General features: G+C 54.3%; 4 protein-coding genes and 2 long non-coding RNA genes across 22 annotated transcripts; 3 read left to right on the top strand and 3 right to left on the bottom strand.

The window, feature by feature from the left end:
* The first annotated feature begins 6,569 nt into the window (after positions 1–6,569).
* Positions 6,570–16,616, top strand: JPH4 (junctophilin 4). Of its 2 annotated transcripts, XM_038544241.1 has the most exons (6): positions 6,570–7,235; positions 7,779–8,328; positions 9,036–9,807; positions 13,064–13,182; positions 13,496–14,028; positions 14,932–16,616. In XM_038544241.1, the coding sequence occupies exons 2-6, from the start codon at positions 7,950–7,952 to the stop codon at positions 15,013–15,015; spliced, it is 1,887 nt and encodes a 628-aa protein (XP_038400169.1). In that variant the 5' UTR covers positions 6,570–7,235; positions 7,779–7,949; the 3' UTR covers positions 15,016–16,616. The 2 variants fall into 2 exon arrangements, 1 of the variants encoding a protein (XP_038400169.1); XR_005363055.1 differs by lacking the exon at positions 14,932–16,616 and having other exon boundaries at positions 9,036–9,851; positions 13,496–13,633.
* Positions 16,617–16,944: 328 nt separating this feature from the next.
* AP1G2 (adaptor related protein complex 1 subunit gamma 2) lies at positions 16,945–24,944 on the top strand. 7 transcript variants are annotated; one of them, XR_005363054.1, is made up of 22 exons: positions 16,945–17,082; positions 17,370–17,574; positions 18,000–18,124; positions 18,263–18,404; positions 18,726–18,822; positions 19,009–19,085; positions 19,205–19,300; positions 19,716–19,796; positions 20,072–20,170; positions 20,326–20,381; positions 20,554–20,667; positions 20,820–20,960; positions 21,045–21,099; positions 21,183–21,305; positions 22,034–22,123; positions 22,212–22,339; positions 22,578–22,682; positions 23,024–23,141; positions 23,224–23,513; positions 24,087–24,250; positions 24,446–24,544; positions 24,646–24,942. XR_005363054.1 is itself a non-coding variant. In XM_038544234.1 (22 exons), exons 1-22 carry the CDS (start codon positions 17,072–17,074, stop codon positions 24,745–24,747), a joined length of 2,376 nt encoding a protein of 791 aa, XP_038400162.1. In that variant the 5' UTR covers positions 16,945–17,071; the 3' UTR covers positions 24,748–24,944. The 7 variants fall into 7 exon arrangements, 6 of the variants coding, with proteins under 6 accessions (XP_038400162.1, XP_038400164.1, XP_038400165.1 ...); XM_038544234.1 differs by having other exon boundaries at positions 23,224–23,371; positions 24,646–24,944; XM_038544236.1 differs by having other exon boundaries at positions 22,578–22,667; positions 23,224–23,371.
* THTPA (thiamine triphosphatase) lies at positions 23,104–28,100 on the bottom strand. 5 transcript variants are annotated; one of them, XM_038544246.1, is made up of 3 exons: positions 27,964–28,100; positions 26,764–27,315; positions 23,104–25,778 (listed from the first exon to the last, which is right to left on the bottom strand). In XM_038544246.1, exons 2-3 carry the CDS (start codon positions 27,308–27,310, stop codon positions 25,633–25,635), a joined length of 693 nt encoding a protein of 230 aa, XP_038400174.1. In that variant the 5' UTR covers positions 27,311–27,315; positions 27,964–28,100; the 3' UTR covers positions 23,104–25,632. The 5 variants fall into 5 exon arrangements, with proteins under 5 accessions (XP_038400174.1, XP_038400171.1, XP_038400176.1 ...); XM_038544243.1 differs by having other exon boundaries at positions 27,623–28,071; XM_038544248.1 differs by having other exon boundaries at positions 26,845–27,315; positions 27,715–28,071.
* Positions 27,157–59,580, top strand: ZFHX2 (zinc finger homeobox 2). 6 transcript variants are annotated; one of them, XM_038544233.1, is made up of 11 exons: positions 28,111–28,922; positions 45,953–48,042; positions 48,216–48,528; positions 48,670–48,733; positions 49,252–49,492; positions 50,806–50,880; positions 51,287–51,345; positions 52,946–53,146; positions 53,544–53,670; positions 53,839–57,315; positions 57,573–59,580. In XM_038544233.1, the coding sequence occupies exons 2-11, from the start codon at positions 46,002–46,004 to the stop codon at positions 58,550–58,552; spliced, it is 7,578 nt and encodes a 2,525-aa protein (XP_038400161.1). In that variant the 5' UTR covers positions 28,111–28,922; positions 45,953–46,001; the 3' UTR covers positions 58,553–59,580. The 6 variants fall into 6 exon arrangements, with proteins under 6 accessions (XP_038400158.1, XP_038400161.1, XP_038400156.1 ...); XM_038544230.1 differs by lacking the exon at positions 28,111–28,922 and adding an exon at positions 27,157–27,532 and having other exon boundaries at positions 48,216–48,733; XM_038544228.1 differs by having other exon boundaries at positions 48,216–48,733.
* Positions 28,502–30,229, bottom strand: LOC111096966. The gene is made up of 3 exons (XR_005363057.1): positions 30,093–30,229; positions 29,176–29,298; positions 28,502–29,038 (listed from the first exon to the last, which is right to left on the bottom strand). It is a non-coding gene; the product is annotated as an uncharacterized LOC111096966 (long non-coding RNA).
* On the bottom strand, positions 40,308–43,598 carry LOC102154139. Its single transcript, XR_005363056.1, has 3 exons — positions 42,704–43,598; positions 41,045–42,097; positions 40,308–40,944 (listed from the first exon to the last, which is right to left on the bottom strand). It is a non-coding gene; the product is annotated as an uncharacterized LOC102154139 (long non-coding RNA).
* Positions 59,581–61,928: the final 2,348 nt, after the last annotated feature.

Below are 61,928 nucleotides of genomic sequence, written 5' to 3'. Positions count from 1 at the left end.
CTCTCTCTTTTTTCTTTCTTTCTTTGTATTTTTTTCAAGATTTTTAAAAATTTATTTATTCATGACAGACACAGAGAGAGGCAGAGACATAGGCAGAGGGAGAAGCAGGCTCCTCGCAGATCGATCACCAGATCCAGATCACGCCCTGAGCCCAAGACAGACACTCAACTACTGAGCCACCCAGGCATCCCTCTCTCTTCTTTCTGCAGCAGATTCCCACACCGGTGGAGCCTAGCATAAGGAACAGTCCCCATTCGACACAGTTTTGCTGCGCCCCCACACCTCTCTCCCCTCTCCCTGGTTGCCTCCTCCTCACCAGGGCACCAATTTGGCTGGAATAACTTGAGCTTTGAGTTTCAGAACGAGTCCAGAAAACCCAGTAGCCCAGTATAATCTTTGGTTTCTTATTGTTCCTCAGGCTTTGCTTAGCACCAAATTGGGATCCCTGCCCTCTAGGCCAAGGGGTCGGGGAATGGGGGAGCAGCAGAACCACAAATAACACAATGTAAGAAACCCCAGAGCTGCCCTAGGCATAGAGTCCCATGTTCTGCTTGGAGAGTGGCCCGCACCACTGCACGGGGCTGCTCAGTCCTCGCTAAAGGGTGAAGTCAACTTCACCTTCTCCATGTCTCACATGATGACCAGGCTGCAGCTTGCTGCCTATTCCAGGCTCACTGGAAAGCTATGAAGCAAAGAACAGACCGGACAGGTAAGTGTGCTTGTATAAGCAGAGATTCTTTAGGGTGGGGTGGAGGTGACCTCATGGTGTGAAAGCCCTTGTTTTTCCGCCTAACACTTGTGCCAGAGCACATTCTGATCTCTATGGTCACCCAAGAGCAGCCTTGCCCAGGAGGCCCTGGAGCCTAACCAGCAGAACTGGGTCTGTGGCTGCCAGGCCCGGGAAGGACTAGCACAAGGGCAAGGGAGGAAAGGGTGGGGCCCCTGCAGGCTCCATGGGCCAGATGGAGGAAGCACTTTACCTGCAAAGGAATTTCACAGGTGTGGAAATCCGCCCATGCTGCTTCTCAGCACACAGCATTTTGAACAGTCGTTCCCAGTTTTCTTCAAAGATGTCACTTCTAAAATATTTTTTTGATTTTTCTATTTTCACCAGAGAGAGTCAACTAGGTGCAAATGTGCCTTTACCAGGTGCTCACCTCCCATTTAATAAGGAAGTTCTTTGCGAAGAAGCAGTTGAAGCTTCAGGGGGTGAAAATCTGATCCAAAAAACAAGACGAGTTAACTAACGAGTCCAGAGCGAACACCAGGAACCAGGAAGCCTGAAGCAGAACGTCCCATGCAGACCTAAGTGGGAACATTATGGTTCAACCCTGCTGCCTTCTTCCCTTCGCCTGGCTGCCAAACCCCTATCTTCATGTACAAATGGAGAAACCATTATCATGAGATAAAGGGAATACTAATGTGGGATTTAGGAATGCTCTTGATATTTCCTTCCTATCTGATGACTGTGGCCTTGACTCTTCGCCTCTCCAAGCCCCCAGCTTCAAAATCCCAAAATCCTCACCTCTCAGATGCACATGCACAGGGGCTATGGCTTAGTGCAAGTGGTGGTGAGGGAAGACTCAGAGCGGCACACTGGCAGAAAACAATTGGTTTCCTCTAGCTCTTGTGTGTCCTCCCCCTGCCACTACCCATGGCTCAGAGGTATGGGTTTCAAGCCTGCTGGTCTGGGACCAGCCTGCCTTCCCCTGATTCTCTGCTCCCATGCCAGTCATTTAAAGCACACAAACATGCAGACCTCAGTGTGAGGCAGGGTATCTCGGTGTGCACCCAAATCTAGTGCAGCCCTGCTGACTGCTCAGGTGGTTAGAGGGCTGCCCAGCCTCCCTCCCTGATCCCAGACCACTCTAGGGAAAACTCAAGCTCTTTCTCCCAGCTCCAGGGGATGATACAGAGGGTCCAGCTCCTTAGCACAACCCCCAGGACCATCTATGTTTACCACACTAAGCTGCTCCCCCACAATACCCACAGAAACCAAATGAAATGGGCTGAGGAGGGATGAGAGGGTACTACAAAATGCTGGACTTGGAGGCATGTGAATCCCCCTTTCAGAATCTCACACACAAAAAAAAAATACTGTCCTCTCCCCAAGGGAGGGGTAGGGAACAGATACCCATGCCCCACTTGCCCATTTTTGGGGGGGTCCCTTGGTTCATGGACCCCAGGTTAAAAATCCCTGCTCCATAGTGGCCTCGGTCCCACAGAGAGTGTAGAGAAAGAAGCAGAACTGTGTTCTCAAACATCTCTTTCCCTTTTCAGCAAGCCAAACCTGGGAGTTGCAAGAAGCGGGAGGGGACAACCATCCAGAACATTCTGGAATCACAATCTGAGGAGCAGAGGGGAGCTGTGTGTGAAGCCAGCAGTGGCCAGCAGAGGAAATGCAGGGTCTGGCTGCAGGCCATTCGTACCCTAGCTCCCACCATCAGGATCTCTGGCCCCATCCTGACCCCTGGTGGCTGCCCATGGATGAGGCGGGCACTCTTCCCCAGCTCCACCCTGCCTGGTCGCAGAATAACAGGAAAAATGAATCCCGCACCCCACAGTTTGTGGCTAGGGTCCCCAGGAAGCACCAGCATGTTTCCTGGGGGTCCCTCAGGAGGGTTTAGCCCACTGCAGTCCCCAGGTGCCTCCTTTGTATAAGTCCAGCAACCGATCAAACAAATGTATATAAAGAAAGCACCTGTCATGTTGGCAAAAGGTGTGTTAACAGAAGGTGTGTGTTGTGTGTGTGTGTGTGTGTGTGTGTGTAACTAAAGGTCAGTGCAGGTCAGGGTGCAATAAGACCAGCACTCTCGTGCACAATTGATGAGAGTACAAATTTGTACAACCCTTATGCAAGTGATTCAAGCAAAAGAAATCCAAAATCTTACAAAGTATTTCTACTCTCTGGCTCAGTGAGTCTACTGTTAGGAATCTGACTTCCAAAAATCAATACTCAAATAACATGATACTCAGAATTTGAAATATATGGGAAAGGAAAAAACAAGATGAGCCAAGCATGATAATTGCTGAGGCTAAATGATGAGTACATCAGAGTCCTTTATTTTGGTTTTTGGGGTGTTTGGTCTACTTTGGTATACATTTGAAATTTCCCATGATAAACATTTTTAAAATCAGGGGAATACCTGGGTGGCTCAGTGGTTGAGCGTCCACCTTTGGCTCAGGTCGTGATCCCAGGTTCCTGGGATGGAGTCCCACATCAGGCTCCCTGCAAGGAGCCTGCTTCTCTCTCTGCCTATGTCTCTGCCTCTCTCTGTGTGTCTCTCATGAATAAATAAAATCTTAAAAAAAAAAAAAAGCATCAGAGATACAAAGATTTGTATCAAAGATATTAATTTTTTTAAAGATATTAATTTTTTATCACAAACCTGCACAAATGGCATAAAAAGTGCTATCCTGGGATGGTTAAACAGAACACACTGCATCCAAACAGTGGAATATTATGCAGCCATTAAAAATTCCAGGATGCTTTAATCCATGGAAAAATGCTTAGGCTGTAATGCAAAGCAAATAAGTAGGAAACAAAATTGCATGTGCAGTATTTAATTATGTTAAATAAACAGGGCATACAAGGAAGACAATATAAAAATACACTAACATGTTTCTTATACAGTGAGACTAGGGGTGATTTCTATTCTTGATATTGTCCTTTATTTTCTTAGTTTTACAATAAGCACGTTTTACTTTTATAAACAGGCACCCAAATTGCCTTTGTTGGAATATATACCAACTTGGGAGTTTGAGCTATACTCAACTCCAAGGACTCCCATATGTTAGCTATGCAACATTGAGTAAATTAACATCTGGGTCCCAGACTCCTCACCTATAAAACCTATAGGCACCTATAATGCCAACCTATTTTTCAAGCCACCACTTACTGGGTATTTACTATGCATTAGGCACTATGCCCTGTGGGTCTTCCTTTATATATAATCCCAACGCTATTCATACATGATTATTTCAGTCCTCACAACAAGCTCTAGAGCTGATTAGCGTGTTTCCCTCTTAGAGCTCTGCATACTGCAGCTCAGGAAAGTTAGGGGTTCCTCTAGCTAATAAGCAGTATGGTCGGGATTCAGACATAGGTCTGTCCATTTCTGAAAGCCCAGTTCTCAGCCTCCAGCCTGGGCTGCTTAGTTTCATTGGAGCACTGAGGCAGTAACACAGGCGCAGTGCCACACACAGCTTCTGGTTCTAAGCACAGAGATGCTCTACTCCTTCTGGATTCCCTTTTCTATGACCCCAGCATAATGGTAAATTGTGGCAAAACCAGTGCACTCTCAAAAAAAAAAAAAAAGTGTCTCTGCCTTAAAAGAAGGGATGAGGGATCCCTGGGTGGCGCAGCGGTTTGGCGCCTGCCTTTGGCCCAGGGCGCGATCCTGGAGACCCGGGATCGAATCCCACGTCGGGCTCCCGGTGCATGGAGCCTGCTTCTCCCTCTGCCTGTGTCTCTGCCTCTCTCTCTCTCTCTGTGAGACTATCATAAATAAATAAAAATTTAAAAAAAAAAAAAAAAAAAGAAGGGATGACAGGACCTATAGGGACAGACCAGATTGGGACTGGAAGGAAGACTGCCTCATCCAGTGGGGTGGCAGGGACCGTGCGCCCAAGTTCCAGGGGAGTTCTGTTAGTGATTTCTTCAGCTCTACGCATGGGTTTGCAGCCCAGAATTCAGTACAGAGTCATCCCTACCTTCCACCTACCCCTCCCATCCTTTCTCCCTAAAGATAGGGCACAGGTCTCACCTAGCCTATAGATTGCTTTTCTTTTATTGTCCACCCCCCACCCCCCACCCCATTCCCCCACTCCCCCACCCACCACTCCCCCCACCCCCCCACAGAAAACACAGGCCTGAATATCTCAGCAGGAGCAATGTGATAGAGCTCGGCCTGCTCCAGAATCCCTTCTGGATTCATCTCAAATGTCTCTTTCCCTAGGGAGCCAGCCTAAGTTAGTTTTCATCCCTACTCCCTATTTCTACCCTCAGACTAACTACGCTAGAGTTGCCTGATAGTCATGTCTGTTTCACTAGGAAGCTCCATGAGGGTGAGACTGTATCTCCAGCGCCTGCAGTGTGCCTGGTACACAGTAAAGTATGTAAATGTTTGCTAAAGGAAGGGAGGGACGAAAGGAGGGAGGACTTCCCCACCCTCAGTCTTAGCCCAAGTAGACCCACAGCTGCCTTGTTCTGTGCAAAGCACTTTGAAGATGTGGTCCCTGCCCCAGAGACTTAACATACATTTCTCTAATTTTGATCCACCTTTAGGAAAATAAATTTCAAGGGACGTTGCTGTTTATTCCAAACCTCACTCTCTTTATTTTGCTAATATACTCAAAATAGAGTTCCGGAGTCTGAGGGAGGTTCCCAAGTGTATGGAATCCTGGGAGGAGTTACAGGACTCAGAGGTCTAACATCTAGTGTTCTAATCCTAGCTTTGCCATCTCTGCTGTGTGACTCTAGTGAGTGGCTTTCCTCTCTGGGCCTCAGTTCTCTTTGTACAATGATGGAGGGGATCAGACTTTGTAGGAAAATGAAAGCAATTGAGTACATCTGACTACTGATCGCGGCATGTGTACTTGGACGGTGTCTTCCCTCCTGAATGCCGAGGAGCGGGATGGATGCAGCATCTCACCCATAAGCTGAGAGGCAGGGAAGACAGTATGTGCCTGCTTCTGTCTGTAAACAATGAGGCCCAGGGTGTGCTGCCCCTCTTGGGAATGGCTGGAAGGGTGGTGGGCTGGAGGGGCCTTGGTACAATAGAGGCCCCCTAATATGTCTCTGTGTCTTAGCTTCTAGGTTTGCAAATGCTCCGAAGCCCCAAAGTCTTCATGTCGCTACCAAGCATGACCCCCCCCCTTCCCCCTTGAAAAACAATACACCCCTCTTGCCACCCCTTTCCCTTCGAGGGACAACCCAGGGAGAAATAGTTGCTGGGCGGTGGAAGGTAGTGAGGTCTAGGCTTCCTGCAGATCCCCATTTCAAGCTTCCTCAGAAAGTGCAAGTAAGGGAACCTCCTGGTCCCTCTGCAGCAGTTACCCAGGGAGGACAGTGGACTTGGTGGACACAGGCATCCATGCCCAAAGGTTTCCTGGCTTTAATCCAAGCAGCTGGCAGGTCCATCCTTCTCCCTGGAACCCTGCAAACACCACTTCCGGCCCTCCTGCCTCTGCTTTGGCTCTTCCTGCTTGGATTTCTATGCCCATGCCAGCCCTTCTCTGTGCAGAGCTTAGCTTTCTCTCTCCCTTACAACCCTTATTCATTCTCACTCTCCCTATTTCTTTCCCCCTCTTCCTCCTCCTCCCCAGCTTCTCTCCAGCTAGCCAACCCTCAGCAGCCCCAGAATGGGTCTTTCCCCCTCCCTCCTCCAGCAGCATCTCCCCCTCCTTAACTCTCACCCCTGCACCTCTTTCTTTGTATTCCTCTCGCCCTCTCCCGGTCTCGCCTGCATCTCTCCTCCCCCGCCTGGCTTCGGCCTCCCCCAGCCTCCCCATCTTCAGCTCAGTCTCCTCCCTCTGGCTCTGCTCCCCTCCCCTCTCCCCCCCCCACCCTCGGTCTCACCCCACTCCCTGCTGGCATCCCAGAGTTTCTTTCCACCCTGGGGGTCTCTGCGCCTCTCATTCTCCTCTCTACCTGCCTCCTCCCTCTCCTTAGGTTTAGCGGGCACCCATCTTTTCCAGCCTGGGCACCCCCCCCCCAACTGCTAACATCGCCACTGTGTCTTTTTCCTCTCCTCCTCTCCCCACCCTCTCCTCTTCTCTCTTCTCCCTGCCCCTTTAAATCTGCCTGGCCCAGCCTCCCCCGTGATGCTGGGATGGAGCAAACATTGATTTGTGCTGGGATGGAATCGGAATTTTGATTTTTTTTTTCTCTCCCAACCATAAGAAGGAAAAAAATAATAAAAAACACCCCCTTTTGATAGCCCCCTCTCCCCATCCAGTTCCCAGCTCCTCTTCCCTATCTCCATCCAAGACAGATTTTTCCCCCTCCACTATTCTCATTCCCTCCCCACTACCTCGCCCCTCACCCCCACTGCCTGCTCCTCCAGCTGGGGAGAGAGGGGACTCTCTCTTGCGGCTCCCCCACCTTCGCTCTCTGGGTAGGAGCAGTCTCTCCGGAAGGGGAGGGGGCTTTGGCTTGTCGGGACGAGGTGGGAGTGGAGGTATCCTGCCATGGATGCTGTGCCTGGGAGGCAGCCTGAGCCCCAGCCCACATGGTGAGTAACCTGCCCCCTCCCTTCCGCCTGTCTGCCCATCCCCACCCTCGCCTTTTCCCTGCGGAGCCTCCTCCATCGCCATCCTTTCCCCCACCAAACCCACTGCCCACCTTGCTCCGAACCTCCCCTACATTTTCAACCCCCGTCCCTTGCCTGGGAAGCCACGGAACAGGGGCAGAAGGCTTCTGACAGCAGCCAGAGGAGCGGGTGGCCTACGACTCTGCCCAGCCCCCTCTTAGGGACCACCACCACCACCACCCCACCTCGCCAGCTACTGCCATCTGCGCTCGACTTTTTGGGGTTCTAGGCTGGAGAAGGGGGGACTACCGCTGGGGGTTGGGGCCCCAGGTCCTGGGAGGGGCCCTCTACAGGGAGGGACGGGTGGGGGAGCCCCCATGCCTCCAAAGCTTAGGAGCTGCTGGAAGACGCTGTCAAAGGGTGGGGGGTTGGGGGGCGGTGCTGATGCCCCAGAGCCACTGGGCCAGGGAGCGGCGGGCAAAGAGGAGGGGCCTCGCTCGCCACTTCCCCCCTCTTTCTCCGCAGCCACTCAGGATGAGGGTCCGGCCCTGCCTGCCCGCGCTGGGGCCCCCCCGCCCGGCCCCGGTCTAACTGCCCCCGCCCCCAGGCCTCGCCCGGCTTGCAGGCCCCCAGCCGGCTCTCCAGCCCCAGGATGCGCTGAGCCGCCGGGGGGCTGAGGCCGCGCCAACTACATGCATGTCCCCCGGGGGCAAGTTCGACTTTGACGACGGGGGCTGCTACGTGGGGGGCTGGGAGGCGGGGCGGGCACATGGCTACGGCGTGTGCACCGGGCCCGGCGCCCAGGGCGAGTACAGCGGCTGCTGGGCGCACGGCTTCGAGTCACTGGGCGTCTTCACGGGGCCCGGCGGACACAGCTACCAGGGCCACTGGCAGCAGGGCAAGCGCGAAGGGCTGGGCGTGGAGCGCAAGAGCCGCTGGACGTACCGCGGCGAGTGGCTGGGCGGGCTGAAGGGGCGCAGCGGCGTGTGGGAGAGCGTGTCGGGCCTGCGCTACGCCGGGCTCTGGAAGGACGGCTTCCAGGACGGCTACGGCACCGAGACCTACTCCGACGGAGGTGCGGGGCCCGGCCCACTACTGTCTGTCTGCTCGTCCGCGTGCGCCTCCCCGTCCGCCTGTCCCGCGCACGCCTTCCCCACCATCTGCCTCCTGCCCCGGCGTTCTCCCGCCCGCCCTCCCAGCCATATGCGCCCCCCACCCCCGCGCGCATCGTGACGCCCTCTCCTCGCTCCGCACACGCCTTCCTCAGCTGTCTGGCCCTTGCCTGCTTCTCCCTCTCCCGGGGCTGCAGTCTGCTTGCCCTCACCCCCTCCCTGTCTGCCTGACCCTCGCCCACCCCCACCTGCCGGTCCCGCACCTGCCCTCTCCCTCCACCCGCCTGTCCCTAACACCTCCGGTCTGCCTGTCCTCTCACAGTCCTGTCTGCTTGTCACATGACTATCTTAAACACCCCGTCGAGCCTGTCCCGCACACCCTCTGGACTATCTGCCCTCCACACACCCCCAGCCTGCCTGTCCCTCCCCCTTGCCCTTATCTACCTGCACGCCCCAAATCCAAAGATCTCCTGCTGTCCGTCTTCACTCTGCTCTTGCACACCTTCTGACCCAGCCTGGCCCGTCCCAGCTCCTCGTGCTTGTCCTCGATCTCCACGCGGACTGTCCCCACCTCTCCCTCCCGACACGTAGGCCTCCAGGGGCGCTGGGGGCCTGGGGTGCAGGAAGCAGCGGCTCCTGACCCTTTCTCCCCGTCCTACCCCGCCCGCAGGCACCTACCAGGGCCAGTGGCAGGCCGGGAAGCGCCACGGCTACGGGGTGCGCCAGAGTGTGCCCTACCATCAGGCGGCGCTGCTGCGCTCGCCCCGCCGCACCTCCCTGGACTCAGGCCACAGCGACCCCCCGACACCGCCCCCGCCCCTGCCCCTGCCGGGCGACGAGGGAGGCAGCCCGGCCTCGGGCTCCCGGGGCGGCTTCGTGCTGGCCGGGCCGGGGGACGCCGACGGCGCGTCCTCCCGAAAGCGCACCCCCGCGGCCGGCGGGTTTTTCCGCCGCTCGCTGCTGCTCAGCGGGCTCCGGGCGGGCGGGCGCCGCAGCTCCTTGGGCAGCAAGCGGGGCTCCCTGCGCAGCGAGGTGAGCAGCGAGGTGGGCAGCACAGGACCCCCGGGCTCCGAGGCCAGCGGGCCCCCGGCCCCGGCTCCGCCCGCCCTCATCGAGGGCTCTGCCACCGAGGTGTATGCGGGCGAATGGCGCGCCGACCGGCGCAGCGGCTTCGGCGTGAGCCAGCGCTCCAACGGGCTGCGCTATGAGGGCGAGTGGCTGGGCAACCGGCGGCACGGCTACGGACGCACCACCCGCCCGGACGGCTCCCGCGAGGAGGGCAAGTACAAGCGCAACCGGCTGGTGCACGGGGGCCGCGTGCGCAGCCTCCTGCCTCTGGCCCTTCGCCGGGGCAAAGTCAAGGAGAAGGTGGACAGGGCTGTCGAAGGCGCCCGTCGAGCCGTGAGCGCTGCCCGCCAGCGCCAGGAGATCGCCGCTGCCAGGTGGGCATCCGCTGCAGAGGCCAGAGCTGGGCTAAGTGGAGAAGGTACCCTGGGGACAGTTGGGGGCGGGGGCGGGGGCGGGGAGGTAATGCCCTTTGAAAGGAGGGCCAGGACCCAAGGCCTAGGGCCAGGTGGGGGAAGAGCAGGCCTAGGGCCAAGCAGTTGTAGCCCTGGGTATTTGGAGTGTTTATATCTGAGGCCACAGGTGGATGTGGGTGTAACTGTGGGTGGCTGGGTATTTGAGGGAAGCCGTGTTAGACTATAAGTGTGTCTTAGTGTCTTTTGTGGGGATGTGTGTCATTGTTGTGTGTGGGAGTAGCAAGGAGTGCTGGCTTGTGCATGCTCAGAAACCTCTTGGAACTCAGACATGTCCTCAGTGTTCCTCCTGCAGCTGGAAGCAGCAGCCCTGGGCAGAGGGACAGGGAATGTGCATTCCTAGCCACATCCCGGCCTGCCCACAGACTGATGTTATTTCAGCCTTGGGCTTTGGGGAGATCTAGTTTGTACAGCTGACCTAGCCACATGAAAGATAGTTCCTCTCAGCTTTGCCTCCTCTGCCTCCCTTTACCCAACTGATAAAGATTTGAGGGGAAGAGGCTTGCCTATAAATGAAATTTTCTCTCCCTAAATCAGATTACATGATTATCTTATGATCCATGCGTTATCTTATTATCTAAAGCAGCACTGTGCAGTAGGAATATAATGTAAGCCAAATATTTGATTTTTAAATCTTCTAGTAGCCCTGTGAAAAAAATAAAAAGTAACAGATAAATGATATTATTACATTTTTTAAAAGTAAGTTCTAGGCCTAACATGGGGCTTGAACTCAAGCAACCCCAAGATCAAGAGTCATATGCTCCACTGAGTGAGCTAGCCAGGTGCCCCATAAATAGTATATTTTTATTTAAACCGATATATCCAAAATGTGATCATTTCAACCTATAATCAACATAAAATTACTAATGAGGGACTTTACATTCCCTTTTTTTTTTTTTTACTAAGTGTCTTGAAATCTAGTATATATTTATGTTTATAGCGCATCATTTCAAATCAGACTAGTCACATTCTAAGTACTGGATTAGATAGCACAGACCTAAAGGAAGCCATTTGTAATGAGGTTCACAGACCTCTGATTTATACAACTCAGAAGTGTGAATTTTTATGTATTGGATATTCTTTAAAGGGGAGGGTATGGTTGAAGGATTTGTTTAAATTTGAGCCTGTTTCAAAGGATCAGAGGCCAAGATATGTCCAAATATGCTCCAGTGAGTGTGTATAAGGGGTGCCCAAGATGTGTATGTAGAAACAGGTCATACCCAAAGTAGATGCCTGACCCAGAGATGTCTATCTGTAGCTACATCTCAATGTCTAGGCCGTTAGAGTCCAGGGCCTTAAGCCAGGGAAGGGGGAGAGCAGGGCACCAGGGAGCACTTTAGCCTAGATGAGAAACAGGCATGGACAGGAAAAACTGATCTCTGTAGCTGAAAGATCTGTCAGTGGGAGGAGGCTGGTTGGTCTCCCCAGCAACAGGCCTGGCAAATCTGATTGGTTGCCAGCTGCCATGGAAACAGCAGAGCCTCAGCAGCAGGTGCCTCTGCCAGGTAGCCTGTGCCTGGCCTAATGACTGGATCTACTGAATAGGACTTGCTCATCTACACCCTCCAAACAAAAACACAGCCCCTTGTCAGTGTTAAAGCTTTTCGGCCTGCCGACAGAACTCCATGCAACCCGAGACTGTGATCATCCTCCCCTGCCCTAAACCCTGAGACCAGCTTAGTTTCAGGGCAGGGTTAGTCATATAGAATCTGACAGCCAAAAGAGAGAAGAACAGGGTTATCTGAGGTCCCTCCAAACAGGTTCTAAAAGTCCTTGACCCAGCAGGTTTGAGGGGAAGAAGCTGGCCATATCTCCTGAGGGACATAGAAAGGGGGTAGGCTTAAGACTACAGTGAACCCCACCACCCTTCTTCCTACCCTGGTACCCAGACTGCCTTCCCAAGCCACATAAAACAAACCCGGGGCCAGCAGCAGAGGCTTGATCTATTTAAGTATGTCTGATTACCTCTACTTCTGCCCCTTTGTACCCCACCTTCAGTCAGGATTACAGAACTCACTGAATGATCACGGGGCATCTGCAGTTAACAGCAGAGGGTGGAAAGGAAGGGAAACTGAGGAAGCATCTGACACCAAAGGGAGAACTGGGAAACCACCATGGGGAAAGGCTGCCCATACCCAGGAAGCAGGGCACAAGGGGAGGGACACGTGGCAGGGAAGATAACTAAGAGCTTATTCAGAAGGTATAATCGCGATGGTGAGAAATGCATGGTGGCTGGGAGAGGGAGTAGGAAGAGCAAAAGGTGGGGACCTATGCTTACCCCAATTCCAGAGCTCAGAAAGGATACGATGGATCAGGGAGGCAGGGGCAGTGACCTAGGGATGAGCACAGTATGGTAATAGAAGCAGCTAAAGAAAAGCAGCCTGTGAAATTGCCACATTAGGAAATCTGCAGAGGGGGATCCCTGGGTGGCTCAGTGGTTTGGCGCCTGCCTTTGGCCCAGGGCATGATCCTGGTGTCCCAGGGATCAGGATCACGCCCTACGTCAGTCAGGCTCCCTGCATGGAGCCTGCTTCTTCCTCTGCCTGGGTCTCTGCCTCTCTCTCTCTCTCTCTCATGAATAAATAAATAAAATCTTAAAAAAAAAAAAAGGAAATCTGCAGGTGAGAGGAAGGGTTACGTTAGGAGGGTTAGCAGTGCTAAGGGAAAAGGAGGTGAAGGCTCTAGCCATGGGGAGCAGGTGGCCCAGAACAAGGGGCAGGGAGGGGGAAGCTGCTGGGATGAACTAAGCATGTGCAACCATCTGTGGTTGTACTAAAGGTGCAATATCCGAGGTGTACTAAGAGCATAAGGTCTCAGATGTCCCTGGGAAGGGAGCAGGATGGGACTGGTATAACAGGGTTGAAGGCGGCTGGTGGTGTGGCTGGAAGAAGGGAAGTGTTACTATAGGACATGATGGTGGCAGGTGTGAGAGGAACAGGAGAGTGTGATGAGAGCAGGCACAGACTCCAGGTCTAGGAGTGGGAATCAGAGGCCAGCTGCCCTGGCTGGCCAGGGAGGGGGGCAGCTGGCAGTGTGTGAGCAAGACTGAGGACTCCAGAGGTGAACTCAGATCCAGAGACCATGATGTAATGGGGACACAGGCCAGGGGGCGGGAGCATCTGAGCAGACCTGCTAAGTCCCTGTCCCTGGAACCCGACAGGGCGGCAGATGCCCTCCTAAAGGCAGTGGCAGCCAGCAGTGTCGCTGAGAAGGCTGTGGAGGCAGCTCGAATGGCCAAACTGATAGCCCAGGACCTGCAACCCATGTTAGAGGCCCCAGGTGAGGCGTGGGCAGCCCGGGGAGCTGGAGGGGCTCAAGTGTGGGGAAAGGGAAGGAAGTCCCTGCAGAGGACTGGGGTGGGAAAAGCCAAGGTATGAAGCTCTAAGGGGATGAGGGTGGGAGCCACACCCAGTTGTTTGGGGAGTGGAACTGGGAATTTATAAAACAGGGTAATAAGGACTAGGGGTCTGCGGTCTGGTTCCAAGAGGCTAGGGTGGCAACATCCTGGGAGGTGCCCAGACAGGATAAAGCTCTAGTTTTTGCTGCCCCAGGCCAGTTAGGCCCCTCTGATTCTTAGCTATCCCTGCCACAGGCCGCAGACCCAGGCAGGACTCAGAAGGTTCTGACACAGAGCCCTTGGATGAGGACAGCCCTGGGGTATACGAGAATGGACTGACCCCCTCAGAGGGCTCCCCTGAACTGCCCAGCAGTCCTGCCTCCTCCCGCCAACCCTGGCGACCCCCTGCCCGCCGGAGCCCACTGCCTCCTGGAGGGGACCGGGGTCCCTTCTCCAGCCCCAAAGCTTGGCCTGAGGAGTGGGGGGGGCCCAGTGAACAGGCAGAGGAACTAGCTGGCTATGAGGCTGAGGACGAGGCTGGGATGCAGGGGCCAGGGCCCAGAGACGGTTCCCCACTCCTCGGAGGCTGCAGCGACAGCTCTGGAAGTCTTCGAGAGGAGGAAGGGGAGGACGAAGAGCCCTTGCCCCAGCTGAGAGCCCCAGGGGGCTCGGAGCTTGAGCCCATGGCCACACCGGTCCTGAAGGGCCCATCCCTGAGGGGTCCTGAGGCCAGGTGCCTGACGGAAGAGGTTGAGGAGCCTGCTGCAACTGAGAGGCCTGCCCAGCCGGTGAGCTGCCCTCCGTCCCCGCGTTGTGGCCCCTTTCCACCTCAAAGCCTTGCCTCTCATCCTGTCCAGACCTCTCTCTGATTCCTTCAGGGGCTCTGATTTGGACTCAGCTTCCTTTCTGCCTGCCCGTTCTTGGACTATATCCCACCTTAAAAAAAAAAAAAAAAAAAGAGGGAACTTGTGAGCTGCAAGCAGCCTTATAAACCATCTCCAGCTCCTTCATTTGACAGATGGGGGAACTGAGGCCCAGAGCACTTATAGTAATTTGCCCAAGGTTACCAGTAAGGAACGGTAGAGCCAAAACATCTTTCTCTGTTCTCTTTCCATATCATTTCCAGCTCCTGGCTTCCTACTCCACCCCCACCCCCACCTCCACACTTTCTCTCTTTGGTGCCCAGAAATAAAAAAGGAAAAGCTTGTTCCCTCCCTACCCTGGCTCTCCCTCCCTCTCCTGGGAAGAAGGGAAATGGGAAAGGAGGCAGAAAACTGGGAGGGGTGGAGTTTCCCAGAACCCTCTACTCTGATTGGACGTCAGGTCTCCTCCGGTTTCCTAGCAACCACATCCTCACCCCTTCATCCCTCTCTGCTTTACCGCAGTAAGAGGGCTGCTGCCAACGTCTGCTACTAAGGCCAGGCACCTTCTGCCTGGGCCACGTGACTTGCCAGTGAGATGGGAGTTGGGGGGGGAGGGGTTGAAGGGCTGTTCCTGACTGAGGGAGCCAGAGGGAAGGAGGGGCCCTGCCTGGGAGGAGACAGGTGTTTTTGCGATCCAGAACAAAGGTTGGAGATGCCCCTGGCTCTGACCTTACCCTCAGTTTGCCGCTTCTGCCAAGGCAGAAGGTGGGATCTGTCGCTGGACATAGTTGTCAGGGGCTGAGACCGCCTTTCTCCCTATCTCTCTAGGGAGCTGCCAACCCGCTGGTGGTGGGAGCCGTGGCCCTCCTGGACCTCAGCCTGGCGTTCCTGTTCTCCCAGCTCCTCACCTGAGGCTCCTGCCCAGCCAAGTTCTGGCTTTGGTTGCTGCCTCTTCACTTCTTTGACCTGCCTTTTTCTCCTTTCCTCCTCCTGGTTGTTTTTTTTCCTTTCTTTCTCTTCTCCCTTCCCTTTCTTCCTTGTCCCCCTTTGATTTTGTCTTTTGCTTTTTCTTTCCAGCTCTCCTTTCAGACTCTCTCATTTACTCTGGATCTGTCTCTGTCTTCCTCACTCCCTTCCCACCCCACCCCACCCCCACCTCTCTCTCTAGATTGTTTACATATGAAGGGCTTTTCTTGCTCAGAGTTGCTCTCTTCTCTGAGACACACAAATCTAAGTCAGACCATTGCCCCATGTCTTCCCCGCCTTTTCTTTAGACCTGAACTTTGATGAGGGTGGGGTGTTTGGGGTCCTGAGGAGTCTTCTGGAAGCTGAGTAGAAAGGAAGAAGAAAACAGAGAAGGGATGACTGTATACTGGGCAAGGCACTGGCTGAGCTGCTGTGGCTCCCTGACCCAAGGGGCCTGGTGTCCCTGTGTGGCCCTAGTGAAAGAGGCAGAGGAGGAGCGGCCTCCATCTCTGACCTTGGAGGAGCCTATCTCAGCTCTAAGCATTGAGCTAGGTTCTTGCCTAACTCCATCCTTCCCTGAAGGAGATAAGGGAGATGAAAAGTAGAATGACTCCCTAGGATCTCCCTCTTCCTTTCCTCAACGGCCAGCCCCTCGTCCGACCCTCTGGGGTGGCATGCCTTGTCAAGAGCAATGTGTAAAGGAAAGAAAATGTCCAATGCTGTCACGTCTACCCATTGACCTCTCCCACCCTCCTCTGTCCCCCTAATAGTTTATTTGATTGGTCTGGACTCACTTGTGGCCTTTGATTAGATTTCTAAGGGGCCTGAAGAAGACATTTCTACTGCAGAGGGTTAAAGGCACTTGAGCTAGGACCCCACTCCCCAGCTCTGGCAGTTGTGGCGTGGGGGTGGGGGGGGAGGCATTTCCAGGGAACACAACCAGCCTAGATAACAGGAACTCACAGAGCAGCAGAAGCTGTGACGAGTTTAGTAGTTTCTAAGTGGGTTATATCCCTTCCCCCTCACATCAGAATCTTGTGAAATGGGAAAACAACAGAAAGAGGGATCAAAGGAAGCCAATCTCTCACACACTTTCCAGGCAGGGCAGAGGTGGGAGTCAAACCAGGGTGAGAGGTGGGTGGAGAGCCCTGTTTGAGGTTGTGGCTGATCCCTGTTAATAGCTTTCCCTTGGGGGCAGGAAGCCCTAGGAAGAGGGGGACCCCTCTGTAGGGTCCCCAGGGGATCTTTCCTCCCTCCCCTGCATGAGGCAGATGCGAGCTGCCTGCCAACCCCCTCCCTCAAGGAATGGCCTTGCCTGGGAATGCCCACCACATATACCCTCTTCTTTTTTTCTAGTCAAACTCTGTTTACTCCTTGGCCTGCCTCCCTTCCTTCCCTCTAAACCTTTACTTCTGATTTCTATTTCATGGAATTTGGGATTGAAGTTAAACTACAACAGTGCCGCCAACACCAAGTCTTGCAGGAAAAAAAAATACAAAGAAATTTAACAAAAAAAAATATATTAATAAAAAAGTTCAAAAAAGGGGGGGGATTGTCATCTCCTTTGGGGTGCGATGGCTTCAAATCCAAACTCTCTGAGGGCCTCTGGGTGGTGAGAATGTACAAAGAGGCCTCTTGGGGAACCCCAGGCCTGCTATGCAGTCTTGCCGCCAGAAGAGCTCTTTGCCCTCAACTCCGAAGCCTGAAGACTGAGGTCAGAGGATTCTAGGCCGCTCTGCGGGCCGGCCCGGGGGGGCGGGGTCCCGTGACGGGCGGGCGGGGCGGAGAGAGGGAAGGGCCGGACCAAGTACCAACCCCCGTGCGGCCGCGCACCAGGAAGCCCCGGGGGGAGAGGAGCGGAGTGGAGACCGGCCAGGTGAGGCTGTCGTTAGGGCTGGCGTCCGGGTGTGAAGCTGAGGCCGCCTGAGGCGTGACCTTGGGGGGGAATCCCGCGGAAGCGGTAGCGCCGGAGCCTGGAAGGAAAGGAACGGCCGAGCTAGGGATGGGAACCAGGTGGGGCCGAAGGACCCGGGGGCGGGGGAGTAGGCGGGGCTCTGGCGCAGGCTCCGCAGGAGCAGGGAGGGCGGGGACGCATGCGTAGTGGGGATCTCCTCCCGCGGGCGGCAGGGGGCGGAACTCGGAAGCCCAAGTGGGAAGAGGTAAATGCAGGCTGTTTCAGGGTAGCTGCGGGACCCGATCCTTCAGGATCTTGGCACAGAGCGAGCCAGGGCCGGAAGGCCAGGCACTCCCGGCCCGAGAGGGTTAAAGCCCTCTCCCATTTCCGGGCTCTGCCCCTTCAGGATGGTGGTGCCTTCGCGGAAGCTTCAAGATCTAATCGAGGAGATCCGTGGGGCCAAGACCCAAGCCCAGGAGCGGGAGGTGATTCAAAAGGAGTGCGCCCACATCCGCGCCTCCTTCCGCGATGGGGACCCTCTGCACAGGCACCGCCAGCTGGCCAAACTGCTCTACGTCCACATGCTGGGCTACCCCGCCCACTTTGGACAGGTACTGGGCAGGGACGCCTCCCTTCTGAGTTTGAGGAGGAAGGCTAATGGGGCAGGATCTTGAGCACCCTCACCTACTTGCGCCCGGATTTTTTTTATCTTACAAGGTTTCTGAGCCCTCCTTCACAGCCTACACCGCCGACCTCCTTCTCCAATACAACCCCTATTGGTCAGAAGCTGACTGAACCCTCCATTTTCTGGCCAGCCCCATTCAAGCCGCCTCTTTTTCTTTCCCATCTTCCTTGACTCCTGGTTCCTTGAAACTGACTACCCACTAGCTTTGAATGTACGAAGCCTTTCCTGTATTGAAGGGAGGATGATGGGAAACGGTGCTACTACAAATTAATCCGGTGGTAAAGATAGAAAAGGGATGTTAGTGCCTCCAGTTTCACCCCTGCCCTTCCTGGTCTGCCCCGTTCCCTGTAGATGGAGTGCCTGAAACTGATCGCCTCCCCCAGATTCACAGACAAGAGGGTGGGCTACCTGGGGGCCATGCTTCTACTGGATGAGAGGCAGGATGCCCATCTGCTCATTACCAACAGCATCAAGAAGTGAGAGGGTTCTGGGAAGCACTTGGAATCAGGGAGGTGGGAGAGTCGGGAGCTGGGAAATCCCAGGGGCTGCCTGATACAGGTACTGGGAAGGATGGATTTCTCAGAGCCTGCCTGACCACCCTCCCAACTCTGCAGTGACCTCAACCAGGGGATTCAGGTGGTGCAAGGCCTGGCCCTGTGTACTCTGAGCACTGTGGGCTCTGCGGAGATGTGCCGGGACCTGGCCACTGAAGTGGAAAAACTGCTCCTGCAGCCTGGCTCCTATGTGCGCAAGAAGGTGAGATGGCAGGACTCTAGGCACTTTTCCCACTGCAAACTGTCCTGTTTGCCATGTGTTAAAGGTGGGAGGTCCGGGCAGCCCCGGTGGCGCAGCGGTTTAGCGCCGCCTGCAGCCCAGGGCTTGATCCTGGAGACCCCGGATCGAGTCCCACGTTGGGCTCTCTGCATGGAGCCTGCTTCTCCCTCTGCCTGTGCCTCTGCCTCTCTCTCTCTCTGTGTCTCTATGAATATATAAAATCTTTAAAAAATAAATAAATGTGGGAGGTCCATCCTTGCAGACCCCTGCCCCTTTCTGAGCCCCCTCCCCTGGTCTCTACAGGCTGTTCTGACTGCCGTGCACATGATCCGGAAGGTCCCCGAGCTCTCCAACATCTTCCTCCCACCCTGTGCCCAACTGCTTCACGAACGCCACCATGGTAAGGCCACAGGGCTGCCTGTCCGCTGCCTGTCCCCTGCCTCACCTGGCTATGGACAGAAGTGAAAAATGGGAAGGGCACAGCAGCCCATAAGAGGAGGGTAGCATGTCCAGAACACACACACGCAGTAGATTCTCCTGTGCCCCTATCCCATCATTCACTTCCCCACCCCCGGCCCCACACCAGGCATCCTGCTGGGCACCATCACGCTGATCACGGAGCTCTGTGAACGAAGCCCTGCAGCCCTCAAGCACTTTCAAAAGGTGGACTGGTGAAAGGGGCTGGCCCTGGGCCAGGAAAAGAGGGGACTGGGGTTGGAATGGGGCTGAAGGTTGAGAGGATGAGGAAGTATGCCCGGTAAGGCTGTGCCCCTCTCCCCCAGGTGGTCCCCCAGCTGGTGCAGATTCTCCGGACTCTGGTGACAACAGGATATTCCACAGAGCACAGCATATCTGGAGTCAGCGACCCCTTCCTGCAGGTGGGCTAACCCTTTACTGCTGTATCCCTGGAGCAAAGAGCTTAGCAGTAAGTCCGTGGCTAGTGACCACCTCCCAGAGAACACTTGGGATCAGTGAGTGTCTTAGGCAGAAGGGTGGCAGGCACAGGATCACGCAGATCGTCTCAAGACTGATGCGGGAAGGTGTGATGCCTAAAGGTCAGAAATCCAGTTTGGTAACAACAACAATAAAGCCTGTCTCTAAATCCCCTGGCCTCACATGCCTTGGCTCTCCTAGGACCCAAGGGACCTGTGCAGGAGAGGGAGAGGGGCAGAGAAGCTCGAGGAAACCAGCCAGACCCCTCATAATATTTTCTTCAACCCTGGATTTTTCTCTTCAACCCTACTCCTTACAATCTTTGAACCCCTCTACCTGTCAATCTTTAACCCATCTCAGGTCCAGATACTTCGTCTGCTTCGGATTCTGGGCCGGAACCATGAAGAAAGCAGTGATACCATGAATGACTTGCTGGCTCAGGTGGGGCGCTGGAGAGTGGCACTGGTTAGGTGTGTTGCTCTGAGATCCTACCAGCCCTGGGTACCCCTCTCATGACCACCCACCCCATGGTGGCCATATAATCACCTCCCTGCTACCCTCTAGACTGTGATCACCAAGTGTGGCAGCCCCTGGCACATCATGGGGGCTTGGAGAACTTTGTCAGATGATGAAGGGGTGACGAGGTGGATACCTTCCAGAGACCTGAGGCAAGGACAGAGCCCCTTCTAGTTGCATTTTCTCTCCCATCCACTCAGGTGGCCACTAACACAGACACCAGCCGAAATGCGGGCAATGCAGTCCTATTTGAGACGGTGCTGACCATCATGGACATCCGTTCTGCCACCGGCTTGCGGGTATCATCCCATATGTCTCTCCCAACCCCAGCCAGGCAGACAGGTTCTATTCACTGGTCTTTCCTCCCCACCCATCATCCTGTGCCCTGCCGTCAGCACTCCTTAAAGAACAGGTTGCTCCTTCCCTGACTTTCCTCAACCTTTGCCTTCCATAGGTTCTGGCTGTCAACATCCTTGGCCGCTTTCTGCTCAACAGTGACAAGAACATTAGGTAATAGTCCAGGGGTCTGGCTGGGCTGTGCCACTGAGCCCCTGGCCCTTGAGCCTCCTTCTTCCAGAGTCTCCTGATTTACCTGCCTGTTATCCCAGTACTCGGAGCAGGATGGGGCAGGGAGGGGGCAGAAGACCATGGTGTGATCTAGGTCCTCTCCCACTCTGGCCAGGTATGTTGCCCTGACGTCATTGCTGCGTATGGTGCAGTCTGATCACAGCGCGGTGCAGCGGCACCGGCCCACTGTGGTGGAATGTCTACGGGAAGTCGATGCCTCCCTTAGCCGGTGAGCAGGACAGAGGGCCGCGTATCTGGTAGTTAAGACCTAGGCCAGCTCAGAGCAGCTGAAGGAGAGGGATTAAGGGGACAGGAAGGGCCTGAGGCATATCTCAGGGTGACCTGGCAACCCGGGATAGACAGACCTCTTTCTCCTGCCAGGAGGGCCCTGGAGCTGAGTCTGGCTCTGGTGAATAGCTCCAATGTGCGAGCCATGACACAAGAGCTACAGAGCTTTCTGGAATCCTGCTCCCCTGATCTACGGGCCGATTGCGCCTCAGGCATCCTGCTGGCAGCAGAGAGGTGAGGTGACAGGTGCCCAGGAGGCAAAGACAATAGAGTCTGGGGAGGGTCAGCACCAGGGCTGAAGAGGCATATGTCCCCTAGGTTTGCCCCAACCAAGCGGTGGCACATAGACACCATCCTGCGTGTGCTGACAACGGTGAGGCAGGGACTGATCTAAGAGAACTGGGAGGGAGTGGACAGGGTTTACCACCCTGACATGGCCACATTCACCCCTTCCAGGCAGGCACCCATGTACGGGATGATGCGGTGGCCAACCTGACACAGCTGATTGGGGGTGCCCAGGAGCTACATGCCTACTCTGTGCGCCGCCTCTACAGTGCCCTGGCAGAGGACATCTCCCAAGTACTGTTCCCACCACCAGAACCAGGGCCACCTGCCCTTCCTGGGCCACCTACTCCCTATACCCGATGCCCAGCTGTTTTTCTCTGGGGATCACAGCTACCTACTTACTAGAGACACTCAAGGATAGAGCCCTGTTATTTATCTATCTATCTATCTAGCCCTGTTTTTATTTAGAACACCTGGACTTCTGTCCTGGCTCTAGTACCTACTGGCTGTGTAACCACAGATGACTAATTGAAGTCTCTGCACTGAGTGTACTCAACTCTCAACCCTGCCTACCTCTCAGAGCTGTCTTTTGAGGTCAAATGAGATAGTGCTCTTTCTGCATGTATCAGGTTTTATTACCTTGGGTGCTGAGTAGATTAAGAAGAGCCAGCCACTATCTATCTACAGTCCATTTTCTGTATTAAGTCTGGTGGGCAGAAACCACATACCCCCTCCCTCCCCTCTTCCTCAAGAGAGACCCTCTAGCTTCGTTCTCCTTTAGCCCCTTTTGGTGAGCCTATGTAGTTCTGATACTTGGCCACCAGAGGGCAGAAGACATCCAAGAGCCAGGAAAGGGGAGGGGGGAGGACACAAACTCTTTATAAACTTCCTATGCAAGACCCTTCCCTTTCCCCAGCTCTCCAAACCCCACAATCTCTGCACTGCATAAAAGGAGGTTCCCGGGCTCGGAAGTGGGGAGGGGACCCAGGACCTCGCCTAGCATCTTTTCTTACCACGCACAGCAACCACTGGTGCAAGTGGCAGCCTGGTGCATTGGAGAATACGGGGACCTCCTGCTGGAGGGGAGCTGTGAGGAGACTGAGCCCCTTCAGGTGAGGCCTACATTGGATGCACACTGTGGAGGGACTTGGCAGGAAAGGCAGGATGCCCCAGGGTTATTGCCTGTGTCCCTCACCGAAGGTGGAGGAAGAGGATGTGCTGGACCTGTTGGAAAAGGTGCTACAGTCCCATATGTCCCTGCCAGCCACCCGAGGATATGCCCTGACTGCCCTCATGAAGCTCAGCACCCGGCTCCGTGGGGACAACAAGTAAGAAATGGTCCTAGCCCCTCCACAGACCATCGTCTTGGTGCTTCTAGTGACAGATGCCCCTCCCTGTCTATGCACACACCCCCAATTCCCCCAACCCTTAGGTTCTTCCTTCCGAGCCTTTTGAGTATTGCAGGTAGCCCCCCACTCTGCGGGGCTTTTCCCTTCCGTGCCACATCCTGGGATGGAAGGGCAGGGCAGGCTGCCATTCCCACTCACACATCACCCTGTGGCTCAGCCGCATCCGCCAGGTGGTGTCCATCTATGGGAGTTGCCTGGACATGGAGCTGCAGCAGCGGGCCGTGGAGTATAACACGCTCTTCCGGAAGTACGACCACATGAGGTGTGACCATTACTGTGCTGCAACATAGGACCCAAACCGCTGCCCTCTTGCCAGATGACCTCTCCCCAGTGCCCCTTTGTGGGAAGGGTCTCATCCTCACCCATGTCCTTCCTCCTCTACAGTCAGGGCCTCCCACCCATAGTTCATTGAAGCCAAGTGGCTTCCAACCCTCCTTGCTCATCTGAAAACCAGCAACAACAGTGTGCCATCTTAGGAAATCAGAAATGCACTCCAACCCACCATGTGCCCGGGTGGGCACGGTCTTACCCTTCCTCCCATATGCTGCTTATGAAAAGCCCAGGGTCTGCCCAGACGGACACACCTGTATTCCATCCTCTCAGGGCTGCCATCCTAGAAAAGATGCCTCTTGTGGAGCGAGGTGGCACTCAGGATGAGGAGATAAAGGAAAGCAAAGAAGCTCAACTTTCAGAAGCCAGTCTTGTTCCCACAGAGCCACAGGTGAGAAGGTCAGAAGCCCCAGGGGGAAGAGGACTTGTTCGGCTTTCACACCTAGCCCTGCTCCTTCTGCCCTTTCCCCCAGGCCTCTGAGCTCTTGGATCTGCTAGATCTCCTGGATGGCACCTCTGGGGCTGCCCAGCCCCCACCTCCTCTGGAACCCTCCCCAGGAGATGTTCTGGTACACCTCCTCGACCTGCCCTGTGACCTGCCCTCTGCATCTCCACCCCCAGGTAAGCCTCAGCAAAGGGCAGATGAAGACACCTTAAGAAAAGGAGGGGTGGAAATGTGCTGTTCCTCCTTCTTTACCAAGGACCGAGGTCCCCATGCCCTCTTCTGTGCTGTGAACCCCCCATCACAACTCCATCTTGATAGGTAAGAGGGTTCATTAACTTGTGCCAGTTCCCTCCTGGATAGCCCTCAGTGCCTTCCCTTTGTTCTAAACTTCTTACCCTGTCCTGTGGGGCCCAGGTGCCGAATCCCAACCCATCTTTTATGCTTTCCTGCTCCACTGGCCCTTCTCAGCTCCTCGGGCCCTCTCACCAAAGCCCTTTGCAATTTGTGCTCCTTCTACACAGAATGTTTTTGCCTAGCACATTAAATGACTGGCTCATTCTCATTCTCCAGGCCTCAGCTAAAATGTCAATTGCCTGCTCCTGCCACTCTTGTTTAAGTTATTACTCCCAGTTATTCTGACATGGTATATTTTCTTCATGGCACCAATTAATCTGTGATTCTTGTGGTTTTCTTGTTCATTGTTTTACTGTTTTTCTCTGCCCACTAGACTCTCAGCTCCAAACAGGGACTTCATCTTCTTGTCCACTTTGTCACTAGCATCTAAAGGACTGCCCTGCACCCAGTGGATGCTCACTTAATTTCTATTGAATGAATGAATAAGCTTGTTAGTTTTGCCCATACGCTGACCTGCTTCTCTCTCCCATACTCCAGCTTCCATCCCAAATCTCAGAGTGTTTGAACGTGAAGGACTACAGCTGAATCTGTCTTTTGTTCGACCCCCTGGAACTCCTGCTTTGCTCTTAATCACCATCACTGCTATCAACACCTCAGAGGCTGATGTCATCCATTTCATCTGCCAAGCTGCTGTGCCCAAGGTTTGTAGAAGACCAGGATTCAAAGTGGCCTGGGCACTCCAGGAGAAAAGGCCAAGCAGAGGAAGTGGGTGGGGGGGAAAATGAGACAAGCACTTGGGGAGTTATGGGAAGAAGGTTTGAAACTGTTGGGTGTGGAGGGGTTGCCTGAGCCCAGCTAGCTGCCTTACTGTGTTCTGCCCAACCTCCTGTGTTCAGAGTTTCCAGCTGCAGCTACAGGCTCCTAGTGGGGACACAGTTCCAGCTCACAGTGGCCTTCCAGTGACCCAGCTGCTCAGAATCCTCAATCCTAACAAGGTGAGCTTAGGAGCGCCCACCCACACCCCACCGCCTGGTGATAAGGGCCAGGGATAGGAGAAATCACAGGTGCTAACCCTGGTCTCCCCTCATATTCCTAGGCTCCCTTGAGGCTAAAGTTGCGCCTTACCTACAACCACTTTGGCCAGTCGGTGCAGGAGATCTTTGAGGTGAACAACTTGCCCATGGAAACATGGCAATAACTCAGCCTCCACTCAGTCTGAAATCCTCCTGTGTCCCAAACTCTCCAAGGTCCCAGCCACTCGGAGCCTGTACCTGAAGGCTGCCAGCAGATGGCGCTCTGGTCCTGCACTTGCCTCTGCAAAATCCATGGGGGGTGGCCCCCCCGGACCTCTCACGAATAATGAAAGCCCAATAAAGCCTGAGGGGGAAAGCCATATTTGGGTATATTTGAGATAGAAAATGTTTATGAATCATAGCAAGGGAAGAGTCTCTTTATCTTGGAAGTCTGTGTTTTCCCTTGATCCTATTTCAACAAAGGAGGGTCATTTCTACCCTCTCCAGGTTGGGGAGCAAATTTGCCTCTAAACCTCTAAAGGAGGCACTCTACCATTTGGACCAGAGTAGGGCACAATAGCAAAGTAAAACCAGAACTTACAGATTTCTAACAGGGATTCCCACCCACTTCCCCAACCTGCTGCTACTCCCCACACCCCAAGGCAGGGAAATCCCTGCTGCCTCCCCTCATCTCTAACTCAGCTGTAAGGCGGTTTAGGAGCTGCTGGCAGAATCAATGGCATCGACCAAGGGAGGTGGGGTGGCAAGGGATTTTCCTGTGCTTAACTACTGATCACGGCTAAGTGGAAATCCTATAAACACGAGCGGAAATCAATGGAGGCTGCTTAGCGGCCAGGGGAGAGGGGCGGCCCACAGATTGTGTCTGACGGATGAGGGAGAGGAGGCAGCCAGGGAGGGCTCAAGGAAGGATAACTGAGAGTAAAGTGAAAACAGGCAGAGCTGAAGAGAGAGGAGCCACTGGGGAAGAAGGCCAGGGAAGGAGGCACAGTGAGCCCAGAAAAGAACCCTATTAAACCCAGAGTTCTCTTCCCTGCTGAGGAAGTGACACCCTAGCCCAGGCTGCTGTCAGGAGCTTTAGTCCCCTGTGGCTTCTTGCTGGGGCTGAGTACTTCTAGCAGGTGCTGATAGTCCTGAGGCCGGAAGCGCTGTAGGTACACAATCAGCTTGGCAGGTGCTTTCTCCTGTACTGGCACACCTGCAGGCAAAAGGAGAATGAGGAGAGAACCAGATAGAGCCTTAAATGCTTTGACTCTGCTCCCTGCCCACATAGCCAGACCCCAAAGTTGTTTCCAAGGCAGCACTGAGATTCTGAATGCCATCCAACCAGTTTCTGTAACCCATCAGTGCACACCCTGATTGGCCTGTGCAAGTGGGGCCTACAAGGGCCACTTCAGGCAGGGGCTGGGCTGGGAAGCCAAGCATTAGCCTCTGCTCCAGCAAGGAGAAATGGTGAAGAGTTCAGGTGCCATGAAGACAGGCCAAAGCTCTTAAGGTTGGTAATGAAGCACATGCAGAGATGCATACAGAAACAAGGCTATAGAAAGAAGAAGCAGCTATAGCCATGGCGTGGGAATCACACAGAATTCTAGCCTCTATGTGTACCACCTGAGCCATGATCAGTCAGTGTCTTATCATTAGAGCCTGGAAGCACACTGGGCATATAGCAGAAAACTCAGCTCAGTGTATGTCTGCTGAGAAAGTGAGAGCAACATTCCAGGACTTTAAGGCCTCATGGGATGTGCAACCCCATCCTTCTGTGGATGAACTGTCTACAGAAAAATCTGCCATGACTTGTGCTATGGTCTGTCACATAAATGCAGTGTTCTTGCCTTTTATTTAAAGCCAACAGGACACATTAAATGAGGATCTAGGTAGTTGTAAAAATGAGAGGACAGGGTGTGGGGGATGGAGAGTCAAGCAGAGAATGGACACAAACTTGGGAGTGGCTGGAGATGTGAGAACTAAATGAGGCAAGGACTAGGGGAAATGAGGGACAAGAAAGGATCTGATACAGGTTAGGCAGCTTCTGTAAAAGCAAACTAGGACCTCCAAAACATTGCCCAGACAATCCCCATTACAGAAATAACCCCAAGGCCCTCCCCTCTAACTGGTGTTCAGGGGGTACATCCAGAAGAGGGATACGGAAGGAAAGAAGGCACAGAAGCGTTTGTCTCCCTCACCAAGCATGCTGCTGAGGCTGTGGATCTTCTCTAGGGCAGCTGGGATCTCAGCCTCCTCGTGCACCAGGGCCTCTATCTCACCTACTGTGTAGCCAAAGTCGGCTGTATCCAGGTCCACTCTGAGTGGAGGCTCCTCTTCCTCAGCTCCAGATAGCACCAGCTTCCAAGCACCACGCTTAGTCACAAAACTAGCTACTTCCTGCAGCTTCAGTGGGCCCAGGACGGCAGCCACACCTCCAGCCCCCAGGACCTCAGTGCCTAGTACCTCACAGAGCTGGGCCACAATGTCAGACTCAACTATGAGTTCCACATACTCAGTGTGGGGTCCCGAGACACCTGGCCTGCCAGGACATTTGAGCTCCCATCCACTACCCTCGCGCTGTCGCAGCCAGTAGTCAGCCCGCATGAGGCTCAGTTCAGGGGTGTCATAGTAGCTGTCGCGGAAGGTGACGCGGTGCTCCAGGGTGGCCCCCAACTCCTGCAGCCGATCCTCTGTGTCAGGCCCAGGAACGAATTTTCGCTCCACTTCAATCAAGGCCTGGGCCATGCTACCTGCAATCAGTAAATCAACAAACATTTGCTGAGCTCCGACGGGTGCTCAGCCTTGCAGGGTGACAGTGCAGCAAACCGCCCCCCCCCCAAAGAATTTATGAGGCACACATTGTCACAGAGCTCTGTGTTGGGGCTACAGCTCTCTCTACCTGCCTCAGTGATGGATGGCCCCGTTTGTCTCTGATGCCTTAACGTTCTGCAAGTCACAGATCTCCAGGTAATCCCTTACAACTTTGATGTCCTCAATCCAAAAGTCTCCCCAGAAAACCAGTGGGTGTCCTCCTTTCAAAATACTCGCCCTCTGTACCTTGCTACCCCCGTGGCCTGTGGCTCACTTCCGGCAGCGACACCGCCCTTCGCCACAGCACCGGGCCAGGCCCGCGGAGCCTCGGGTCTCACCTCAAAGCCCGAGGGTCTCCTTTTCGCGAGACGTGGAGATGGGCGAGGGGAGCCTACGCCACGCCCACGAGGAATGCCGGGAGCAGTCCCTGGCCTCTGACCTCGGCCCGGCTCTCTGCGCACCACGCCGCTCCCCGGCACGAGCGGCCATATTAGGCCTGATGTGGCGGTGTTAAGCACAAGCGCGAGAGGCCTGCTAAATGATAGTGGGTCTGCGACCTCCGCGGTGGGCCAGGAGCGCAGACGTACCCCTGCGCTCTGCTCCTCATGTCCGACCCCTCCCGGTTCCCGGGGGTGGGCTGGGGTTTCAGACCTCAGGCTGAGCCCGGCACCCGGGGCCCGGGTGCATGATGGGAGATGTAGTTCCGAAGGGAGATTTTGCTTTCTCGACCCACCCGTCGCTATGGTGACAAGGAAAGCTGCTGTTAGTGCCCGAGGGATTCCACCTAAAGTTGAGCAGGGGCAGTGCAGATGGAAGAAGCTGAGCCCTAGTCCCGTCTCCAGCCCCCTCACTCCCTACGCAAATGGGCCTGAAATCCAAACCACTCATTTAGATGCTGTCCAAGAGATCTTTTATTGACTGGTATTATGGCGGCCTGAAAATACAGGCTAGTGGCAATGGGCTGAAAAAGGGGATAATTAAGACCAGTTTAACTATTCTGGGGTTTTATTTTCTTAATTTTTAAAAAAGATTTGTTTATTTATTCATTACGGGGATGGGGGGAGAAACACAGGCAGACAGAGAAGCAGGCGCCATCCCGGATCCCAGGATCATACCTGGGTGGAAGGCAGATGCCCAACCACTGAGCCACCAGGCGTCCCACCATTCTGGAGTTTTAGAGGGAATAATACATCCTGGCCTGAGTGTTTAGGGTAAGGGTGGAAAACTTTCTATCAGATGAGGAATGGTATTTTGGATAGGAGCACTTGGCCAGTGTGTAAGGAGGAGCTGAAGCTAGAAAACAGTTGAAGAGCCAGCTGGAAAGGGCTTATTGTGCCAAACTGAGGAATCTGTCACTGATTTGCCAGTGGCCCCTGACCAGGCTTTGTCTGGAGTAGGAGAAACACTCATGTTTGCTTAAAATACAGCAAGATGTGAGAGTGGCCCTTTGACTGCTTTGGGAGACAAAACAGAGGAGCTCCTTCTCCTTACTCACTCTGGAGGACTGTGGTTACCTGGAGACTGTGTGTCTGCCCCTGTGGGTGAGGTAGGTTGCTGAGGAACAGTGGCTCTTTTCAACTCCTATGATGGGTGAGAAGTGCCAGGTTCTCAACATCTGTCATTTTCTCAGTATGTTTCTGGAAACATGATCTGTGGGAAGAACTGTGAAGGACACTGATTTACAGATGTGGCATCTTTAACTTGGGATATCTTGGATGCATCCCTCCTCCACCCCATAACAGGCACCAGTAATCAGGGAGGGGCGGCCCTCCAGCCCCTAGCTCCAGTCACTGGCTTACTTTTCATCCATCTTTCAATTTTCAATTTTCTTCACTGGAGAAAAAGACCTCTTCCTCTCAATTATAAGGTCCTCTTCCCTGAGTTATAAGGTCCCATGCAGTGGGGCAGAGGCAGCAGCTTAACTGAAAGGAAGAGCAGACCCAGGAACCAGACAGACCTGGGGTTAACTTCCAGCTTTGATTTCTAGGTGTTTGGTCTTAGGCAGGCAACTCCACTTCCCTAAACCTCTCATATCTCCTGGTAAAATGTGGACTGCCACAGTTACAGGTGAGGATTCAAGGATAAATGGTCACATCATAAAAATTCAATTTGGTAGTTTCTTTCTTCTTTCTCTTTCCTGTGAACTCCAAGGTTTGTTTTTGTTTGTTTTCTTTTCCCTTCTCTACTTTCTTTCATTCCTTTTCTTTTTGTTTTTTAAGAGAAGTAGGCTGTAGCAACTCTTGTGAGTTCTGGAGTCAGAGCAGCAAGGTTTGAGACCTGGCCTAGTCATTTATTAGCCATGTGACCTTGGGCCATTTAACTTGTTTGTGGCCTGGTTTCCTCAATTGTAAAATGGGACTAGTTGTGAGGATTAAGTAAGTTAATGTACATAAAAGTGCTTGGAACTGTTCTGTGGACTCAATAAATCTTTACACTTATTATTAGAATGTAAGAGAGCTTATAACCTAAAGATGAGGACCAGGAGCCCAAATCTCCCTTTCCTAGCCCAACTCTGAGTGGAGGAGACAGAAGCTCCCAGAGACTTAAAAATAACTGCTGTCAAGAGGTTCTAGTACCCAATTGGAAAGGACGGGGACTGATAAGGCAAGGAGGAGGGAGTGTGAGGGGGAAAGATAGATAGGCCTGGGGCAGCTCTAGGAAGCTGGTAGAAGCCCAGGCTTATTCTAGAGCCGACTTAAAACAACAAGACACATACATGTACGGTTTCCGTAGGCAGGAGGGAGAGGAAGAGAACACAGGAAAGAGTTTAAGGGCGCTTGCCACCTTTGCAAGCACTGGCTTGGACCCGGCACCGCAACTGAGCGAGGCGGCCCTGCCCGCTGGGCCGCCAGCCCTGGGGCCTTGGGTCCGGCGCGCGCGCACGCGGCGCTTGCTGGCAGGCGGGTGGGAGCAGGGACCGACCGACTACAACTCCCGGCACTCACCGCGGCGGGCGGGACGCTGCACCTGCTCAGTGGGGCCGCCCCGGGCGCCTGGGTATTGATTATTCCATTGTGTGGGACGCCTCGGCTCCAGCCAGTGAATGAGGCGGAGGAGTGAGGGCGAGGAGGAGGAGGAGGAGGAGGAGGAGGGCGAAGAGGAGGAGGAGGAGGAGGGCGAGGAGGAGGAGGCAGGGAGCGAGCGAGTGCCCAGGGTGAATCAATGGAAACCCCCTCACGAAGCCGGGAAAACACTTCAGCCGCAGCCAAATAGCATTGATTATTTTCCTTCACTTCCCTCACCGCCGTGAATTTATTTATTTATTTTTTCCATCTCCGTCCCTGACGCCCCGGAGTGAGCGCTGGAGGGAGGGAGGAGGAGGGGAAAAAAAAAGGAATCAACACATCGGAGAAGTCCCTTCCAAGAGCCGCCCCCTCCCCTCCCCGCCTCGCGCTGCTCGGCGGCCGCGGTTCGACTCCCGTCCCTGCTTCCAGCTGAGGTGTAAGTGCATCGATTTCCGATGCTGCTGGGTTGGTTTTTTTTTTCTCCTCTCCCTCTCTCTCTTCTTCCTTTCCTTGCTCTTTGGAAGCTGGAGACGGAGGAGAGAGGAGGCGCTCGGAGACTGCCGCTGGAGGGCACGGAGAGGGACGGGAAGGGGTTGGGGGAGGGGACACGGACGGACGGACGGACGGACAGACCAAGAGCTTGAGGAGAAGGAGGGGCAGGGGTAGGGGGGAGGGGGCGTGCGAGTGGGGATGGTTGGGGGAGAGGGAGATGCAGGGGTGGAGGGAGAGACGGCGAAGGGAAAGGCATCGAGGCTGGACCTAGAGCCAGCCGGACGGACGGAGGGTAACGAGAGCCTAGACTGACCGCGCCGAGCCGTGCGGGGAGCGGGGGTCCCGGAGGGAAGGGGAGGCCGGGTGAGTGCGGGCTCGGAGCTGTCAGCCCGGAGGGGCCTGGGTCTCGGCTGCCCCCCGCCGGCTGCGGGATCGGAAACCGCGGTAGGCGGGCGGGCTGATGTACGGGCTAGCATGCTGCGGTCCCGGGTGGGTGGGAGGAGACGTGGATACTCAATCTTCGATCTTCGTTTTTGCCTGAAGTTGAGCTTTTTTTTTTTTTTTTTTTTTTTTTTTTTTTTGGAAAGGTGCGAGTAGGTAAGGGGAGGCCACTGCTCCACTCAAGGTGAAGTGTGTCTCTCCTGGCCCCTCAACTCTCCATCTGCTCTGCTCTTGTCTGGCACCCTCTCAGAGTGGCCCTGTCATTTTTGAGCACTGGACCATGAGTGGCCTCGAGGTGCCTGTAGCCTCACTGATCTCTGTCCATGTGTCCCAGCCTCTTGATTTTGCCATTCTTCCCCTCCTTCATTCTCTCCATCCATCCATCTCTAGGTCTGTGTGTCACTGTCTCTGCATGTGACTCTTTCTATCCGAGTGATCCTCTCCCTGTGTGTCCCTGTCACTATGTGTCACGCCTTGGCTGCCTGACTGGTCTGCCCGTCTAGGACTCCGTGCCCTCTCCTTCAGAGTCCTTATGATATCTCTGGCCTTTTCAGGCTACTTTTTTCATGCTTATCAGTCATGATTGTAGTAGTCACCAGTCAGGGGCCTGGAAAGAGTCTGAGGGATGGGACAAATGTGTCTCCCCGAAGGACTCAGGTACCCTTTCAGCACAGCTACGACAGCATCCTCTTCTATCTCCACCTGGGAAGATTTGGAACTTCTAGCATTGTTGACTATCTCCTTTGCCATGTGCCTGTCTCCCCAATCAGGACCTCTGGTCTCCTGTGTATCATCTGCCTTTCCAGGAGCTTTCCACCACCAACGCCTTCCTTGCTGACTTGATTTCCTCCTTTCCCTCATTTTGCCATTGTATATTTTTTCATTTCCCCATGTTGTTTCACCCCGTTTTTGCATTTGTCTCCCGTGATCTCCCTTGCCTATTCTTTACCGTTGTTCCCATAACCTGCCCTTTGCCTACCTTTTCTCCTTGGTCACCCTAATTTCCTTTTATCCCTTTATCCTCTCACCCAGCATTTTAACCTCTGCAGCAGAAGGTACCAGAGAGCAAGGGCGCTGGGAGAGGTGGGGAGTATGGTTTGTGCAGGCACATAAATAGGCCAAGAAATCAATTTAATGGGCTTCCAGGGGCATATAACCCCTTCATCAGTCAGGGCCATTATGTCCATTAACTGTCAACTTTGATTTTGTAAGGGGACATTCTCTAGGACTCTGAGCTCCACCCTGCTTGGTTGCCTCTCATTCTTCAGTTCATTCTAGATATCAGTGGCTTTTTCTTCACTTTCTAGATCATCTTCCTGGGCCCCTGTTATTATCATATTTGAATTCAGCATGATCCTTTAGGAGGCTGTTTTCATCATATGACAGAAGCTATCTTATGCAAGAGGCCAGGGTTATTCAGCCTAAAAAATGGGAAAGGTGGATTAAAGAGTCTGGAGAGTTTACCTTGTTTTAAGCCCATCATTGTCTTCCCACCCTCTGAGCTTGGAAGCGCAGGAGATGGAGGTAGATATGGGCATAAGATGGAAGATTTCCGAGGTTAACAGTGTTCAGAAAGGATTTGAGGAATGTGCAAAAGGAAGGGAAGAAAATCCATGTGGAATGGGGGCAGGGAAGGAACCGAGGGGTGATTAATGAAAATTGGGAGAATGAAATAAAACACGAGTTATGGACAGAAATGATAGAGTATTCATTCCTAAAGAGGAGGTCAACAGAAAAGGCAATATGCAGTGAATACAATGGTAAAGTGGGGGAAGGGAGGAATTGAAGAATAAGATGAGGTGGGAAAAGAGTATGGTACAAAGAAGGTAAATGGAAGGCAAATGGAGGAGTGCTGAAGCAGATCAGAGCCGCACAGAGCTTGGGAGGGGGAAGAAAGGAGAGGATGAGGTATCAAAGGAAACAAATGCCTCTGGTGCTGAGAGGGACACAGCGTGAGGGACACAGCGTGACCGGTGCAAAGAGAGCGCCGCAGGAGGGGCAATTCAGAAAAAGGCAGAGCAGGAATACCACTGGGTGAAGGCCCGCAAGAGAGGGATGCCAAAGGAGAGGCAGAGCGCACAGAGATACTAGTGAAGAGAGAGGGAAAGAACCTCACACACATTCCTTCCGTTGGCCGCATCCCTCACTCAACCCCACCAAAGGCCTTTGCTTTTCATTCCCAAGCCAGGGGGACACAAGCAAAGAGATGAAAAAGTAGAATTCCCATTTACTTTAGCTGACAGGAACTTGAATTTTTTTGGCCCCCTGAGAACCAAAGACCTCAAGCCTCTGATGTCATAAATTGCAGGGGTTGCTATGGCAACTTGACAGGGTTCCTCCATCTATGATGTCAGAGCAGCTGGTATTACCTTGAGACCCATAGAGGAACATCTTGCTGCTTTGCTGGGAGCTGTACCTGTACAAGGCCAGGGCCTGGGTCTGATCTGTAGGATTCCTGGGTCGGTAGCTTGCTCTTCTCTCCCTAGAGCTGTTGTTAGCTCAGAGCGAGATCTTGTATATGAGTGCCTGACATTCACTAGAGCCTGCGGGAGTCAGAGGAAGAGACCTTGGGAGATAGGGCATTGAGGACCGGGTGGTAAGACCAAAAGGCAGGCAAAGAAGGAAGAAAACTGGAAATGGCAGTTAGGAACTGTGAAAGGAAAAGGGCTTTGTGAGCAGGGAGGAGCGTCGTTGAAAATGTAAGATGAACCTAGCTCTGGGTTTAGGAATGGAGACCAAAGCTGGAAGTGGGCATGAGAGGAGATCCAGGGGTGAGCGAGAGTAACCTGATGCAGGAATAGAGAAAAGAGCAGGGTTCTGAAATGCCAGAGGGCACAGTGGAATTTGGCTGCCGAGGGTGATGAGATTGCAGGACTGAGTCATGGGAGGAAGCTGTTAGGTGAGAGAACCAGGGTTAGTCATGATGGCCCTAGGAGCAGGCACCCCGTCCAGCACCCCGCCCAGCGTCTGCCATATAGAAGATGCTTAATAAATATCTGTTGATTGAATGTTGAATTAATAGGGAGAAGCTAGGGAAAAGAGTTGCCCACCTTCCTCTCACCCCAAGCCTCAGACCCCTAAGTCTGCATAAATGGTCAGGCTGAGAAGGCAGCAACTGAAGGAAAGGGCTGGAAGGGAGCTCACTGAGCCACAGTGAGCACTGAGGTGGTGGAGGGAGGACAGACCAGTTAGGGGCACACTTGGTTTCAGTCAAGGAAGGGCTGCCACACTTGGAGGGCTAACTTTAGGGGCTGATCTGAGGAGTCTTTGGAGAGAGAATGGGAAGAAAACATGAATGAACAGTCTTAGGAGCCCAAGAGAAAGAAAGATGCGGAGGAGGGTAGAGAAAGGAGGTGGTTTCCAGAAAAGGTTGGGAGTTGTTTCCAAAGACGGAGTTGGCAGATTTGATTTAGCAGTAGCATCTCCACCCTACCCCCTTCCCAATCATGAAACCACAACTGAATCAGCCATACTCCTGCCCTGCCCCCCAAGTCACAAATAAAGAATTCATAAATCAATACCAGGCCCATCCTATACACCCTGTAATCCAGGCAATAACAAGGAACAAGGAAGTCAGTATCAGCCAAGTGGGCCAGCAGGGCAGGATGTAAGGAACCCTATGAGGGATGGCCCTGATGCCTGACTGCCCATTGCTGAAGGAGTCCAGAGGTATCTAGAAAGGGATGAGGTAGGGAGGTAGGGCAAGATATGCAGAGCTCCCTACAACCCTGAGTGAAGTCTGCAGAGAGAGAGGTCTTAGGGAAAAATGCACTATTCAGGGATTGTAACCTGTCCTGTTTCTATGGTGAAGAGTCAGAAAGCCCCTAGATGGGTTGAGGACTCTAGGAGAGAAGACCTGGGAGGGAGCAAGCAAGCTGGGAGCCCCAAGGGAAAGTCTGGCTGTTATAAGAAAGGCCAGGGCAACTAGAGAAGGGGCTGGGAGGGAGGGGGGTACCCTGAAGGGAGGGCAGTGGCAGCTGGATGCACGGTTAGCCACCACCATGGACTTGGGCAGCTCATATTTTGCAGCAGGCGACAGGCTGTCGACACGGCGGTCCTTTACCTCACCGTTAGAAACTCATTTCATTGATTTTTCCATCTTTCTTCTCTGGCTTCTCAGTCATCCCACCACTCACTTTCCCAGAGCCCCTTGCCTCTCTGGGGAAAGCCCCAGGGGACTGCCTGCCCACCCCTCCTCCACCCCAGGCTCTTGGGGGAGGGTGTGTGTGAAAGATTTAGAGGGCCTTCCAGCACCTGAGGTAATGGCATTGGCTCCCAGTAGCCACCCCCTCCCCACCATGTAGGAGCTAGTCCAGAGACCAGAGCCTCTGGATGGTTGTTCAGGGTGCCCAGTTTAAGGGGTGACTGGGCTAAGATCCACGTGTTCTGTCACAAAGCTACACCACTAAAGTGCAGGCTGCATATACCTGGAGGGAGACATCTTTTTCTAATTCCTCTCAAGACAGCTGGGTATCCCTCAAAAATTTTCTTTCAAAGTTAAGTGAGAGAACAGGAGTTGCATCTGGGTTTGGGCAGGAATAGGGATTACACTAAAGCTAGGGTTCGAGCCTCCGAATCGCAGCAGGGCCATCCACCAGAATGATGCTGGCACAGGGGCCTGTGCAATTAGGAGGACCTAGTAGCAAGAGCTGTCTTCTGAGAGGTAAATGTATGCGGTGGCTCGTCCGTGTAGCACATTGACGTGCAGCCAGCGGGGGCAGGATGGGTGTGGGCCAGAAATTTTTACTTCATATGTGGACATTTCCCTAGTGCCTCCTCCAGTCACAGCCAGCTACCCTGGGCCTCTCCCTGTGGGGCTGGAATCGGAGGAAAGGTTAAGAGTCAATTGCCAGTCATTTGGCTTCTCAGTGAAGGAAGGCAGAGGGTGGGACAGGAGGGTTAGACTGGGTTTCCCTGAGGAACTGAGGGGATACGTGCCATTTCCATCCTCAAATCTTTCAGTCCTGGCTTTGTCGGTGACCAGCCCCCCTCCTCGATCTCAAGCCCGAGGCCCTTTGGCTCTGTCCTCCTTTTTCTCTGGTCTTGGAGATTGTTTGTCTGGGCCCCCATGTGTCTCAGGTCTGGGATGTCTGAGTCTAGATTCTGCTGCTTCCTCTGACTCATGGGCCTGTCGCCCCCATGGCAGCTGTCTTTCTTTCTGTTCAGCCCTTTCTTTCCAAGTTATGGGCCACTGGCCTATGTGGGTCTGAATGCCTTCTCTCATCTCCAGCTGCTTCTGGCTACCCGATTTCCAAAACCCAGAAGATAAGTCCTGGTGCTTCGGGGAAAGGAGTGCACTTGAGGCTAGGAGGAGAGAAGACCGGGGGAGGCCAAGGAAGGAAGGGGTACCGGCAGGGTGGGTGGGAGAAGCGACCGGCGGAGTAGGACTGAGAGAGGGAGTCCGAGGTAGAAACCATGTGACTTGGAGCCGGAGTGAAGGCCACAATTTAAATGAAAAAGGAAGGAGGGCGGTAGGCTGTGCGGCCGCGGAGAGAAATGGAGGAGCGGAACCGGAGCCCGACCCCCTGCCGGGAAACGGAGGCTGCGGGGAGGGGGGAGGGGGAGGGAGGGAGGGTGGCTGGGGACAGGCTTCGAGCGGAAAAGGCAGCTCCGGCTCAGCCTCCGCGGCAGTCCTGAGTTCAAGCCGTGCTGGCTTTGACCCTTGTGGGAGGAACCGAAGTGGCAAATTAACGACGATAATGAAGTCACTGCTCCTTGTTTGTCTTTGCTGGTTTCCCCTTGAGATTTGTCCTTTGGCCAGACGGGGCAACGTGGGGGAGGGGAGGGCCAGCGGCGGGGAAGGGCACGGAGGAAGTGAAGATGCGGAGGCCGAGGGACCGGGTCGCGCCAGGAGCAGGGGGGAGGCGAGGGGAGCGGGGAGACGGAAGGGGAAGAACAATGGGGAACAGGGCAGGGAAGCCTGGAAGGAAGAGCAGAAGACCGGGCGGGAGAAGGAGAGGTGGCACGGAAATGGCGAGCAGGAGGGAGAGAACGTGGCGGGGCTGCTGGAGCTGCAGCTGGCGGGGCCAGTGGACGGGGCCTCATCTCCATCTCTAATGGCTGTGAAATGAGGTTAGCTCCATTAGAGGCGGCGAGAGTGTAACGGGATCACACTCATTAGGACTGGGCCATCCCAGTAATTACCACCACCCCAAACACGCCCGCGCCAGCCGGGCCGCCGAGCACAAACAGGCACGCGGCAACACACCCGCACCGGACACTCGGGGCCCCCGAGGGCAGACCCGGGGCCTCTTAGAGACCCAGCCGGAGGCTTGAGAGCCAGCACCTTCACTAACCCCGAAGAGGTGCTGGGACAGGCAGCACTAAAACCAGGCCCTCTCTCTCTCTCTCTCTCTCTCTCTCTCACACACACACACACACACAGTCAGATACACCCCCAACTCAGGAAATAAGGCACGTGAATGAATAATTATCGTTTCCACTTATTGATCACAAAAAGTGCTGGTCTGGATAATGATCATCTCAATGAACACAACTCCATGAGGAACTATTCCTCATTCTGCATATGAAGAAACAGTTTTTAAGCAACTCACCCAGAGTCATTTACATAATACAGACTAGAACGAACTAAAAAAAAATTTTTTTAAGATTTTATTTATTCATGAGAGATACACAGAAAGGCAGAGACATAGGTAGAAGGAGAAGCAGGTTGATGTGGAACCTGATCCCAGGACCCCAGGATCACTACCTGAGCCAAAGGCAGAGGCTCAACCACTGAGCCACCCAGGTGTCCTGAGAACTAAAATTTGATGCCAAGTCTGTCTGACTCTAAAGGCCGCATTTTTTTTTAAGGTTTTATTTATTCATAAGGTACATAGAGAGAGGCAGAGACACAGGCAGAGGGAGAAGCAGGCTCCATGCAAGGAGCCTGATGCTGGACTCGATCCCAGGACTCCAGGATCAAGACCTGGGCTGGAGGCAGGGGCTAAACAGCTGAGCCACCCAGGGATCCCCTAAAGGCCACATTCTTAAATAATACCATACTGCTTGTCTTGAAGTTCATATGTTATTATGAATGCATATGTATAGACTTCCAGCTTTAAAAGACATTATCACAAATGAATACAGATATCCCCAACTCAACTTTTTCATATGTCTAACCCCCCCAACACAAACACAAAAGCAGTGGCCAGGACCCCTCATTGACTGCAGTGAGAACAGCGCCCCCTGGAGTTGTACAAAGCAGTGGTCTTGTTCTGGCTCATCTTCTACTAAAAAAACTGAGAGCAGCCATCTGACCAATACCTTCAAGCTGAAAGGAGCCTGACAGCTCAAATCTAATGCTCAAGGCAAGACATACATAAGGGCAGAGTAACACACAAAAAACTCAAAGACCTCGTTCAAAATGCTCAACCAGAGTTCAGAAGCTTACAAATTAACCCAAGAACCCAAAAGTGGAGTGCTGGGGTCAGGCTGGCTGAGTCTGCTCTGGACTCTATTTCTTTCCAAGTTTGAGACCTGAAAAATTCCTTACCCCATCCAAGTCCGTTTCCATGTTTGTCAAATGGGAATGAATGGCTGTATCTGTTTCATCAGATTGGAGAATTAGGTGATGCAGTGCTGGCACATGGTAAACATTTAAAGATATTATTATTAGCTCTTGTAACACCATTTAAATGAAGTCATTACCATCACAAGGGTTCGTGTAGATTCAGAGAATCAGAAGGGTTTTTTTTTATATACACAGTCACTTACAGTGGTATTCTTCCAAATAATTGGAAATAATTGTTGTGATTCCTTCCAAGTGCAGGGAGATCAGCAGTCTTCTCCAGAGTTACCCCCTGCCAGGATCTGATAGGATCTTGTATCTGAACTGAAGGGCACCACTCCCTGCCCCTCATATAGAAGGGTTTAGAGCTGGCTTTGTGGATTTGTCTGAGTCTGAGTCTCCCAGGTGTACCTACAGTATCCCACAGCTCCACACTGCTGTTCTAACACCTGAGGTGTCATTAAGGGAGACGCATGGGCAAGAAGGTTCACTCCTCTCTGGGACATCCACCCCTCTAGCAGCAGGCAGCCTGCAGTCCACTCAACAAGCCATGCAAATGTGGATGGGTGTTCAACTAGCTAGCTGTGGGTTTAGTCCACCATTTCCCTTTGACCCCTGTCTGCTCCCAGCCTACCCCCATCTTCTCCTTTCTTGTCACACCTCAGTCAGTTCCCTTATGCCCACCTTAAGCATCTTGCAGGGTGTAAGACACAGTCCCCTGTGGCTCCATCCCTCCCAGTGGGCACAAGCCACCTGCCCAATCTGATGTCAAAGCTGGAGGCTTCAGTGAGATTCAGTAATCACATGTGTGGATCAAGATCCAGCCCCTTCCCCCAACTACCTACCTCTTCCCCCCCTTACCTTCTCTCTTCCTCCCTGCTCCTCTCTGCCTTAGCTGTCTCTTCACCCCCTGTGACACTCCTTCTCCTGCCCAAGTGTCTCATTCCCTGTCTTTTGGACAAAATGTGTATTGCAGCAGAGTTAACACTCCCAAAGATTTGGGGTAGGGAGAGATGGAGAAGTCTAGGTGAGGTAGGTAGGATTAAAATAGAGAAATAGGTATTCCCCCCCCCTTTTTTTTTTTTAGATTTTATTTATTTATTCATGAGAGACACAGAGAGAGAGAGAGAGAGAGGCAGAGGGAGAAGCAGGCTCCATGCAGGGAGCCTGATGTGGGACTTGATTCTGGGACCGCAGGATCATACCTTGGGCCAGAGGTAGGTGCTAAACCACTGAGCCACCCAGGGATCCCAGGAATAGGTATTCCTAAAACTGATATTACACTATATGTTACTCCCTAGAATTTACATAAAAACTTGAAATATGAAAAATATTTTTTATTATTTTTAAAATATTTATTTGAAAATAAATAAAATGGAGGAATAGTACTTTGTTTTCTTTTTTTTTTTAGAAGTTTTTTTTTAAGATTTTATTAATTTATTCATGAGAGACGCAGAGACATAGACAGAGGGAGAAGCAGGCTCCTCACAGGGAGCCTGATGCAGGACTTGATCCCCGGACCCAGGATCATGCCCTGTGCTGAAGGTAGACGCTCAACCACTAAGCCACCCAGATGTACCTTGTTTTCTTTTTAAACAAGAAGGTTAAGACTTAGAGAACGAGAAAACGATACTTTTAAATGCAGGGAGAGGCCATATCGTTTTGATCCAAGCATTAGCTGCTTCTGTAGCCAGGCCATGTGGGGGCCTAGGCAAGTCTTCCATTCTCTGCTCTGGGATGGTGGGGTGTCTCTAGGCCTAGCAATCCAGAGGGCTGAGTGAGAAATGAACTCTGCTGCTGGGCAGACTTAGTTTTAAATCCTGTCCACAAAAGACTCTGCCCTCAATTTTTGAAAAGGCAGAAATTAGGATGAACCCTGATCAAGAAGGGTTCATATTCTGCAAATACCTTGCTCCGTTCTGGGTGGAGCTAGCCAAGAGATCAGGGAAAGAACTAACCTGGCTGACCATCCCTGGCCACAGGAAGGAAGGGATCATTCTCCCCATTTTTCCAGATGAGGAAACCGGCAGGTAACTTACTGAGGTTGCACAGCTGGGGAGTGGGGGAACCAGCACCGAACCTGGGTCTGCATGAACCCAAAGCCCATGTTCTTCCACTGCCTGAAAAAATCAAGTTCATCAAGTTAGAGTTTATTTGCTGTTTATACCAAACAGTCCCGTTCCCCACCCCCACCCCCCACCCCCCGGCCAGGGCACTCACTCCATCTTTCCTTTTCCTCTTCAAGACCCTCTCTTCCATGGCCTCTTGAAGGCAACAGGTTGAGACAAAAAGGGGAGAGAGGCCAGGGCAGAGTGTGGAAGAGAGCAGCAGTGTTGTAAGCAGGAGTTTCAGGGAGAGGAAAGACCCTAAAATTTGACTTTAATAAGGGAAAGAGGTTAGATACAACATTTGGAAAAGTTTAGGGCAACAGTGTTTGGAGGGCTCTGATGTGGAAATCATTGCATGTTAAGTTTTAGGCGATTGTGCTGATGCCCTCTGGCCGACTTTCCTGGGAAAGTCTTTGCCTCGTCCTTAGGTTTGGAGAAAAGAAGGGAGTGGGGTTTTGCTTTTTGGTACGAGGAAGGGAGCCCGGGAAGAGAAAGGCGGCCTGTCATCCCACCCCTACCCGCGCCCGGCCTTTCTTCTCCTCGATGGTGTTCCTCCTGTGACCACTAGGGAGCAGTAGTGTTTCTCCTCTCGCCGCGGGCTGGGGCCGGGAGGGGGCGCTGCCCAAGAGTGGTCCTGGTCTGCCCGGGCTCCCACAGGCCAACCTGAACCCATGCCCTAATTCCTACCCGGTGAGGGGCAGAGTCTCTCCTCCCTCGGGCCTCTTTCCTCTGGTCCTTTCTTTGCCCTTGCTCCTTTGGCTCCTGTACTTCTCTGGTCCCAGGTCTCACTGTGTTCTCGGTCTTGCGGGGTCTCAGAGCCCACCTTTCCCGATGTGCATAACTTCACATCCAAGCCCTTTGGTCCATCCCAGAACATCTTTCTCGGTGGCTCTCGGTCCCGCTGTCTTGTCTTGGAGCCTCCTGGCTCCCTGGCCTCTTCCTGCTCTAAGTACTGTCGGTGTGTTTGCTCCCCTCACCCAAACGAGAGCGCACATCCGGAAGGAGTTCTTGGCCGGCTATTTACGGAGTCTTTCTGCCCCCCTCCCGTGGAAGAATATTTGCCGTTCAGTGATGACGTTTGTGGGGCAACTCCTCCCTGGCTGAGCTTTGAAAGTAGCACTTCAGCCTTCCCTTCTCATCCTGAGCAGTAACGAGGCACGCGGCCCTGGAAGGAGGAAGAGGGCAATAGGAAAAAAAAAAAAAAAAAAGCAACTCTTCTATTTATCCTTTGCTTTCTCTCCCCTTTCTCTTCCCCTTCCTCTCCTCCCCCTGTGAGGAAAGGAAGCATTAGGGAGGAAAAGGGAATGAAGGGGCAGCAGGGGAGCTCTGGAGACTGAGGGCCATTTTGGAGCTGGAAAATTCATCTCGGGGGATGACTACACCCTCAGAACTCTCCACCCTCCCTTGGCTCCAGGCCTGCCTCCTCCCATCCCCCTCGGTGGCAGCAGCCTTGTAATTTAAAGCTCTCTCTGTCGCCTCTAATGTGATCCTCTCGTTTTATTGACTCTCTCTGCCGTCTGTGGCGCCCCTTCACATCAATCTCCGCTCTAATCACACCAGCGCCACTGCCTGCTGTCTCCCCTAACCCCTCTCCTCCTGGGCCCCAGCTCTTGCTGCCACCTTTTCTGTGACTGTCCCCCACTCGTCCCCCCCTCCCTCTCTTCCCCAGAGGCGGAATGCCAGGGCCCTTGAGGGTCGCCTTGTCCCCTTCCCCACATCTAGGATGTGCCCCAAGGGAGAGGAGACGCCCTTACGGAAAGCCTGGACGTACAGGAGGAATGGCAGTCGCATCAGGGTGAACAGGACTCTTAGCCTCGGGATGGTAGGTGGAGGGTGACTTTTTGGTCTGTCATCTGGTTCTGCATCATCTCCAGCAAGAGCTGCAAACAGTTCCAGATAGGAAGGGCAAGGAGAGGGACACCGACCCAGAGAAGGAAGGAAGAAAAGAATGAGGGGGGGGGGAGGTGAAAAACTAATTGCTGTGGTTAAAGGTTTGTAATAAATAGGAGGGGAGAAGCGTGGAGTGGGGGCAGTGAGTAGGGAGGGGGTGCACTGAGGCAGAGACAAATTTGCAATTGAAATTCTTTCCTGTAGAGGAGGAGGGGGAGGTGGGGAGGAGATTTGCAATTTTAAACAGCTGCCAACCTCCCCTCGGCTGTCTGGGTCTCACCCACAAGCTAGCCCAAAGCTGAACTCCTTTGGTTTCCAGCTAGCAATCAGCAGGGGCTTTTTCCAGGCCTGGGAAGTAAAAGCTTTCGAGAGAGGATTTGGGGCTTAGGTCTTCCTAGCACCTCCTGTTAAGTTTGATCTGGAGTTGTGAGTCAGGAGCCAGGAGGAAGTAGTTGATTGATGTGATGTGGGCGCAGTGGCCTCAGGGGAACAGAGCACCACCCAGGTCAGCCCTACATGGCCGGGAGAAGCCCCTCTGGCCCAGCCTCAGTTCTTCCCACCAGGTAGGGCAGTGAAAGGATGGCGGGCCCTCACCGTGGAGATAACAGTGGACTGTCAGACCCTCGTGCGCCAGCGCGCCTGTTCCCTACCCCCAGGGATTCGTAGGAGGCACACCATCCTCAGACAGTGTCCGGCTTCTGCTTTCTGGTTATCTAGGATAATCCCTCCATCATAATTCCTTTACTTCCCTCTTGATTCTCCAACTACCTCTCCCACCGCCCCCCACCCCAGACCCCCACCTCTCGCCCAGGTGCTGATTTGCATTTCATTAGCATGCTGATCCAGCCCCTCGAGGAGCTCCTTAATGGCTCCGACTTCACGCCTGGCTAGCCCCCCCAGGAGGAGGGGGGGAAGTGGGCACTAGGTGGGGCCAGACTGAAGACCCATTCCTAACGGAAGAATCTGAAAGTGAGGGTTAGAGGTGGCCCTATCCCTTCCCGGAAGCACTGGGCTGAGGGCTGAAGGTTTAAACATGACAGATTGGCTGATATTAAGAACTGGGGAGGATGCAGGCCACTTGGGACATTGGGAGAAGTATGGGATGGTGAAGTCTGGGAAATTGGTGAGTTGGGTGAGGGCAGGGCGGGGAGGTGCAATAATCAAGGTAAAAAGGTTGGGAGCAGCGGGGGAGGCCCGGTGCTTCTAGTCAGCTAGAGGGAGCAGGGGAATCCTTACTGTTAGACCTTTGGTGGCTCATTTGGTCTGTACTGGGTCTGAAAGACGACCCAAGTAGATGGAGGAGCCCAGGTCCCTATGTCCCACCAATCTTTCTGCAGTTTCACCTCCTTGGACCTGTCAGCAGCTCACTCAACCTATCTTTGGCTGCCTCGTCTGTAAAATAAGGTTGTTGTTAGGTTAAATGAGATTATTAATGAAAACATTTAGCACTGTGCCAGGACCATGGTATATGTATCTCACTAGCTTTTAATAATATTATTACTATTACTTTTTTTTTTTTCTTTTTTATCTCTTTGGGGAGAAGGAGACTAATCACATAGAAGCTGTTGTCTTCCAGCTGGCCAGGGAAGCCCCCACCTATTCCACATGCTGTGACCAGAGATGGATGATCTGGAGGGCACTGTGAGAGCAGCACAGTGCCTGCAGACCAGTGGAAATTCACTGTTGCCTCTCTGGCTAGAAGACCTTGATTACTCCTTCAGCGAGTGGAAAATCTGAGGGTCTTTCCTAGAGTTCATTCAACAGATAATGTATTGACTATGTGGCAGGCATCTTTCTTGGTGCTAATGATAGGGTAATAAAGCAAAGTTCCTGCTCCCCTGGAACTTACCCTCTAGAAGGGAGAAATAAGTAAATGAGGAAATACCTGGTGTAGTGCTAAATCTCTGAAGAAAGTAACAACCCCCAGGGCAAGTCAGCCTCAGTAGGAAGGGAAGGCCTGTGGGAGAGGTGATATTTAAGCAGAGACCTGAATGAGAAGGAGCCACTATGCAGAGGTTTAGGGAAGAGGCTTACTGTTAGATAGAGTAAGCTGTTCAGCTTAGACAAGGCCCTAAGGTGGGAATGAACTTGGTGTGTTTGAGGAACAGAAAGACAGCCATGGGCTGGAGGGAGCCAGCCAGGCAGGGTGGAGGGTATTAAGCTGTGTCAGAAGTAGGCAGGTGACAGATGGGTTAGATCCTTTTGTAGATTAGGGATGAGTTTGGATCTTATTCACAGTGCAGTGAGAAACTATGCATGGGTTCTAAGCAGAATGTAGTGCAATTTATATTTTAAAAGATGCTTCTTTATGATACTTGTAATATGGTTTATTTTTTAAAAGATTGTATTTATTTATTTGTGAGAGACAGATAGCTATAGAGAGCAGGAGAGGGAGGACCAGGCTCCCGGCTGAGCAGGAGGATCCCAGGAGGACCCTGGGATCATGACCTGAACCAAAGGCAGACACTTAACCTACTGAGCCACCTGGGCGCTCCCTGAAATGTGCTTTAAAACAATATAGGAAAAGGGAAAGTGGGTAAAGATATAGATGGAACAAGGCCAGCCTGTGGTGGTGGCTGTTGAAGCTGAGCGATAGGTACAAAGGGGTTTCCTTATAGTATTTGGTCTACTTTTATATAGGTCTGGCATTTCTCATAATTGAGAATTAAATGGAAGCTCATTCTGGCTGCTGAATAGGAGACTGGGCTATAGGGGCAGTGGTGGAAGCAGAGGTCACCTAGAGTTGTCGCACTGGTTTGGGGAGGTCAGTGGCTTGGACCATGCTGGCTCATGGAGGGACAGGACAGGTATCTGAGAGATTGCTGTCCAGTTGCGTATGGGTGGGGGCAAGATGAAACTCTTAGGTTTTTAGCCTAATGGCGGTACCAGTTTTTGAGATAGGAAAGAGGGGAGGAACAAGTTCAGGGGAGAAATTGAGAGTTCTGATTTTGGACGTGTTAATTTTGATGACCGTTAGCACTAAAGTGAAGCTTCAAGTTGGCAAACAGGTACCTGAGTCTGGTGCTCAGGGAAGAAACGAGTGGGGCCGGAGTATCTGGAGAGTCAACTGCCTGGCTGGGTGTCTCTCCTGCAACCTCACAGCCCCGCTTTCTCCACATTTCCCCCACAGGGTACCGGCTGTCACGCTGAAATGAACCCCCGGCACTCCTCCGTCTGCCATGGCTTCCCTTAACTCATCCTCGACCATTGGCACTGCCACTCCCCCTGGGCACGATGCCCCCTCCCCGCCTCTGGACACCTTCCCCAGCACCCCCGCTGATCCTGTCACCAAAGATCCCCCTGCTGCCCCCTCCACCTCTGAGAGCATGAGGCCCTCAGAGCCAGGGGGACAGGCCCTGGAGTCAGGCTGTGGCCTCGTCCCACCAAAGGAGATTGGGGAGCCCCGAGAAGAGCCTGGCTGTGGTGGCTTCTCACCAAAGGACCTAGGAGTACAAGAGGACAAGGAGCAGGAAAAAGGAGGAGGGCTCCCTCCCGTGGACCTAAGCAACCATTTGTTCTTCACAGCTGATGGTGAGGCCTACCTAGTGGCCAAGCTGTCCCTGTCAGGTGGCAGTGAACTGCTGTTACCAAAGGGCTTCCCCTGGGGCAAGGTGGGAATCAAGGAAGAGCCCGGCTTGCCCGTCCTTGCCCACCCACCCCCTGCACTCCTCACTGCCCTTCACATCCAACATGGCTTTGACCCAATCCAAGGCTTTAGCACTTCTGACCAAATTCTGTCCCATGATACCTCAGCGCCATCTCCGGCCACCTGTGAGGGAAGGGATGGAGCCTTCTGGAGTTACCAGCTGGCTCCAAACCCGCCCGGAGATCCCAAAGATGGCCCTATGGGGAGCAGGGGAGGAGACCACGGGGCACTCTTCTGGCTCTGCCTCCTATGCCGCCTGGGTTTCAGCAGGCCCCAGGCTTTTGTGGGTCACACACAGTCTCATGGGGTGAAGCTAGCCCCTGTTCAACACCTGGGCCTGCCCGATAACCCAGCTGTGCTCCAGGCAGGAGATGAGGGCTGCTTGGCCCTCTTAAGCTTTCTGGAACCAAAACCACCTGCTCAGCCCCTTTTAGAAATCCCCCTCAACAATGGCAACACAGTGAACACAGAGGCAAATGTAGCCCAGCCTGAGGATGGGCCCCTGGAGTCAGAAGCCCAGACTCTTGTCCTGCCTACGGAAGAAGTCATGGCCCTTAGCCCACCCTCCCCGCCCACAACCCCCACCACCTGGGACCCCAGCCCAACCGAAGCCAAAGAATCGCCAATGGCAGCAGGTGAGGCAGGGCCAGATTGGTTCCCCGAGGGGCAAGAAGAGGATGGAGGGCTCTGTCCCCCACTCAACCAAAGCTCACCTGCCTCCAAGGAGGGCAGCACTCTCCCTGCTGCAGTTGGCTCCCCGGAAGACCCCAGCGACCCACCGCAGGCCTACCGCCTAGCTGAAGACTATACCCCAGCCCCTGCAGCCTTCCAGAGCCTCAGTCTGTCCAGCCACATGTCTCTGTTACACTCTCGCAACTCCTGCAAGACACTCAAGTGTCCCAAGTGCAACTGGCACTACAAGTACCAGCAGACCCTGGATGTGCACATGCGGGAAAAGCACCCGGAGAGCAACAGCCACTGCAGCTACTGCAGTGCAGGGGGCGCCCACCCACGCCTGGCCCGGGGGGAGAGCTACAACTGCGGTTACAAGCCCTACCGCTGCGACGTTTGCAACTACTCCACCACCACCAAGGGCAACCTCAGCATCCACATGCAGTCAGACAAGCACCTGGCCAACCTACAGGGCTTCCAGGCGGGCCCAGGAGGCCAGGGTAGTCCCCCAGAGGCACCACTCCCACCCTCTGCCGGGGACAAGGAGCCTAAAACCAAATCGTCCTGGCAGTGCAAGGTGTGCAGCTATGAGACCAACATCTCCCGCAACCTGCGCATCCACATGACCTCTGAGAAGCACATGCAGAACGTCCTCATGCTGCACCAGGGGCTGCCGCTGGGCCTGCCACCTGGGCTGGTGGGGCCAGGCCCCCCTCCCCAAGCAGGAGCTGCCGCCACCCCACCCCCTGAACTCTTCCAGTACTTTGGGCCGCAGGCCCTAGGGCAGCCTCAGGCTCCCTTGCCTGGCCCCGGGCTAAGGCCAGACAAGCCCCTGGATGCCCAGCTGCTCCTCAACGGCTTCCACCACCTCGGAGCACCTGCTCGCAAGTTTCCCCCACCCGGTAAGCAGCCTGGGCTCTGTACCTGTTTCCCCTCCTCCCTGCCCCCTGGCCAAACTGGAGTCCCTGCTGCTTCCCAAGGGCCAGCTTGGTAACCCCAGCTCCCTCAGTACTATCCTCATTTGCCCCCCTGCCCCTTCCCTCCCTTGGGCCACTAATCTGTCTCTGTCCCCCAGCCCCTGGCAGCCTCTCCCCGGACACCCACCTGCCTCAGAGTCAGCTCCTGGGCTCCTTGTCCGACAGCCTACCCACCTCACCGCCTCCAGATGACAGCCCATCCCTGAAGGTGTTCCGCTGCCTAGTGTGCCAGGCCTTCAGCACAGACAACCTGGAGCTGCTGCTCTACCACTGCAGCATGGGCCGAAGCCTCCCGGAGGCCGAATGGAAGGAGGTGGCTGGTGACACCCATCGTTGCAAGCTCTGCTGCTATGGCACCCAGCTCAAGGCCAACTTTCAGCTTCACCTCAAGACTGACAAACATGCTCAAAAGTACCAGCTGGCAGCCCACCTGAGGGAGGGGGGTGGGGCCATGGGCTCTCCCTCCCCGGTGCCCCTGGGAGATGGGGCTCCTTACGGCTCTGTCCCCCCACTGCACCTGCGCTGCAACATCTGTGACTTTGAGTCCAACAGCAAGGAGAAGATGCAGCTGCATGCCCGGGGTGCAGCCCACGAAGAAAATAGCCAGATCTATAAGGTGAGAGTGGGGCAGGGAGAGCCTAGCACTTGAGGGGGCACAGCACAGGGTCCCTGGGCAAAGAGAAGAGAAGGGCATGGGCATGGACCGAGACAGCGAGTGGGAGAGCGATGGGGAGACCCAGGGTGGCAGGACTGGATAAAATGGCACATATGTACCAGGATAATCAACTTTTTGGAGACAGACAAGAGTGGATCCAGGACTTTATTCAGCTTTTCTGGTGTTTGGGACTGAATGGTGTCGGGGGGGGAGTGTGGTGTCTGCTCAGGCCACCTTGTCACGTGTTGAAGAGGATGGAACCAGATTCCATTCACCTACTAGGGACAAATCCAGAATTGGTAGGAGGAAAAGAAGGAGATGGGAGAGAAAAAGTAATACTCAGGTGGCCAGAGGAGGGAAAAGAGATGGGTAGGGAGGGGGTACTGCTGGTCAGGCTCCCTTGGGGGGGCAGAAGGGGCCCCTGAGATCTAGAGGGGTCTGTCCCTTCTGGCCTGAGCAGCCTCTTCCCACACTTCCAGTTTCTGCTGGAGATGGAGGGGGCTGCGGCCGGGGCCCAGCTGGGGCTGTTCCGCTGCCTGCTGTGTGCGTGGGAGACGCCCTCCCGCCTGGCTGTGCTGCAGCACCTGCGCGCACCGGCCCACCGCGACGCCCAGGCCCAGCGGCGTCTGCAGCTGCTGCAGAGTGGCCCCGCAGCCGAGGAAGGGCTCTCGGCTCTGCAGAGCATCCTGAGCTTCAGCCATGGGCAGCTCCGGACTCCCGGTGAGGAAGAGGGGATGGGGCGAGGGGCGGGCAGCAGGTGCGGGAGCTGGGGCTGGTGAGAAGGTGATACCGGTGAGGAGAAACAGGTCTGTGGGCAGTCGAGTGCAAGTGGAAAGGAGCCAGCTGTGAAGGGTGATAAAACTGGACTTGGGGAACAGCAGGGCTGCCCAGTGAAAGGGGAAGCAAGAGGCTTTTGGAGGGAGGAGGCAGAGAAGGGCAGGAGCTTTGCTGGGGGGCGAGCAGAGGACAGGAAGGGAGGTGAGGAGGAATCACCCAGTGATTCTGAATGGTGACCACCGTCCCAGCAACACTAGGTGTTAGGGATGGCAGGAGCGGGTCAGGAAAGAGAAGAAATAGAAAAACAGAAGAATGGAATCCACTTCTTGCTGGGCCAGGGCGTGTGGGAAGGAGATGGAAGCTGTGGGCCTGGCCCAAAGGCAGTAAAGAGAGGAAGCCTTTGACGAGCTCCCCAGCCTCTTCCTGTCTCCTAGGAGGTCTTCAGCCCAAAGGCTGGGCTTAGGGTCCCCCTTAGGCAGCTGAGGTTGTACCATCGTACCAGCAGAGACCGGGAACAGCCAGCCAGGCGCCATTGATCCAGAGGGTGCAGGAGAAGAGCCTGGAAGGGGCTGTCAGAGGTGGGCACGGGCATCCGGGCTTAGTAGGGGCCGGCGGTGGGCAAGGGTGAGGGCGCGGGCAGCAGGAACCAGGAACAGGCAGCATTGACTGGTGCTAATTGAATTGCCAATATGCTGGCTGGAGTTAAGTGCCGGAGGGGCCCAGATCAATAGCTAATGATCCTGGCGCAGGGCTGAATGGAGTTAAGGAACTTTAACACTTTAATTAGGCTGCCACCGAAAATAAATTCCTACACATCTGTCAATTCTTACTTGAGTGGTAATCTCCTCTTCCAGCTAGACCTGCCACCTCCTGCCCACCACACCTGCTTCCCTTCCACCTCACCTTTCTTCTTCAGTGCCCCTCCCTTTATGTTTCTGGGCTCCCTGCTTCCAGGACCAGTCAAGAGGGGGAGCTGAGTTGGCCCCGTCTCTGCTCCCTACAGCCACACTTGTTTCCTCATCTTGAAATGATGGGGGGCTGGGCTCACAAAGATGACCTCTTTGGCCTGCCCAGTTCAAGCCCTATCATTTCTCCATCAGCCTCTATTTATTTTTGGCAGCTTTTTGTCCTCTCCAGCCTATTGGCTCATCCATCCATCTTCTCCTCCTGGCTTCTTGTCCTGCTTCCTCTGCCCTCTGTCCTCCCTTTCCTGATGCTTCACTCTTTTAAGCTGACTCTCCCTCCATCCTAAACAGGGAAGGTTCCTGTCACCCACTTAGCTGAACTGCCCACCCCTGAAAAAGATGCTCAGAACAAAACAGAACAATTGGGTGAGTTGCTCTTCTAGTCCATTTTCTCTCCATCCTTGCTCCCTGTCCCTGCCCCATCCTCATACATTCTGAGATGCACATGGGATGCAGCAATAATCCAGACAGCCAGCAAGGCCTCCTGGGCGCAGGGAGCCAAACTGCAGCAAGAAAGGGCTCACCAGAGGGATAGGAGGGGAAGCCACGGAAGGCTCACATCTGGCCATCCTGCTAACCTGGGGTCAGCTCTGCTGGGCCTCCTCTCCCTGTACTGAGTACAGCTTTGTCCTTTCCCGCCTTTTCCCCTTTCCTCAGAGCCCAACCCCGACCCTGGAAGCTCTCTGCTACAAATCAGGTCATCTTAAGGGCTAGGGGTCTGCAAAGTACAAGGGAGGGCTGTCAGAGTCTCTTTAATCTTCTCTCCTTTCAGCTTCTGAAGAGGCAGAGAACAAGCCTGGCCTGCCAGGAGACAGTGCCAGCCAGACCACGGTCAGAACTGGGATAACTGGGGAAAGCTGGGGTGGTGGTGGGGTCTGGTGTTGCTGAGATCTGTTCACATTCTAAAGCCTAAAGTTCTAATCGGTAGAGCTTTGCACACAGATTTCGGACTAAAGGTAGACCTAATTTTGTCAGGCTTGTGACTTATCTCAGAACACCACATTGAGAAAGGCCACCTAGGGCCAGTTATGTGTTCAGCACCACACAGGATGTGGAGCCGGCTCCAGGGCTGGAGCACAGAGGGAGAAGACAGGGGAGGGCCAGACGAGGGACAGGGCAAGACGGACGATATATGGAGGTAGGAAAGGCTGAAAGCAGGTGGAGGAGGAAAGACACAGATGAAGGAATGAAGAGACAAAGCCCAAACCACAAGACTAGCTGCTAGCCCAGCTCTCTGTTCCTGTCAGGAGCAGAAAGACAACTAGACATGGATGGCCATCTACAGAAGGAGATCTCTCATCTCTTGCAGGGAAGCATCAGGCTCCTCCTTCCTGAGGGTAGAGGCCCCAGCCCAGATGACTGTCCCAGATAGCAAACCCTGTAGCTCTCTGAGTCTCCCGGCCTCAGGCCTCTGCCTGGTCCAGACACCTCCTGGATGGTTTAGCTCTGTGGCCTGAAAATGCTGATTCTGAGTAAACTCCCAGCCTGGGTCTGGAGGCACCCTGCTGCCTCTCACAGCTCTCCAAATGGGACCTTGGTGTGTACTATTACTGCATTCCCACAGACAGTAGTGCTGGCCAGGCCCTCTTCACTCCTGCTCCCTCCTGCAGATCAAGTCCAGATGTCTGCTCCTGGGGTAAGAGCATTAAAGTAAGCATCTGGATGCCTTTCCTTTCTGGCCATTCTCTCCCCAATACACGGGGCCTGGACCAGGGGCACCAGATGCAGGAGAGGAAGGGAGCCAGGGAGCCCAGCTGCAGGCTGGAAGACAGGGCCTTCCCTTGGCCCCACGTCTCTGGAGGTATGGGCAGGATTGCTTGGGCAGAGCCAGGCCAGAATTTTCCTGGGCTGCTGGGGGAGCTGTGGTGTTTGTTTAAATTAAGAACGGGACAAGGAAAAGAAAGTGGAAGCTGCTAAACCTCTGGGAGAATGAGCTGGCTTCTGAGCAGACAGGTAGGGAGGGCCCCTCTTTAGGACACCCTCAGGTTAGAGACATCAGAGAGGCAGAATGGGCAGGGATGGAGCCTCTGGATCCAGATGTGCAGAGGGCTGGGGGAGCCATTTCACAGAGTGGGGGTGGGTAAGAAAACTCAATGGGGGGAGGTAGGTACGGGGCCATACTGTTAGCTGGAGAAGTGAGCCAGGCAGAGACAGGAAAGCCAGAGGCCAGAATGGAGGGAGAGGGCTGACACAGAAGGAAGGAAGGCACAGGGAAGTATAGCCCTGGTCTTTGCCCCCAAACTAAGGGAAATGAGGAAGGAGCCAGCTTCTTGCCTCTGGCTAGATCCGTGCTGATGCCTTGATGCCTTCATTTGAGGCTCACTCCCCCTAAATTGGGAGTGGGGGGTGGTGATATGTTCAAGAACACAGGGCTGGGTGATGGTGGGTCCCCCCCGCCCTGACACTTCCTCCACCACTCATGTACCCCCAGGTGTTCTGCTGTCCATACTGCAGCTTCCTGAGCCCAGAGCCCGACCAGGTGAGGGCTCATGCATTCTCCCAGCATGCAGTGCAGCCCAAGTACAGGTGTCCGCTGTGCCAGGAGCAGCTGGTGGGCCGGCCTGCCCTGCACTTCCACCTTAGCCACCTTCACAACGTGGTGCCTGAGTGTGTGGAGAAGCTGCTGCTTGTGGTGAGTAATGGTTGGCTGAGGACCCAGCCAGGAGGCACGTTTGGGTCAGGTAGGAGGGGAAGAAGAGGGAAGGTGTCCAGGTGTGTATGTGTTTGGGGGGGCGGGGAAACAGGGAGGGTAGTGGTGAGGAAACCACACTTCCCAGGTTTGAAGGGGTTTTAGAGTTGGGGGGAGCCTTAGCAGATCTTGCCTGGCTGCCTCTGCTTGCCAGAGAGGGAGCTGAGCATCTCCTGCATTTATACAAGGTCCTAACAAGAGCTGTTCAGCAACAGCCGGGGCCCTCTCATCTCGAGAAAAGCAGAATTGGGGGACGGGGTGTCCAGGAGGAGGTTGGAGCCCTGGAAATGGGCTGGGCATGGGCAGTGCAGGGACGTCACAGGACTTTCTTCCCTTACAGGCCACAACGGTAGAGATGACCTTTACGACCAAAGTGCTGCCTGGGCCCACTCTGTGCCCACTGGGGGATGCCCCAGAGCCCCCTGCTCCTGAGCCAGAGCCTGTGTCCAGCAGAGAACAGGGAACAGGTAAGAAGAGGGACAGCAAACCTGCCAAGTGACAGGAAAGGGCATTTGGGCTCCACAGAGTGGGAGGATCTGAAGACACCTGAGGCAAGGATTGAGTGCCCTAGATATTGAGTGGGTGGGGTCTGACTTCAAAGTTCCCTTCTCAGGGCACCCTTGTCTCTCCTTCAGAAGGCCCTCACCTGACCCCAGAAGCCAGTCCTGATCCTCTTCCTGAGCCTCCCCCACTGTCAGCCGAGACCACAGATAAGCTCCTGGGAAGCCCTGATCAATCCCCATCTCCAGCCTCATCTCCAGCCCCTCGGCCTGAGGCCTCAGCAGAAGAAATGGCCCCTCCACCTGCCGTGGCTGAGGAGGAAGAGGGGGGTGTTGGAGAGCCCCGGCCTGTGGAGCCAGCCCCAGCTGATTCTCGCCACCCTCTGACCTATCGGAAGACCACCAACTTTGCCCTGGACAAGTTTCTTGACCCTGCCCGGCCCTATAAATGCACCGTGTGTAAGGAGTCCTTCACGCAGAAGAATATCCTCCTGGTCCATTACAACTCTGTCTCCCACCTGCACAAGATGAAGAAGGCTGCCATTGACCCGTCCGGCCCTGCCCGAGGAGAGGCAGGTGCTGCACCTCCTGCCGCCGCTGCCACAGACAAGCCCTTTAAGTGCACGGTCTGCCGAGTGTCCTACAACCAGAGTTCCACCCTGGAGATCCACATGCGTTCAGTTCTGCACCAGACTCGCTCTCGGGGGACCAAGACTGACACCAAGGCCGAGGGGCCAGAGCGTGGCCAAGAAGAGCCCAAAGAAGGCGAGACTGAGGGGGAGGTGGGCACTGAGAAGAAGGGCCCTGACCCTGGTGGCTTCATATCTGGGTTGCCCTTCCTGTCACCACCTCCACCCCCCTTGGACCTGCACCGATTCCCAGCCCCTCTCTTCACCCCACCAGTCTTGCCCCCCTTCCCTCTGGTGCCCGAATCACTGCTTAAGCTCCAGCAGCAACAGCTGCTCCTGCCCTTCTACCTCCATGACCTCAAGGTGGGGCCTAAGCTGGCACTGGCTGGGCCTGCACCCCTGCTGTCCCTGCCAGCTGCCACGCCTCCTCCCCCTCCCCCACCCCCCAAGACTGAGCTGGCTGAGCAGGAATGGGAGCGGCCCCCCATGGCAGAGGAGGGGAATGAGACAGGGCCCACCTCCCCCCCCAACTCAATGCCCAACGAAGCAGCCCGCACTGCTGCCAAAGCCCTTCTAGAAAACTTTGGCTTTGAACTGGTGATCCAGTACAACGAAGGAAAGCAGGCTGTACCCCCTCCTCCAACCCCACCCCCACCAGAGGCCCTGGGGGGTGGGGACAAGCTGGCCTGTGGGGCCTGTGGGAAACTCTTCTCCAATATGCTTATCCTCAAGACACATGAAGAGCACGTCCACCGCCGATTTCTGCCCTTTGAGGCCCTGAGCCGTTATGCTGCTCAGTTTCGAAAGAGCTATGATAGTCTATACCCACCCCCTGCAGAACCCCCCAAACCTCCTGATGGGTCCCTGGATTCACCAGCTCCCCAGCTGGGCCCTCCCTTCCTGGTCCCAGAGCCTGAGACCGGGAGTACCCGTCCCTCTGAGGAGCGAAGCCGAGCAGGACGCTGGCCCCCAGAGGAGGAAGAAAGTTCCAGAGGGAATCTGCCTCCCCTAGTGCCTGCAGGCCGCAGGTTCTCCAGAACCAAGTTCACAGAGTTCCAGACCCAAGCCCTGCAGTCTTTCTTTGAGACCAGTGCCTACCCCAAGGATGGAGAGGTGGAGCGGCTCGCAAGTCTCTTGGGCCTGGCCAGCCGTGTGGTGGTGGTATGGTTCCAGAATGCCCGCCAGAAAGCACGTAAAAATGCCATTGAGGGTGGGCCTGTGCCAACCGGAGGTGGCAACGGGGGAGCCTCTGGCTGCAGGCGCTGCCATGCCACATTCTCCTGTGTTTTCGAGTTGGTACGGCACCTCAAGAAATGCTATGATGACCGGCCCCCTGAAGAGGAGGAGGAAGAGGCAGAGCGAGGGGAAGAGGAGGAAGAGGTAGAGGAGGAGGATGCAGAGGAGGAACAGAGCCTGGAACCCCCGACAGGGCCTGAGGGTCCATCACCAGGACCCCCAGACAGGGAAGAGTTGAGCCAAGCAGAGGCAACAAAGCCAGGAGGCAAAGACCCTGAAGGGAGGGCCCCTCCCTCGCCTTCCCCAGTCCACACTTGTGACCAGTGTGCCATGTCTTTCCCTAACCAAGACCTCCTGGCCAGTCACCGGAGGCTACACTTCCTGCCATCTGTGCAACCCAGCACTGCCCCTCACCTCCTAGATCTGCCCTTGCTGGTGTTTGGAGAGCGAAGCCCCCTGGTGGCAGGCACTCTGCCAGTGCCAGGGCCGCCACTCAAACGGAAGCAGGAGGAGGGCAGCCTGTCCCCCACAGGCAGTGAAGCAGGGGGTGGAGGGGAGGGGGAGCCCCCCAAGGACAAGCGCTTGCGCACCACCATCTTGCCAGAGCAGCTGGAGATCCTGTACCGTTGGTACATGCAAGACTCCAACCCGACACGCAAGATGCTCGACTGCATCTCTGAGGAGGTGGGCCTCAAAAAGCGAGTGGTGCAGGTCTGGTTCCAGAACACCAGGGCCCGGGAAAGGAAAGGCCAATTTCGAAGCACCCCTGGGGCAGTGGTGCCCAATCCAGCAGTCAAGCCCCCAATCACATCTGCCCCTGCAGCCTTCCCCAAGTTCAACCTCTTGTTGGGCAAGGTAGATGATGGGACTGGAAGGGAGGCCCCAAAGCGAGAAGCACCTGCTTTTCCCTACCCCCCTGTCACCCCTGCTGCTGGTCCCCTGCCTTTTCTACCACCTGGGAAAGAGGCCACTGCCCCAACACCAGAGCCACCTCTACCTCTCCCACCTCCCCCTCCACCCAGTGAGGAAGAGGGTGCAGAAGAACCATCTAAAGCATCTCCAGAGAGCGAGGCTTGCAGTCCATCTGCAGGAGATCTCAGCGATTCATCTGCTTCCAGTCTGGCCGAACCAGAGTCCCCTGGGGCTGGAGGAAGCAGTGGAGGAATGGGAAGTGGGGCCGGGGTTCCAGACGGAATGGGGCAGCGGCGCTATCGGACCCAGATGAGCAGCCTGCAGTTGAAGATCATGAAAGCCTGCTATGAAGCCTACCGTACCCCGACGATGCAGGAATGTGAGGTGCTGGGGGAGGAGATTGGGCTGCCCAAGAGAGTCATCCAAGTCTGGTTCCAGAATGCTCGTGCCAAGGAAAAGAAGGCCAAACTGCAGGGGGCAGCAGTTGGTGGGGCTGGGGGCGGCAGTGAGGGCCCCTTGGGAGCCCAGCGCACCGACTGTCCCTACTGTGATGTCAAGTATGATTTCTATGTCTCCTGCCGAGGCCACCTCTTTTCACGCCAGCACCTGGCCAAACTCAAAGAGGCAGTCCGAGCACAGCTGAAGAGTGAAAGCAAGTGCTATGACTTGGCCCCAGCACCTGAGGCACCCCTGGCTCCCAAGGCCCCACCTGCCACCACACCTGCCTCTATGCCCCTCGGGGCTGCCCCGGCCCTGCCTCGCCTGGCCCCGGTCCTCTTGTCTGGCCCAGCTCTGGCCCAGGCCCCGCTGGGCAGCTTAGCTCCTTTCAGTTCAGGTGAGTGGGAAGTTGGGAGGGGTTGGGCTTCAGAGAGCATCTCTAATGATGTGCCCCTCTTTTTCCTCCTTGACTCTTCCCACCTCCAGCCTCCTATGGCCTTCCTTAGTTCCAGTCTCTGGGGAGAGAAGGGAGGGAAGGGTGCATGGCATCTAGGTGGTGGGAGTGGGTGAGGGTGTGGCTGGATGTGGCCTATAGCAGGAATGATGACAGGCCAGGAGGTAGCTAATCCTTCATCACTCCTTCCATCTTCCTAGGCCCTGCAGCCTCCTCTGGCCTCCTCGGCCTCACCACATCAGTTCTGCCTGCTTCTACAGTGGTCCAGACTGCTGGCCCAGGCTGCCCCTTACCTCAGAGACCTGTGCCCGAGCAAACTAACACCTCCACAGCAGGCACCATTGATCCTGCCCCAGGTCCCCCTACTGAGCCCTCTGGGGACAAGGTCTCCGGTGAGCGCAAGCCAGTCGCAGCCCCCACCAACTCCTCCACTGATGCCCTCAAGAACCTCAAAGCACTGAAGGCTACCGTCCCAGCCCTCTTGGGGGGCCAATTCCTGCCCTTCCCATTGCCCCCTGCAGGGGGAGCCACACCACCAGCTGTCTTTGGCCCCCAGTTGCAGGGGGCCTACTTCCAGCAGCTCTATGGCATGAAGAAGGGGCTATTTCCCATGAACCCTGTGATACCTCAGACCCTCATCGGACTGCTCCCCAACGCCCTCCTCCAGCCACCCCCCCAGCCCCATGAGCCCACAGCCACAGCGCCTCCAAAGCCTCCTGAACTGGCTGCTCCAGGGGAGGGGGAGCCCGGGGAGGCTGACGAGCTGCTGTCAGGCAGTACTGGCATCTCCACCGTGGATGTGACCCACCGCTATTTGTGCCGCCAGTGCAAGATGGCATTTGATGGGGAGGCCCCAGCCACTGCTCACCAGAGATCCTTTTGCTTCTTTGGGCGGGTCTCTGGAGGTTCTGTGCCTCCTCCACTGCGGGTGCCCATCTGCACCTACCATTGCCTGGCATGTGAGGTGCTGCTGAGTGGGCATGAAGCCCTGGCCTCTCACCTGCGCTCCTCGGCTCACAGGCGCAAGGCGGCCCCACCCCCAGGGGGCCCACCCATCACCGTCACCAATGCCACCACTGCTGCCACGGCTGCTGTGGCTTTTGCCAAAGAGGAAGCAAGATTACCTCACACGGACTCCAACCCAAAAACTACTACTACCTCTACACTTCTAGCTTTATAAACAGATAAACCAAGATGGGGGAGAGAGGAGGGCCTCAGGGCTCCCTCCCTTACCCCAAGGGGTGTTTGGTGGGAGCTCAGATCCCTCACCCCAACCTCGGCTCCGCCCACCTCACAGGAATCTTTCAACTCCCACCCTCAGTGGGCTTCACATACCCCACCTCCAGCAGAGTCCTGCCTCCTCCCTGCACCTTCCTTACCCCGCCACCCCAGCCCCTAGACACACACTGATTCTCTGCGGCTCCTTGCCCTACGTCTTTACAGACACACACCCATCTTGTCATGTTGATGGTCCACTCATCTCTGCCCTGCCCACCACACATGAGATCTATCCTCGAGTCCATCTTCCTACAACCTTATCCCCACTGGATTCCCAGTCACCCCCCGACATGGTCAACCCCTGCAAACACATAAGTATATGTTATCCCATGCTGTTCCACTGACTGAGGAAACACAAAAAAAAAAAAAAAAAAAAAGAAAGAAAAGAAAAAGAAAGAAAGAAAGAAAAGAAAGGAAAAAGAAAACCCAAGACAAAGAAGGGGGAAGGAAAACAAACTTTGCTATTCCTCCTTCTCTCCCTACCCCCTTGTCTAGAGCACCACACAGCTCCCAAACTTTCCAAATACCCAGTTGGCTTCCAAGGTTGGAGCCTGGGATGGGCAGGGAGCCCACAAAACTAACCAAACTGGAGGTTGGCAGGTGGGAGAAGTGCTCACAGCCCACTCTCCCCACACTCCTCCCTCCTAACCCTCTCCTCGCCTGATGAGCCCCTGCGGCCTGGACTCTAGGGGAAGCCGCCGCCAGGAACCCCTCTGCCAACCCCCACCCTGCACCCTGGGAACTGCAGTAACTTATTCTCAAAGGCTTTAAACACAGAGATCCTCTCAGCAGCCGTGGGCCTGCCCCTTGTCCCAGCCCTGCCATGTGGAGGGTCCAGCCTCTGGGACCGGCGCTGCCCACCAGCGGCAAATCCAAAGTTCTTAAAAAAAACTGAAACACACACACACAACCAAAAAAAAAAAAAAAAAAAAGAAAAAGAAAAAGAGAAAAAAAACAAGCGAGAGAGAGAGAGAGAGAAAGTACGTGCGCACATGTGCATGGGAGAGAGATGGAGACAGAGGAATGAACTAAAGTAAAACATAAACTTGGAAAATACAGAAAAAAAAACTGCAAACTCTCCCATCAAACAAGTGTTTTTGTTTTTGCTTTCCTGTTTGTGTCCCCCCCACCCCCACCCCTGCATTAAGGGTTTCTTTAAATCACTAGTCTTTGGAAGACCAAATGGCTTTAAGTCCTTGCAAGGGTACAGTGATGCTCAACACAGAAAGCTATGAAGTCTGGCCCTGGCCATGCCCAGTGTCAGAGGCTAGTAATGGGGAGAAGAGCCTGGGGACTGGGGAGAGACCTCCCTTTGCCCCCTGAGTTGAGTACTTACCAGAACACCCCTTTGTTCCCAGCCGCTAGTTAGAAAAGTCAGTGTTGTCCAATATGTTGGTGGTCCCAGGAAGAAAGGGGTGGACAGTACAGTGTGGTTTCTGGACCTTGGCGATGCTTCCCTTTAGTGCAGCTAGCCGCTGTGTCCTCTCATTTGCTTCTTTCACAAACCCCTACTTCTATTTCTGTGTCTAGGGGCCCCTTCACATTTTTTTGTCACTTGAAATCCTTGCCTTTGCGGGACCCTTGTTCCCCACCTGTGTTCTTCCTCCTCATCCTCTGCCCTCACCCTTCTTCCCACTGGCCAGCAGCAGCTGCTGTGGGGACTGCCAAAAGGAGTCAGGCTTTCCAGGAGGCCCACAGAACTCTGGAGCTGAGGACAGCTGAGGGGGTGGGCAGGCAAGGCAATGATGGAAGCACAAAGCACAAGGTGAATCTCTGACAGGGTGCTATCACCAAGGGAAACCAACAAGAAGGATGAGCTAAAAGAGAGTCCCCCCACCTCTAACCTCATTGTTTCTGCCAGCATCAGGCATTAACTGCTAACCCGAGTCCAGCTAAAGTGGTACACGGTGGAAAAGCAGGTGTTTTATTTCAGCAAAGAAAAGCCTGCAAAAACTTCCAGTCCTCCAGATAGTTCCTGCTACTGCCCTGGCCCAGGACCTCCCCTCGAGGTATTCTCCCTGTAAACTTTCTCCCTTTGGGCTTCTTGCACTACCAGCATCCATTTAATTTACGCACACAAGTTCAGTCAGCCTTGGGATTTCTACTTCCTGGCCTGTCACTCTGCCCTGTGAACAAGTTCATACCAAAGCAGTGGCTTATGTGCCGAATAGCTGGGAGGGGAGAGGGGGCCAAGTCCCTAGTGCCCACATGTCCTGTGATTCTCACTTCCAATCCAATCCATTTCTAAAATTACAAGTCCCAACTCGAGCAAACTGAGGTGGGGTGAGATTAATCATTCCAGTGACCCTGTTATAAATGCAGGCCCTACCACGGTCTTGCTCTGGCTGCCCCCTTCCCGCCTCTCAGCATCTCCTGTGTCCCTCCTTTCCTATCCTTTTCCTATTGAAATTCTGTGTATAAAACTATTTTTCTTAGCAGCATGTGTCAGGGGAAAGAAGCGTTTCACTCTGCTTTCAGGGAATGTGACTTTGTATATAAAAGTTGAAAACAAAATTAGAAAAGAAGAGAGGAGAAGAAGAGGAAACATTTTAAAGAAAACCGTGGCATACACCTGGTATGGGATGATTAGAGGTGTGGTGGTGTGCATTTTTAGGAGTTCACAACCAGGACAGGTTGGCTTTAGTTTGAACTGTGAACATTTTTACCTGGAGTTAATATAGTTAGAAATCCCTCCTCCTCCTCTTGCCCTCCAGCATATTCCCCTACAGCAGGACACCCTGGTCTAGAGACACTGCGTAAATGGAGACAGGAGCTGCCTCTAAGCCACTGTCATTATAGGAGCCCTGTAATTTGAAAGACAAGAGTCTGGCTGATTGTGAAGTTAGGTTTGCCATTCCATGTTTCCAGTGGCTGGAAGTCTTCCTCCTTAACCCCATTTCAGACCAGAGGTCCCCAGCAGCAACGCTCCCGCTTCAGAGATGTGCAGTGGGACGTTCTGTGGGAAGGAGGGCCAGGTCATCAGCCTCTATGCAGAATGCTAACTAGAGGTGAACACCAGGTCCCCCTGGATAAACTGTGTTGCTTTCCCTGGGGAGTAGTAGACCCAACTTCAATGCCTGGCACATCAACACCGATCTTGTAGTACAGGCCCCACCTCAACCCTAAAGTGAGTTTGTATCCATGGCCCCTAGGATTGGTCTTCCACAGCCTGGGGTAAAGACCTAGGGTTTCTGACATGCCCTAAGGCACCCAAATTCTGGTCTAGCCTACTGACTGCTAGGATCAGTACCAAGGGACAGGAGGTGGAGGTGAGTTTG

Source organism: Canis lupus, chromosome 8, assembly GCF_011100685.1.
Source record: "Canis lupus familiaris isolate Mischka breed German Shepherd chromosome 8, alternate assembly UU_Cfam_GSD_1.0, whole genome shotgun sequence".
Taxonomy (NCBI): Eukaryota; Metazoa; Chordata; class Mammalia; order Carnivora; family Canidae; genus Canis; species Canis lupus.
The sequence above is the reverse complement of the archived record's forward strand: the minus strand, read 5'-3'. Positions and strand labels throughout refer to the sequence as shown.

Coding starts and splice junctions, on each gene's coding strand:
- THTPA (XM_038544246.1), bottom strand. CDS start 27,310: ATGGCCCAGGCCTTGATTGAAGTGGAGCGAAAATTCGTTCCTGGGCCT. Junction 25,779..26,763: donor CAGCCTCAGCAGCATGCTTG/GTGAGGGAGACA, acceptor TTTTGCCTGCAG/GTGTGCCAGTACAGGAGAAA.
- JPH4 (XM_038544241.1), top strand. CDS start 7,950: ATGTCCCCCGGGGGCAAGTTCGACTTTGACGACGGGGGCTGCTACGTG. Junction 9,808..13,063: donor CAGGAGATCGCCGCTGCCAG/GTGGGCATCCGC, acceptor GGAACCCGACAG/GGCGGCAGATGCCCTCCTAA. Junction 13,183..13,495: donor ACCCATGTTAGAGGCCCCAG/GTGAGGCGTGGG, acceptor TCCCTGCCACAG/GCCGCAGACCCAGGCAGGAC.
- AP1G2 (XM_038544234.1), top strand. Junction 18,823..19,008: donor GCTTCACGAACGCCACCATG/GTAAGGCCACAG, acceptor GCCCCACACCAG/GCATCCTGCTGGGCACCATC. Junction 22,124..22,211: donor AGGAGACTGAGCCCCTTCAG/GTGAGGCCTACA, acceptor CCCTCACCGAAG/GTGGAGGAAGAGGATGTGCT.
- ZFHX2 (XM_038544230.1), top strand. CDS start 46,002: ATGGCTTCCCTTAACTCATCCTCGACCATTGGCACTGCCACTCCCCCT. Junction 53,147..53,543: donor TGGAGAAGCTGCTGCTTGTG/GTGAGTAATGGT, acceptor CTTCCCTTACAG/GCCACAACGGTAGAGATGAC. Junction 57,316..57,572: donor CTTAGCTCCTTTCAGTTCAG/GTGAGTGGGAAG, acceptor CCATCTTCCTAG/GCCCTGCAGCCTCCTCTGGC.